Source organism: Camellia sinensis, chromosome 10, assembly GCF_055761805.1.
Source record: "Camellia sinensis isolate YWXY chromosome 10, ASM5576180v1, whole genome shotgun sequence".
Classification (NCBI taxonomy): Eukaryota; Viridiplantae; Streptophyta; class Magnoliopsida; order Ericales; family Theaceae; genus Camellia; species Camellia sinensis.
Genome location: NC_138970.1, coordinates 98,478,283 through 98,550,371, shown reverse-complemented (window position 1 = coordinate 98,550,371; position 72,089 = coordinate 98,478,283). Strand labels below are relative to the sequence as shown.

At 37.7% G+C, this 72,089-nt stretch overlaps 2 protein-coding genes across 2 annotated transcripts; one reads left to right on the top strand and one right to left on the bottom strand.

Annotated features, from left to right (window-relative positions):
* Positions 1-26,002: 26,002 nt before the first annotated feature.
* On the bottom strand, positions 26,003-37,227 carry LOC145801229 (uncharacterized). Its single transcript, XM_082891907.1, has 3 exons — positions 36,386-37,227; positions 34,773-34,857; positions 26,003-31,485 (listed from the first exon to the last, which is right to left on the bottom strand). The coding sequence occupies exon 3, from the start codon at positions 27,182-27,184 to the stop codon at positions 26,105-26,107; it is 1,080 nt and encodes a 359-aa protein (XP_082748033.1). The 5' UTR covers positions 27,185-31,485; positions 34,773-34,857; positions 36,386-37,227; the 3' UTR covers positions 26,003-26,104.
* Positions 37,228-38,478: 1,251 nt separating this feature from the next.
* LOC114316585 (uncharacterized) lies at positions 38,479-48,650 on the top strand. Its single transcript, XM_082891906.1, has 9 exons — positions 38,479-38,884; positions 43,687-44,112; positions 44,388-44,550; positions 44,657-44,898; positions 45,077-46,014; positions 46,237-46,580; positions 46,826-47,062; positions 47,163-47,368; positions 47,648-48,650. The coding sequence occupies exons 1-9, from the start codon at positions 38,597-38,599 to the stop codon at positions 48,359-48,361; spliced, it is 3,558 nt and encodes a 1,185-aa protein (XP_082748032.1). The 5' UTR covers positions 38,479-38,596; the 3' UTR covers positions 48,362-48,650.
* The last annotated feature ends 23,439 nt before the right edge of the window (positions 48,651-72,089 follow it).

Below are 72,089 nucleotides of genomic sequence, written 5' to 3'. Positions count from 1 at the left end.
TCATCTAGCCCCTAATTAGGTTCATCCTCTCGTACTACACAAATCTCTGCCCCCACTGGTAATTTCACATCCGGCCTAGCCTGGCCTGTTAATATAATGTAACCACTCGGGTTGTACATGAAACTCTCAGACCCCTCATGCTCTATATAATCATTCTGATCTGCACCCGCAGTTGACCCACTTCTATCTTCGATAGCCGCCACAGTTTCAGGTTGGGTTTGGGAGATGTCCAATACGCACAAGTCAGTGCTGTAGGGAATGAACACCTCCGGCTTGGGTAGGTGAGAAGGGGTGATATATATACTAGGGTCATATGACACAACCCTAATTTGGATTAGATTGATGCGTTTGGGAGGTGGAGCTTGGTTATGTGGTGGGAGAGGGTTGGTTGTGACATTCGGTTTCTTCGGAGGCACGATCACCCTGTTATCAATGAGATCCTAAATCTCATGACGCAATCTAAAGCACTGGTCAGTGTCATGACCATGTTGTTGGTGAAAGGCGCAATACTTGGTTGGGTTATAGGAAGCAGGAAGTTTATCTGGTAGTGGCTGTGGCTCTAGGGGTTTCAAGTGCCGTTTCTTGATCAAAACCCCCAGAGCTTTGGGCAGGAGCATGTATAGTGGGGTGAAGGTTCTTTGGCCTCGGGGTGAATACTTGGTTGTTTGTGAGCTACTTCTGGACGCGCCAGTGAATGGTGTAGCTGCAAGGGTTCTCGGGGTGGTGGTAGTGACCATTTCCACATCTGAAGATCTGCCAGCTGCAGCACTGTTTGTGCCTGCATTTGTACTGCGGTTGAATGCCCTCTTGGGCTGCTCTCTATCCTGGTCAATCAGACCCTGTTTCATAGTATCTTCGATCTGCACCCCTATTTCATGTAGATTTGCAAAGGTGTGGAGGAGGAGAACGATCATCTTCTGTATGAGCTTGGGCTGGAGGTTGCGCATAACCATCCAAATTTGATATTTGTCAACAGGCCTGATGGTCATCATCGAGGCCTTGGCCCTCCACCAGGTCACAAAATCGGAGAAGCTCTTCTTCGGCTCTTGCCTAGTTGTCTCAAGATCACAGGTTGTGACCTCGATCTGTGTATTGTAGGAGTATTGAGCTATGAAGGCCTCGGCCATCTCCTCCCAGTTCCTCTTGACGGAATCCTCCAGTTTTGCATACCAAATAGCCGCTACACCCGACAGGATACGGTCAAAGAAAGAAAGCTTCTGTAATCTGGAGAGGCCCATTAGCCTCAGTATATCCGAAAACAGCCGCAAATGCACCATAGGATCTCCAGACCCATCGAAACGGTCTATGTGCGGCATCTTAAATCGGTCCGGCAGCGTCACGGCCCAGTCGATCTACCCATCCTCAATATCTGGGATGGACTTCACACCCTGGGATTTCTTGAACAGCTTTTCAAGCTTGCTCACTTTTAACGCTGTGGGGCCCACCTCGAACTCAAAGAGGGAATCAGGTAGGTTGGTAGGTGCTTTGGATAGTTGGGGTAGGATCGGGAGGGGGGGAGCCGGCCCTATCGGAATGTTCGTATCTTCCTGGACATTTGTTGTCTCCCCGAGTATTGGAACTCTTGGTAGGGGAGGAGCTTGGTGTGAAGCGGATGCTCTAGTTTGCTGCTGTAGCCTGGCAATTAACTCTGCTTGTTGGGCCATGACCTCAGCCTGTTGCTTGGCAAATTCTGTTTGACGGGCAGTGCCCTGCTGCATGGTTTTCATACTCTCCTGAAGCTGACGCATCATCTCCTCCAAGCCTGCCATATTGTACTGATCTAGCAGAATAACTGGTATATCTGTCCCTACAGTAGAAACTAAGACCTCAGACTAATTGTTTACTAGTGGGGTAGACCACTGATCTGGCGATCGCTGTACCGATACACTGCACCTTTTTGACCTCCGTCTGGTAACCGGGGGTAAAGAAAGGAACACTGCTTGTCCGTCTATCAGATCCCTAAATCGATTAAGTCCACGACCTCTAACCTAGAGTGCTCAAGGAATATCTATCTGGTCAGATACAATTGTGCTAAACTACCTTGCAAAAAGATAAATAAAGCATAATAAGGAAAATAAAATGACCAGAAAAACGGACAGCATAACAACTTAAATAAAGACAACACACAGTTGGCAAACACAAGCTGAACGAACTGTTCTCAACCATTTATCACTGTTCCCAAAATCACTGCCCTAAATCTGAATCTGATACCCGCAGATATAACTAACTCTCAACATATTGATGCCCGCGGGCCTGATACCGAGACTTGCGAACTGATACGTGCATTCGCTGTAGAGACAAACTCAAAAAGCACATAGCAAGCAAATGAGAGCCAAAACACCCCTATGTTGAGGTAGGGTTTCCCTGTCCTATTTTGTCAGGAGCTAGGATTTCACTACGCACACAGTGGTTTCAAACAACCTACTATCAGGTAAGCAACCTGTCCTAGTTTGGAATAGTCACTATGGATTATGAATATTCACTAGGTCAAATGGTCAAAAATGGTGCCTCAGTGAAAATCGAGGTTTGTGTTCCCGTCGTGGCAGAGCCCGCAATCGGTCAGCCTTATGGCACGCTTCTCAAAACATGCCTCCAGCAAACTGTTCAGGAATAGCATACGGCAAACACGGTGTCCTAGGCGCACCAATGCACATGCAATGCAAAGAAACACATAAGTGTAATAAAAACAAGATATCATGAATTCAAGTCAAGTCCTCTAACTCCCCAACAGAGTCACCAGAAACTGTAGACGCGTCCTTGGGCTTCATGCTACAGTGCAGACTCAATGTCACGGTTCTTAATCTGATCTCACAATGTGCGATGTGAGATTGATAAATCACCAAAGACTTCAAATCCGGCAAATCGTTTTGGAAAACTAATTTTTGTAAGGAAATGCCAAACATGGACTGCTTTGCCAGATACAGAGTCACCACCTAAATATTTTATTTTTAGAGAATTTAGGAAACCCTAACTCAGGCCTAAGGCCACGTGTCGATCATCACCAAAGTTGTCTCGGCTTGAGAACTTAGGTACGAGAGGGGAAAGTCATCTATGAGCACCCCCGCTCGCCCGATCAAAGATCGGCCTGTACTAAGCATGATATCTTATTTTTGAAAACACATGCGTTTTTATTCCGGTTAATTAGCTAGAATTACTATGTGATGCGCACAACACACAAGTATAGACTATATTGCCTAATTTGGAACAAAGCATCGCATATCCGTTTGTTTGGAAATGGTTTGAAGTTTGCTACTCGCAAGTAGGCTAAAATACGGATCTGATAAATTGTTCCAATTCAAGTAATCCAACCTTCACCCACAAGCATTCAGGCAATTATATCATATAAGCAATTAGCCTCATGGCAAGCATGCTTTCATGGCAATTGATAACACACACGCAGTATGCTAAAGCGTAAACACTTACAGTGTACTCCGAGCCAAAATAAAGAACTAGTTAGTAATCATGTATGATCCTACCTCATGTTAAGATGGCTAATGCAACACATGCAAAATGCAACTAGAAATAGGCTCGGTTAATCTAAAATGGCATGTGAAATGCGACAATTGATACATGTATTCAACTTTGGAATTGAAATGCAATGCAGTTAGTATGATGCGCTGAGCCCGGTGCATGCAACACAGATGAATGGATGCAAACATGCAAGCATAAGGATGCTAAATGAAATATGCCCTAAAACTAACCATCGTAAGCGGTTAAGTAAAAGGGAGAAAGAAATGGGGGGTTGGAAGACATGCATCACACACACACACGCTTATTACAAAATTGTGCCCTCTCGATGGAGGAACCGAAAGAATAATACAAATCATCTAATTAACTAACTAGCAAGCTAATTAATTAATTACACAACCAAATCAAAATAAATAACTATTCTAAGTTATTAAAACACTGAAATGGCCTCGAGACGAGGGATGAATGTATGCTTGGATGGCTTTGCTCGGAAATCCATCGCCACGCTTCATATTGCCTCTATTTGCACTGCTCTGTACCTCTAAAAATTATGCCAACTTTTGTGACACTTCTGAACCATCTTGTATACACTGTGGGAGGTCATCGACCAAGAGATGATGCCATCGACCAAGATAGGAAGGTCATCGACCAAACATAAGGCTCTCAGCCAGGTGTTTGTTGCCGATCGGCACTGAATATGGTCGATCGACCATTTCTTCTTGTGAAAAGCTCCTGTTGCTGCAGCAGAGGACAAACAGGGCATGGCAATACATTTACAAGACAATGTCTACACAACTACACCCCTTATCATGTTTAAGACTCAAAGGTGTGTAGTTCTCGACCCTCGGACCACCAATCACGCATTTCAATGCATGATGGCCAAAGGAGCCAAGTGTGCAATTCAATATCAAATGAAATGCACAAAAGAACACATAAGGGGGGAGGGGCAACCTCTATCCTGATTGATCAAGAGGCAAGGGAATACACACACAATGCAATGCAACCTAAGCATGCAAGCAAGCTAATGCAACATGAGCATGCAAGCAAGCGATATGCAACCTAAGCATGCAAACATGCATGCATACAATGTAATAGGCATGCAACAACAATACCAATAACAAACATGCAACAACATGTAATCTAACAAGTATGCAAGATAGATGAGCATGCAACAAGCATGTAAGCATAATGTAATAGGACTAGCATGCCACAACATGCAAGGGAACTAATATGCAACAAAATATAATGTACCAAGTATGCAATAAGCATGCAACAACATGCGAAGTAAACATGCAACAACATGCGAAGGGATGGACTTAAACTAAAGTGGACAGCTCTTAAACATGGCCAAATCAGTGGCCGAAATGCTATGGAAATGAAGACAAAGGTACATACAAACATGTATGCCGATTGGCCTATCACCTAAGCATAGGAGAGCAACTTTCAAGAACACTTAAAAGGTGACAAATATGGACATGTGACATACATTGTAAGCTCTGAAATCATGTTAAGAAAGGTGCCAAACCAACCAAACAAAGCAAGCAAGTCATGCAAAAAGGTTTAAAGCTTGAAACTAGCCAAGGGGCTCAAACCAAGGCTATGCAAAATTTGAAGCAAATGACAGGTATAATCCAAAACAGTCCTAGATCATGCCAAAATGAGCCTAAAACATGCAAGGACCAAAGCCAAAATAAGCTAGAACAAAGGGCCGAAAGCATGAGGCATCCAAGGCTACAAAAGAGGTGTTACACTACACCTATCAAAACCAAACATGGCATGACTTAAGTAATGAAAAATAGAGTTATGGCATGGTAAAACAAGACCAAAAGCCCACTTGGATGGCATCCCAAAGACCTAAACATGATGGCACACACAATGACACATTCATGAGACATAAAACATCAACTCTTTAAAGCATTAAAGGAGTGACAAGTGCAAGTGTTTGAGCATGAAACACGAACTGAAATAGTATAACAAATGACGCCAAATCATTGAAATGGTCCAAGTAAAGCATGCTAGTGACTTGGACACTTAAGGCTAACAAGCTAGAATGCCTTATGGCTATACAAAGCATGACATATATGGTCAAAACAACTCAAATCAGAGCTTAGGCATGTTACAACAAGGCTAAAAGCTTCATGGAGTCGAGCCAAAATCATGCTAGAAACATGGCTTAAAGCATGATGCATGTTAAGGCAAATGAAAGAATTGCAAGGCAAGTACATGAAGCATACATGGTATGTCCAAACCAAGTCAAAACAATATTATATCATGGAAAAACAATGCCTAATACATACTGAAATGAAGCTAAAACAAGCCAAGCAAACATGCTACCAATATAAGCCATTTATACTAGCATTCAAGACAATAAGGAGAGGGGATGACCCTCTCCTATTTAGGACTCCAAAACCACCTTTCCACTACTGAAAATCCTCTGGATTTCAGTGGTAGGAAGGTCATGCAAAGCCATGAACAAGGGCCAAAAGGGATGGCCTAAAACAAGGCCTAAGAGGGGGGAAACAACCTCAAACCAAAAAGTGATCTTAAACAAAATCTAAAGCATAAAAAATCAGAACTTATTGTAGTTTAGAGTTAAGCTTAAAACAATAAGCAAGAAGGTCTAAAAGCTTAAACAAGAAAGGGGTATTAAAAGCAAGAATACTCATCCTTGAAGAACACTTTCAATAACAAAGCTCCAGCAACTTTTCCAAGCTCAAACCAACCTAGGAACTCTAAAATCAACCTCAAGGGACTTCATCTCCAAGAGGATGGTGTTCTAGTGTGTGTTTGTGTACAGTAGTAAGACAATACTACACTTTTGAGTACAAAACAAGGCTAAACAAAGAAGAATAGATACAAAAGTATATCTATCCCCAAGACTCAATTTTCTGAACCCTTGAGGAGGGTGGAGATGGTTCTCTCTTATAGAGAACCAAAAGCAAAGCTTCTTAAGGAAGCTAAGCAAAGGGGCAAATCCCTCCATACATGTGTATAGAGGGGGTGAATTGTGCATGCCAGCTGTGACAGCTGGCATAAAATATCTGCATAAAGCAAATGAACAGGATTCGGCCAGAAAATATGGCCGATTGACCAACATAAGTGCCGATCGACCAAAAGGAGCGCCGATGGAAAGAAAACAGGGCCGACGGCTTCAAGCCTTGGCCGATGGGTTCAGGGGATGCAAACAAGACACCCTCTTCCCTCAGAAGCAAAAACACAAGTGTTTGGTCCACAACCAAGCACAAAATAGACAAGCCGAGAGATCTTGAGGCAAGGCGCGCGACCGAGGCCTCCGGGAACTCAAAACGAACACGAGCATGGATGATCATCGAGTGTTCAAACAATGACGTCTGAGTCTTGAGGATGGTCAAAAATGGGGTGTCTACACTCTGCATCTTGCAAAGCAGTCCATTTTTGGCAATTTGATTCAAAATCGATTTTCCAAAAGATTTTCTGGATTTGGACTCTTTGGTGATTATTTATTTCACATTGTACTTGTGGAATCAGATTCAGAACTGCTAGAGTCTGATACTGTAGGGCTTATTTGTCTTCCGAAAGGGGGCGCGAAAAGTTGAGCTACAATAGGCTAAGGTCAGAGACCGGCTTATCAGCCAGCTCAGTTTGGACAGGTACCGAGAGCGATGCATGGGACCACTTCTGCATAATCGGTGCAATCGTCTTATGTTTAGAGGGGTGATCGAAGAAAAAAGGGACCACAGGGGCAAGTTTACGCCATTACTTCATCCGAGCAGTCATCTAGACCATCAATAGTGAGAGGTACTTATCTTATCTTCAATACTTGGGCCAGTGTATTGATGGATACTGGAGCATTTCACACATTCATAGTATCTGCATTTGCATCCATTTTGGGGTTAGAAAGTGAACAACTAGAGTCTCCACTTATGGTAGAGTCACCTGTTAGGGGTAAAGTTGTCTTGAATTAGGATGTCGTGGGTGTGTGATTGAAGTCGCTGATCACTAACTTTCTTTTAGCTTAGTGTTATTAGATATGTTAGGTTTTGATTTCATCATCAGCATGAATTGGTTGTCCTCCTACCGTGCCATCATAAACTGCTACCGTAGGAGAGTTATTGTGTGTACATTGGGTGGTGATTATTTCTCTTTTCTGTGCAATAGAACTGGTAGATTATTGCTGCCATTGTATGACCCACGTGATCGAGGTGAACTTAGCTCTCTTCTTGCAACTTTCATAGATAATGGGACTGGTATGACTAGAGGTGTATTTCCTAGAGTGGTTTGTGAGTATTTAAATGCCTTTCCAGAGCATCTCACTAAATTACGACCTCACCGTGAGGTCGAGTTCTCTATAGACTTAGTGCTTGGCACGACACCCATCTCAATGTCAGTCTATAGGTTTGCGTCATCTTTAAGGAGCAGTTACAAGAGTTATTAGACAAGGGCTTCATACACCCTAGCACTTCACCATAGGGAGCACTGGCTATCTTCTCTAAGAAGAATGATGGTTTGTTGCGGCTGTGTATCAACTATCGTAAGTTGAATATGGTCATGATCAAGAACAAATACCTGTTACCTAGAATAGATGACCTCTTCGATCAACTGAAGGGCTCTCGTTGTTTCTCTAAGAGAGATCTAAGGTCGTGTTATCATCAGTTGCGTTTGAAAGAGGAGGATATAACGAAGATGGCCTTTTGTACATGACATGGCCACTATGAGTTTCTAGTGATGCCTTTTGGTTTGACCAATGCCCTTTCCACCTTCATGGACTTGATGATTCAAGTCTTTCGAGAGTATCTCAACAAATTTGTAGTGGTTTTTATAGATGACATCCTTTTTTATTCACCTTTCGAGAAGGAGCATAAGGAGCACCTCTGTATTGTCTTGCAGTTACTTAGGGAACACTGTTTGTATGCTAAATATGAGAAATGCAAGTTTTGGCTTTCCGAGGTGAATTTTTGGATCACATTATTTCCAGGGATGGAATCACTATTGACTTTTCGAATATTGAGGTTGTGCAGAATTGGGAGTGACTTAAGAACGCCTTTGAGATTCGTAGCTTTTTGGGTCTTGCCGGGTATTATCGACGGCTTGTGAAAATCTTTTTTGCCTTAGCTTCTCCATTAACTATGTTAACCTGAAAGGGGTTAAAGTTTGTTTGGAGTGAGTCTTGTGAGACATCCTTCTTGGAGCTCAAAACTAGATTAACTACTATACCAATTCTAATCATTCTGTAGAAAGGGTTGGGTTATACCATGTATTGTCATTCTTCTAGGGAAGGTTTGGGGTGTGTCCAAATGCAAGAGGGTAAAGTTGTGGCGTATGGTTCACATCAGTTAAAGACTCATGAAAGAAATTATCTAACCCACGCCTTAGAGTTAGTCGCGATCATCTTTGCTCTAAAACTTTGGAGGCACTATCTATATGGAGAGAAATTTGACATGTTCTAGGATCATAAAAATCTTAAATATTTATTTCTCAAAAAGATTTGAACCTACGACAAAGAAGATAGATGGAGTTCATGGAGGATTACGGCTTCTAATTGCATTATCATCCGGGAAAGGCCATTGTGCTGGCCGATGCTTTGAGTAAAAAATCTGTGAGCTCCGTTGCTAGTCTTGCCATGAGAGAGTGGGAGATGTTAGGTGATTTGGGTGAGTTTGACTTGCACCTTAGTGAGTCTCTTAAGCATGCCACCTTGTTTCCAATTCTTCCACAACCTATACTTTCACACTGGTTATAGAAACACAATAGGGTAATCCGGAAGTAGAGGCAATCAAAGAGAAAATCTTCTAGGGGAAGGAAGAAAAGGGTTTGACGGTATATTCTGATTTTAGTGTCCAATATTTAGGCTGCCCTTTTGTACCAGAATCTTGTAGAGACGAGGTAATTCTAGAATTCCATCATTCCCGCCTTATGGTACATTCCGGGAGGCAGAAAAATGTACCGTGACCTTAGTCGTAAATTTTGGTGGAGAGGTATAAAGCGAGATGTAGCCTTGTTTATCTCCAAGTGTCTAACGTACCAACAAGTCAAAGCAAAACACCAGAAACCAACCGGGTTATTGTAACCCTTGCCTATAGTCGAATAGAAGTTGGATCACCTCACTATGGATTTTGTCTTGGGTCTTCCCAGAACACAGAGAGGTAATGACACGGTTTGGGTTATTGTGAATCGACTAACTAAGTCGGCCCATTTTCTTGCTATGTGTATGGGAGATTTGGTTGATTATTTGGATGAACTTTATGTTAAAGAGATTGTTCGAATCCGTGGGGTTCCGATGAGTATCTTCTTAGATAGAGACCCTCATTTTACAGCATGGTTATGGTAGAGCTTAGAAAATGTTATGGATACTCAATTGACCTTTAATACCACCTATCACCCTTAAACTGACGGGCAGTCTGAACGTGCCATCCAAATCCTAGAAGATATGTTGAGAGCTTGTGTCTTAGACTTCAAGGGTTCTTGTGAGCGACATTTACCTCTAGCGGAATTTACCTATAATAATAGTTATCAGGCTAGCATCATAATGGCACCTTTTGAAGCTTTGTATGGACATCCATGTAGATCACTTGTGTATTAGACCAAGGTGGGGGATTGATCCATGCTTGGAGCCGAGTTAGTCCGTGAGACCACCGAGAAAGTGACTCTCATTCAGAAAAGATTGATTACAGCTTAAAGCCAACAAAAGAATTATGTCGACCGGAGAAGAAGACCGCTATCTTTCAAAGTGGGTGATCATGTGTTTTTGAAGATATTACCTAGGAAGGGTTTGATGAGATTGGGACGAACTACAAAATTATCACCTAGGTTCATTGGCTCATTTGACATTCTAGATTGGACAAACATGATGTGTTTCACCTATTGTCTTGCCTTACCACCACAATTTTCTAGGGTACACGATGTGTTTCACGTTTCCATATTTCGTAAGCATGAAACTGATCCTTCTCATATCTTAGATTGGACAAACATAGAGATAGATGAGAATGCTTCTTATGAATAGAGACCCGTAAAAATCTTAGATTCTCGAGAGCAAGTTTTGAGGGGCAAAACCATTCCTCTAGTAAAGGTGTTGTGACATCATCATGGGGTACAAGAAGTTACTTTGAAACGAGAAGCTGAGGTCTGTGAGAAATACCCGGATTTGTTTAATGTTGTGTAATCATGTTTATTTATTGTTTTCCTTGACAATATGTATTTTGACTTGTGAAGTGAAGTAATGAAAAAGTGTTACTTTTCTAGAAACTTAGACTTTCATATCATTAACTGAATTGTGACTTGCTTTCGTTCTCACTTAACTGATTGTTAGGATGGTTGTTAATATAGTATTTGTGTGTCTTTTGGGTTTGTTGGGGTCGTTGTTAACAAGAATCATGAAATTTCGGGGACAAAATTCTTTTAGCGGGGTAGATTGTAACAATCTGTTATGGATGATTGCTCGAGTAGTCAATTGGTCGCTCGAGTAGTGATGCATTGCTCTCAGTATCTTGTCTGTTTGCAAGCAAGATTGGTCGAGCGGTTAAGTGGTCACTCGCACATAGAAATGAGGCTCCCAGTATTTTCACTATAGCTCTACAAAACTTTTGAGACCATGCATTTACCACTTGAGCAGTAGAAAGTTCGCTCGAGCGGTCTCCTTGATTTTGAGAACTTCACTCGTGCAGTTAAAAGTTCACTCGAGCGGTCTGTTCGAGACAACACCTTTAAAATTCGATCTAAACATTTTTTCTCATTTTTTCCACACATTCTCTCTCTCTCTCTCTCTCTCTCTCTCTCTCTCTCTCTCTCTCTCTCTCTTTATCATCCATTTCCAAACCCTAACCTTAAAAACACTTGATTTCTTATAGTTCTACCCGAAATCCACCTTAAATCTTCCAAGAGGGTTGAAGAACAAGCTAAATCCTAAATTTCTACATTTTGTTTTCCGTCTTTTTGAAGTTTAGAGTTGGGTCTTCACCTTTTGTCTCCAATCTCAAGGTGTAGACGCGCCCAAACGTCCCGGGAAAGACCCCGTTTTGTTCATTAGGCTCACTACAGTTTGGACTCAAATGTCACAGTTCTGAATCTAATCTCGCAAAGTGCAATGCAAGACCAATAAATCACCAAAGAGTCCAAATCCGACAAATTGTTTTGAAAAACTGATTTTTAGAAAGAAATGCCAAACATGGATTGCTTTGCCAGATATAGAGTCGCCACCTAAATATTTATTTTGGGAGAATTTAGGAAACCCTGACTCGTTGCCTAAGGCCACGTGTTCGTCATCACCAAAGTTGCCTCGGCTCGGGAACTTGGGTACGATTGGGGAAGGTCAGCCATGAGCACCCCCGCTCGCCCGATCAAAGATCGGCCACTACTAAACATGATATTTTGTTTTGAAAACATATGCGCTCTTATTCTGGTGTATTAGCCTAAAATTACTATGTGATGCGCATAGCATACAAGTATAGACTGGATCGCCTAAGTTGGAACAAAACATTTCATGCTCGTTTGAAAATGGTTTGAAGGTGCTACTCACAAGTAGGCTAAGACGTGGATTTGCCACCCTCAAGTGGGCTTAGAAAACATGATTTTGCCACTCTCAAGTGGGCTTAAAACTTGTATTTCAATGAATTGTTCCAATTCAAGTAATCCAACCTTCACCCACAGGCATTCAGGTAGTTATATCACATAAGCAAATAGCCTCATGGAAAGCATGCTATCATGGCAGTCACTCACACACATGCAAGGATGCTAAAGCATAAACACTCACCGAGTACTCCGAGCCAAAACAAAAGCTATATTAGAAGTCAATGCATGATCCTAGCTATGTTAAGAATGCCTAATGCAACACATACACAATGCAACTAAGATAGGCTCCGCTATTCTAAAATGGCATATGAGATACTACAGATAACATGTATTCAACTCGGAATTGAAATACAATGCAGTTAGTATGATGCGCCGAGCCCGGTGCATGCAAGACAGATGAATGAATGCAAACATGCGAGCGTAAGGATGCTAATTGAAACATGCCCTAAAACTAACCATCATAAGCTAGTAAATAAAAGGGAGAAAGACGTGGGGTTGGAAGACATGCACACACTCACGTACACTTATTACAACATTGCCCTCTCGGAGGATGGTCCGAATAAATAATACAGAACCAACTAGCTAATCTAAGCTAATCTAATTAACTAGTTATTACACAACAAAATGAATAACAAACTACACCTAATTATTACACAACCACTATTTAACAAATTAGCTAAGTAAGCATGTAAACTAAATGAAATAGGCTACCTTGGCTCTGTTTTGGATGACAATGGATGCATGCATGCTTGAGTTGCCTTGTCGGGAAAATCCATCGCGACGCCCTGGCTTGCCTTTGTTTGCAATTGATTTCAGAAATTTGCACAAAGCTCCAGAGAGATGAAACTCCACCCCGGGAAACTGTGGGAGGGCCACCGACCAGCTATTGGCCTTGGAGACCAGCCACCAACCACCTTTTGTGGTGGAAACCAAGGAAGGTGGTCGGCCTGCCAGAAAACCTGGTCGGCCGACTAGTTTCTTCTCCTGGATTTTGTTTTTCTACAACAAAGGGAAAGAGAGAGGCACGACAAGGTATTTGCAACACATGTGTGCATGACCACTCTTCCCATCATTGCATAAGCTCTAGGGAGTATAAGTCTCGATCCTCGGGCCACGAATCACGCATCTTGATGTATGATGGCTGAGGAGTCGAATTGCATGACTCAATGGGACATGAACGCACATATAAACACCTAAAGCCAACAACTCTATCATGGATAGTCAAGAGTGTCGATGACCAAGAATCAAGGCACGTTTCGTCACTTTGAGAACGAAACGTCCCTCGTTTCCCGTGTTTGGACTAAACCCTACTCCAAACACAATGCAACAAACAATGTATGGACAAATGCAACTCTAGCATGCGATCTAAATACAATGCAACTAAGTGATGCGAAGATGCACAGAATGACATGCAAGCATGCAAATGGCATACACAATGCTATGAACTAATCAATGACATACTCAATGCACATGGATTATATGGCATGCACACACAATGCACTAACATACGCAATGTTATGAACGAGGCATACGCAATGCAATGATCAAACATGCGATAACATGGACTAGGGCATACAGAATGCAAAATGAACTTAAACCAAGATGGATGCGCCTCGGCCACACCCAAATCAGTGGCCAATATGATGAAAATGAGGCAACAAGGTACATGCAAACATGCACAAATGCAAGGGACCAAACTTAAGGAACAAAGTGCAACTCTATCAAAGCATGACAATGATGAAATATGGCATACAATGACACATGTTCCAGCTCTGAAATGACATACAAGATGGTCCCGAATCAGGCAAACAACTTACCCGATGCATGTTGGATGGCACAATTACCGAAACTAGTGAAGTGCATTACACTAGAGGTATGCAAAACGATATTCAAATGACCAAACCAACCCCAAACAGTCCCTATGCAGACCCAAAACAGTGGCAAAATGGACTAAAAGGATGGCTTGCAATGCACAAAAATGAAGCTCATGCAATAGCCCAAAAATGAGGCATACAAGCACAACTCTCAAACGCATTTAAAGAGTGAAAAACATGGGAATATGGCACAAGTATAATCTCTGAAATAACATGTTCAATGAGGCCAAAACATGAAAACAACTCAAGTTAAGCATGCAAGAGGCTTCAAAACTCGAAGCTAGGCAAGGGTATTACACTACAAGCATGCATGGCAAGCATCATTTAACCATGGGACCTCAAAACAGAGCTAAGGAAGCCCAAATCATGAATAAAATCAGTTTAGAACATGGCCAAAATCTGCTAGAATCAAGGGCCAAAACAACATGCAACGTAAGCTAGTGAGCATGGTTTACACTACAAGCATGTGAAGCATTCAAGAAGCCACTAAACCAGCAAAAGTTAGAGACATGGCATGCCAAATAAAGCCTAAAAATCCACTGAAACATGATCAATGCATGCAAGAATGTCATGCTCCTTTGGTAGGCTATAAGAGGGGTTATTCTATACATGCAAGAGACACACCCAAGGTGACAAAACCAACTCTAGACAGAGCCTAGGTAGGCCCTAAAATTCACTAAAAATGGCCTGAACCAAGGCTAGGAAGTGTGGAAATGTATGCTTTCTTGGAAAGCCAAAAATGCAAGCAAACAAGGCCAAAAGAGAGAGGGTCACCCCTCTCTGAGTTTGGCCCTCAAAACCACATGTCAACCACTGAAAATCTGCTGGATTTCAGTGGCTAAAGGGCCAAGAAAAGCTCAATACAAAGGTCTCATGGCATGGCTCAAAACAAGGCTAAATAGAGCATGCAAAGGGGTAGATGACCCCCAACACCAAAAGAACCTTCAACAAACATGAAAAACACTTAAATATGAAGCTTTTTTCAGTTGACAACAAAGCTCAAATAAGCATGCAAATGAGGCTAAGAGAAGGATCAAAACAATGCTTAAAAAGAGGGAAAATGAGTTACCCTTGAAGCTCAGCAAAACCAAAAACTTTCTTAGCCAAAAACCAGCCTTTTAAGCTCCAAAAATGTCCTCAAAGAACCTCAGCCCAATGGTGGTAACTTTGATGAAGGATGCCTAGGCAAACTAGAAGCATTTCTTTACTTTCAAGCACTTCTATGCACAAAATGGGCAAGGGAGTGGAGTATATAGAGAGAGGGGCAGAGATTCAGCCCTAGAAGTTGTAGAGAGAGAGAGACTTTTTAGAGTGAGAAGCTCCCAAGCTTCTCCAAGAAGATTGTCCCCTTTGAAAATGAGAGATATAGCCTTATATATAGCAAAAAGCAAGAGTTGGTTCGAAATATCTGATTATAGGACAGCTGGAGCTTGTGGAAGGCAGTTGGAGGGAAAATATCTGAGAATTCTGGGCTTTCTGGGCATAAGTGGTTGGCCAGCCACTTTTTCTGGTCAGCCAGCTACTTTTTCTAGTTTTTTAGGACAAAAAGTGGTCTCCCGGAAAGAAAGGTGGTCGGCCAATGGCTACCAAGGCCAAAAGTGGTTGGCCAGATGTCCAAATTGAAGCCCCAGAAGTTATCTTTCCAATGGCACCAGCCTTACATCAAAATTCGAACTGTGCAAAAAGTTATGCCTGTTTCGGTGAAGCCGCGCAGTTTCGGTCCAACCGGATTGATGCCCTACTTCAACCAACCATATCTCCCCCGTCCGGACTTGGCTTTAGGAGATTCTTGAGTGGAAAATGAAGCCCCGGAAGTAAGCTTTCCAATGGTCATGGCCTCATAGCTGAAATCCAATTATTCAAATGATAGGCCCGATTCAGCGAGGGTTGCTCGACTCTCTCTTAATGGTTCATGCCCATTTTCTCTCCCAACTAGATTTCTTCCCTCTTCTCCTCTTTTCTTCAACTTCAAACCCCTAAGAAAGGTGTTTTGAAAGATTTTTCAAAGATTTCATCTCTCTTTCATTCATTTCCACTTTGTCCTGGCTCGGTTTACCGAAAAGTGCAACATTTGACAAAATGCGAGCCTCAGAGCATCGTAGAAACTTTATTTCAAAAATATTTTGAAAGAAAGGGGTTTAAGGTCTAAAAACCATCCAAAATATCTTTGGTCCAAAATGAGGTGTGAGGTTGGGATTTGACTCTCCTCTTGCTGAAGAAATCGAACCTTTGGCCTGCACATCTTTCATCACCAAGTGAACCACCAGTAGCGCCCAAGTCTTAAGGGCGGTCAAAAATGGGGTGTCTACAGTAAGGTACTTTTAACTTGTTATAACTTTGATTTGAGATATATATATATATATATATGGGGTATTTTCATTATATATATAGATTTCAAGATGTATGAAGATTTGTATGTTATCAAGTGGATTTGATCAAAAAGGGTGGTATCTCATGATTTTTCTTGAAGGGTTTATATATATATATATGATGATTATGTTATGAATGATGGGAATTGGCCTTTAAATGCCTTAAAAGGGAAAAGCCATAATTTTCTTAAAACCCTAATTTTCAAATTGGTTCAATAAAGGGGTTTAGGTTCAATTGGCCTTCTAATCTTGAAATTGGATGTGTTGACTTGATTTTTATGTTGGAATATGAAATTTGGGAACCTCTTAATACAAAACCTTGAGATGATGATTGGTATGACTTGGACAATCCCTTTAATGGTGAATGTTTAAATTGTTGGATTGTTGTGAATTGAAACCACCATGGGAAAATTGATATTTGGAAATTCATGCATTATATGCATTTATAATTATACCTTATGACTCGTAATGGTTAATGATTGGAAGGTGTTGGAAGGGGGTAAATAGCGTATGAGTCCGGGTGGTGACTCAGGTTTTGGTTTTGAGTTGTGTATTGTATATTGATACCCACACGGGGAGTCAAGGTGCCCAATTCCCTGTCTTGTGTATATCGTTGGACGAATGTGGAAAAGGTTTTAGGGTGTTCACGAGCCTACCATTTTTAGAGTCGGCGAATATAGAAATCATGATTTTAGATGTCCATGAGCCCACCGTTTCTGGAATCGACAAATGTGGAAGGAAAAGGTCTTGGATGCCCATCACCTCACCGTTTTGAGAGTCGGCAAATGTGGAATTACTTTCAGTATAGTTATATATATATATATATATATGTAATTGTGGAGTTAAGGCTTATGCTTGTGACATCATAGCTCATTTACATCCCAATATTTAGTTGAGATTTATTGTTTGTATCACACATTTTAGCATCATGACTTTACAAAGGAAAGGACTTGGGATTTTGTTCTCATCTCTTGTATGGCATGATCATATGCATCTCAATTAAATTTATAATTTGTTAAAGGTAATTCCTACTGGGCAATTGCTCACCCTAAAACTAACCACATTTTTGGGGAGGATGTTGTTGTGTCACCAAGGTGAGTCGACATGCGATAAAGTTTTGGATGGGAACATGGAGACTCCTTTATGTGCTATGTGTTGAAGCCTCGGGTTATTTTTGTTATGCCATCAAGGATTTCACCTCTTGTGTATTCAAGGGCACTACTTGAAAAGATGTTTGCCTCTGGGCATTTATATTTTGGTTTTATCTCTTACTTTTTGAACTGTTAATATTTATTGGAAGAATGTATTTATACAACAATGTGATTACATGAATAGTTGAAGGGAGAAGAGATAACATTTGAGTCATGTAACCAATTTATTTAATGGCTGACTTGTTAATATTAATCGAATTATTCCTAGAGTACTATTGTCATTGATGATGAAATTTCGGGGTGTTACAAACTTAATACTTAATGTGACTCTATTTATCATTTATTGTGAGTTTATTTACTGTTAGATACAATTCTTATAAATTTAATATAATAACATCAATCTCTCTTTTAATTTAGTTAAAATAGCCATAATTAAAGTAGATTGTACGTAAACACAAAGAAAATAATGATAAAATATATATTTGAATATTAAAAAAAATAGTATCATTTTTTTATTCATATTACTAATAAAATATTTTTAAAAAAATAAACTAAATATTATGTAAATTAAATTTTAAAAAATATAACATACTTATATAAAATTTTAATGTATTTTTTATATCTTAAAAGAGATTAGTGTGTTTTTTTTTTTTCTTTTTTTTGATGTTTCAAAAAATTTGTTTTAAAATTTATGCCACATCACATGTCACATCACTTACAAAATCACTTTTACATATGATACATAAAAAATCACTTTTATATATGATTATGGGGGCCGAATATCGGGGCACGCAAAGAGGCCGAATAGTCGTTCCTGGAGAGCCGAGATGTGTATATCGTATTCGGCCCCATCTTATATATATAAATCCGGCAGTACCCTATTCGGCCAAATAACCAGTCGAGTCAGGGGCCGAGTGAACAGTGGTATGCAACAAAAGGAGCCGAGTAAATAGCTATACGACGAATTGAAGATGAGCCCAGCCCTAAAGCCCAACAAAGAAAATGATATAAGAACATCATCCAAAGAGAGGTATGTGAGAATTAGTATGCTTAACTTTAGATACAAACAATTTAAGAGAGTATACACTGACTTATCCGTCGGAGTGCTAATTCCGGCATCCCTGACCGGAGTGCTCATTCTTTTTCAGGTTACTAGCTGAGAATCACGAGCGTCCCCCTGGATCCATGGAGTATTTCCAAACCACTTCACCACAATTGGCGCCGTCTGTGAGAATACTCAACTACATCCATGGCGGGTGTAACGGAAGATCCTCCGATAGTCACTGACGAAACCAACCAGAGAGATGACCTCACTCCAACGAACATGCTGGGACCAGAGAACATCACCGTGAGACATGACTTGAACTTCAACTCCGTTGCCTATACCTCACCCTCAGCTTCAGCACATGAGACAATGCAAGCGATCATGGAACAGGCAAAGCAAAACGAACAGAGGTTGGAAACACATGATTGCTGAGAACGAGCGCCTCCGGCAGGATTTGGCTTTGGAAGTGGCAAAGTCTAGACAAGTCACATGCCAAGATCCAAGACGACCTTTGAGAGAGGATGGTCAAAGACCTCGAGTTCGGAGACAAGATAGTGACAGTGACTCTGACTCATTATCCTCGGAGCCCAAAAAGAAGGGACGACTTGAAACTACCAGTTCCTCCGAAGAGAGTCCACGTGTAAGGCATAAGCGAAGACGAAATGGTTCAGACGAAGAAGACCAGCACGATCCCTTTGTGCGACGGATCGCAAGGGCAGTATTACCCAAGAAGTTCAAGGCCCCATTGTTCACCCTATACGACAGGAAATCGGACCCACTGATCATATCCGTCATTATAAGCAAGCCATGACGCTGCATGCAGATGACGAGGCTCTCATGTGCAGAATATTTCCGAGCAGTTTGGGACCATTGGCCGTCAGATGGTATTATAAGTTGGAGCTGGCATCGATTAAGAGTTTCCACCAATTACAGAAATCCTTCAGGGCAAGATTCATCACCAACGAGGTCCAGTCGAAGCAAGCCGACTCACTCTGGGCGATGCAGATCCAGCCTGGAGAAACCTTACGAGCGCATTCGGCGCTATTGGGAGTGCTTTAATATTGTCAATGGCACTTGCAACGGCTTCATGGCCATCACCGCCTTTAAAATGGGTTTGTGTCCTGACAGTGCTCTCCGCAGTTCCTTGACTAGAAGGCCCCCCAAAACGGTCTGGTCGTTGATGAAGAAAGTCGAGGAATACTGCAAAATGGAAGATGACGCCCTGCGGGTTAAAGCCGGGAACAACGCCAATAAGATTGCCCCTTCTGAAATTGTTCAGCCGGTAAATTCTGTACCACCTCGAAGCCCCGAACCACGGCATCGGGCTAAACGAGACAAGAGACGGGATTCACGCCGATGAAACGACCATTGTTCCCACCGAGCTAGTGAACAATTTCAAGTAGATAGCAGGCACACAAGGCGCATGAACAAGAAATATACGGAGTTTTCAGAGCCGATCAGCATGATTATGTCTAAAGTCCAACACCTTCCGTTCTTCAAGTGGCCATCTAAAATGGTGGGACCTCTCGACACGAGACGACGGGATAGGCGATGCGAGTAACACAAAGATCACGACCATGATACTGAGAGTTGTTATGCATTGAAGGATCACTTGGAGGAATTGATACAAGACGGACGGCTAAAATAGTACATCCGAAAAGGTAACTCAACCAAAGCAATAGCCTTACAGCAGGATTCACCTCCACTCGGCGTGATCCACATGATATATAGCCTGCCAATGGCTTCCGCGGTGCATACGATTCAGTCGCATCCCGACCCTCAAAATCAACTCACCCCAGCCAAACGGCCCCATAAAGCTGCGAGCATTGCTTTTAATGATTCAGATTTGGTCGGTGTGACACTTCCTCACACCGATCCCTTGGTAATCGAGTTACGCATAAACTGATTCACCGTTGAGCGCGTACTCATTGATCCGGGGAGCACATCAGAAGTTATGTATTACAAAACATTCACCAAACTTGGCTTCACTAAATCTGATCTTTCCCCAGCTCCTTATCCATTATTCGGCTTCAACGCTAATCCAGAATACCCGTTGGGCAAAATCACATTGCTAGTTCGAGCTGGCTCGAGAACAGTGGATGTGGAATTCTTGGTTGTCAAGCTGCCTTCGCCGTATAATCTCATCATGGGACGAACTTGGCTGCACACCATGCAGGCCATGCCGAGCACCTATCATCAATTGCTCCGCTTCCCGACTGAACGCGACGCTGAACAAATCCGCGATTCCCAGAAATCGGCACAAGCATGTTATCTCCTTGCCCCAAAGATACCAAGAGAGATGGAAGTGAATTCTATTGAGGTTTTGAATCGAGAGAGCCTCGATGATGTTGGACGGCTTCCGAGTGAAAAAGCCACGGAAGCCTTGGATCAAGTCGAAATTGCCGGGAATCTTGACAGGTTCTTCATGATCGGTGCCTCCCTGAATGAAGTCAACAGAAAGCAGCTAATTACCTTCTTACTTGGCAACCTGGACGTATTTGCATGGTCACCGTATGAAATGTCGGGGGTAGATCCATCTGTCTCCCAGCATTGTTTAAATGTTGACCCCAAATATAAGCCGATTATACAGAAAAGCCGATGGTCAGCCGCAGAGCACATTGCCGCCGTTGTTGAAGAGGTTGACCAGTTGCTTGACGCCGGGGCAATCTGGGAAGTGACCTACCCTAAATGGCTCTCGAATACTGTGGTTGTGAAGAAGAAAAATGGGACTTGGCGTGTCTGCGTTGCTTTCACCATCCTAAACAAACCTTGCCCCAAGGATTGGTTTCCCCTCCCCAGAATAGACCAACTTGTAGATGCGACAGCACGTCATCAGCGTATGAGCTTCCTCAATGCCAACAGAGGCTACCATCAGATTGCCATGCACTCGGAGGACCAAGACAAAACTGCTTTCCTCACCCCAAGAGGGACCTATTGCTATAAGGTTATGCCTTTTAGGCTGAAAAATGCAGGGGCAACTTACCAAAGACTAGTCATAGCCATGTTCAAGGAGCAACTCGGCCACACTATGGAAGTGTACATTGACAATATGGTGGTCAAGTCCAAAGAAGAGCAAACTCATCTAACCGATCTGAAAGCGACATTCGGCACTTTACGCAAATACAGGATAAAGCTGAACGCTTCCAAATGCACGTTTGGGATCGGCTTTGGCCAATTCTTGGGTTACATCGTCAACCACCGAGGAATTGAAGCAAACCTGAGGCAAATCACAGCAATCCTGGAACTCGGTTCCCCCCAATCAGTCAAGGAGGTTCAGAAGTTGATGGGGATGGCCACCGTACTCAACAGGTTCATCAGTCGTTCCACGGACCGCTGTCGACAATTCTTTCACACCCTACGGCAGGGTAAAGCTTTTGAATGGACCTCTAAGTGTGAAGCCGCTTTCAACGGTCTGAAGACTTATCTCCGATCAGCTCCACTATTGACAACACCATTGGCAGACAACCCACTCATTTTATATCTAGCCGTCTCCGACCGGGCCGTCAGCGCCGTACTGTTAAAGGAAGAGCTTGGGGAGCAGCGACCCGTGTATTATGTGAGCAAGGCAATGGTTGACGCCGAAACACGTTACCTTTCATTGGAAAAACTCATCCTAGCCCTTGTCATGGCAGCAAGAAAACTGATGCATTACTTCCAAGGGCATAACATTGGGGTACTAACAGATTATCCCCTCTGGTCAGTACTACGTAGTGCAGAAGCATCAGGGTGCGTTTCAAAGTGGGCTCTCGAACTCGGCCAGTACGATATTCAATTTTTGCCTAGACCCTCAATCAAGGGGCAAGTGCTTGCTGATTTTGTGGTCGAATTCACAGGGGGTCTTGCTGACTTCATGCCTGAACAAATTCAACCCAAGCCAAACTGGAGAATTTATGTTGGGGACATTTGGCAGTTGTATTGCGACGGGTCATCCAACCAACGGGGCAATGGAGCCGAGGTAGTGATCATGTCTCCCGACGGAGCAATAATTGAGCAGGCCGTCAAACTCGACTTCGAAGCATCGAGCAATGAGGCCGAATACGAAGCCCTGCTAACCGGCTTGCAGAATGCACATCTGTTGGGTGCTCGGTGTTTGCTTGTATTTTGCGATTCAAAACTGGGGATCAATCAGCTAAAGGGGTGGTACGCGGCCAAAAACGACCTCATGACAGCTTACATAAAAAAGACAAATTCCTTGCTGGCAAAATTTGACCACCATGAATTGAACCAAATAACCAGTGACCAGAACACACATACAGATGCCCTGGCCTGCCTAGCCTCCGCCATCAACTCAGAGATTAAACGGACTATTGAAGTTGGTTTCATCCCAATTCCGAATTCGAAACCCCATCCGTGCAGGTCACGTTTGGGCCAAATAATACTCCGGATTCGGAGCGCCCTTCGTGGATATCACGATTGGCCAAGACAAAAAGCCTCCGAATTTGGAGCCCCATCCGTGCAGGTCACATTTGGGACGAATAAGACACCGGATTCAAAGTGCCCTTCGCAGATATCACGATTGGCAAAGACAAAAAGCCTCCGAATTCGGAGCCCCATCCGTGCAGGTCACGTTTGGGATGAATAAGACTCCGAATTCGAAAAGCCTCCGAATTCGGAGCCCCATCCCTGCAGGTCATGTTTGGGCCAAATAAGACTCTGGATTCGGAGCTCCCTTCGTGGATATCACGATTGGCCAAGACAAAAGCCTCAGAATTCGGAGCCCCATCCGTGCAGGTCACGTTTGGGCCAAATAAGACTCCGAATTCAGAGTGCTCTTCGTGGATATCATGATTGGCCAAGACAAAAATCCTTCAAATTCGGAGCCCCATCCGTGCAGGTCACGTTTGGGATGAATAAGACTCCAGATTCGGAACGCCCTTCGTGGATATCACGATTGGCCAAGACAAAAAGCCTCCAAATTCGGAGCCCCATCCGTGAAGGTCACTTTTGGGACAAATAAGACTTTGGATTCGGAGCGCCCTTCGTGGATATCACGATTGACCAAGACAAAAAGCCTCTGAATTCGGAGCCCCATCCGTGCAGGTCACGTTTGGGCCGAATAAGACCCCAAATTCGTAGCGCCCTTCGTGGATATCACGATTGGCCAAGACAAAAAGCCTCTGAGTTTGGAGCCCTATCCGTGCAGGTCATGTTTCGGCCGAATAAGACTCCAGATTCAGAGCGCCCTTCATGGATATCACAATTGGCCAAGACAAAAAGCCTCTGAGTACGAAGCCCCATCTATGCAGGTCACGTTTGGGCCGAATAAGACTCCGAATCCGGAGCGCCCTTCGTGGATATCACGATTGGCCAAGACAAAAGGCCTCCGAATTTGAAGCCCCATCCCTGCAGGTCACGTTTGGGCCGAATAAGACTCCAGATTCGGAGCGCCCTTCGTGGATATCGCAATACACGGTGAAAATTAAAGCATACAAACATTCAAAATGAAATGCTTCACTAAGATTGAGCCGGTAAAAACTATATACACATTAAAGCATGCAAACATTCAAAATGAAATGCTTAATCACGTTGAGCCGGCACGAACCGTATTTCATTAAATACTTAAAGCATGCAAACACTTAAAACAGAGTATTTCATTAAATTAACAAATAAATACATACTTGACGCCCAATCTACGTTGGAGCATTTACAATATGTTCAATTCTATTCACCGTCACCTTCGTCATCGCTCTTCTCAATTTCGAAAGCGCCAAAAGGAAAGTAATGACGTTGGTATAATGGCAACGCCGATTCAATTCCGGCTTCTTGGAGAGCCTTTGCGGCTTGAAGAGCCTTAATCCACCCGTGCCTAAAGCCCCGGTTCTCGCATCGACATACCTCATCTGCGAGTTTCTCCTTGGTCTTTTCTATCCTGACTTTTCGGCCGTCGTGGAAGCCTTTTTCATAACCCATGGACCTAACATTCTCTACTACAAACACACTTTCCGTATCTCGATCGGCAATCGCATGAATGATCAGCCGTTGGGTCACTCGTTCCTCCATAACCGGGTTAGATTGTCCGGCCGCGCGTGGCACGGCAGTTTGGGCCTTCCTCAGCTTAAGCTCGGCCTTCTTCGCCTGAGCCTTCAGGTTTCGAATTCGTTCGTCTTTCTTCTCTATCTCCAGCCGCGCGACGCGCAAACGCATGCCAATTTCATAGGCGGTGTACAGTTCTTTCACTGCTCCGTGGATGCCCTATCGAAACACTTAGAAATCCTGTCAACCAACCATCGACTGCTGGACTTCTGGTGGAAAAATCTGTCGAGTGAACTCGACTGCTACACTTGGGTCGTAAACAATAGAGTCCGCCTCCGTCATCGGTTTATTCCCCACAAAAATCGAAAAACTCAATGGTCGCGGCATCGCATCGGACTCATTTCTCGGTCATGGTTGAGAGGAGCTGCCCCGTTGCTGTTTTTCCTTTCGGGGTGATCTACTTTGACGACTTGGGGGCTAACGTTTTTCCCATTCCTTGGACGTCCTACTTCCTGTGCATGTGGGCTCGCTGCTATGATTCATTTCAGTGTCAAGTTCAGCCAACGTCCGCCCTTCTCCACTGTTGTTGAAGAATAGTCTATTTGACATTCGCACTTCTCTAACCTTTCACAACAAACTGGTTTAAATCGAGTTTGAACACAATAAGTGGAATTATGGGCGCGAAGAACCCACCCCATTTATTCCCAATGCGTGCAACGCCCCCGAGGCGATTTCATTAATGCTGTTCCAAAGGCCCGATGCCGATTGATCCGTGCCGCTGCAACTCCATGAACTAATGATATTCGGCTTTCAAAGTTCATACATTGGCTAGGGCAATGGCAGATTTATTAATCTAATCGGCTAAATATCTAGGCCCGATGCCGATCGATCCGTGCCGCAGCCACTCCATGAACAAATGATATTCGGCTTTCATAGTTCATACATTGGCTGAGGCAAGGGCAGATTGATTAATCTGATCGGCCAAATATCTAGGCCTGATGCCTATTGATCCATGCCACAGCCACTCCATGAACTAACGATATTCGGCTTTCGAAGTTCATACATTGGCTTTAGCAAGGGCAGATTTATTAATCTGATCGGCCAAATATCTAGGCCCGATGCCGATCGATCCGTGCCGTAGCCACTCCATAAACTAATGATATTCGGCTTTCGGAGTTCATACATTGGTTGAGGCCAGGACAAATTGATTAATCTGATCGGCCAAATATCTAGGCCCGATGCCGATCGATCTGTGCTGCAGCCACTCATGAACTAATGATATTCGGCTTTCGGAGTTCATACATTAGATGAGGCAAGGGCAGATTTTATTAATCTGATCGGCTATTCGATGAGGATAAATTATTAAATTTCCTAGTTATCTAATCAGCAAGCGTACACGAATGTTTTATCCAAAGTAGCAAAAAGCAATACTATTCATCAATAGCAAAATTAAGCACAAATAATAGCAAAATGCAAAGGAAATTTTCATTAGTAAATTGGGCACAGACTGTAGCCATTTTACATGTGAAAACAACTAAACAAAAAGCTACAAGTTTGCATGGAAATGCCTAGCAAAAATTTAAAAAACTATAGCCATTTTACACATAAAAACTACTACACGAAAAACTGCAACAATACATTCAAAATCTCTAAACAAAAACAACTAAAGTGTCGCCCTAATCAATCATCGGAGTCAGACTCCAACAGTTCAACACCCACTTGCTCGTATGGAATTGGCATAGCCAATGTCACATTAGGAGCAGCAAGGGCTTTGAGCCAGCCGTGTTTGAATCCCCAATTCTCAAATTTGGGGACTTCTTCTACATAATTTGCGAGGGCAGCGCTTTGCCTAGCCTCGTACACCTTGGAAGCCTCAACCTCAGTAGGGCATTTCTCCGCTCTTCGCTCGGCCTCCTGATTTGTCTGCACAGCCCATTCCAACTTGTTATTTCGGGTTTGAGCCGTCTCCTCCTCGATAATAGGCAAGGAAGGCTCAACATCGGCGACGGGTGGCACTTTAGATCGAATGGCCTCTGCTCTCCGCCGCGTGGCCAATCTTTTCGCGTTTTTCTTTTTTGCAAGTTGTGTGAGTGACAACCCGGCCATGTCTTCATCATATGTGCCGGGAAGGTCTTCTAAACCAGTAAAGATGTCGTCAACGGGAATGTCCCTTCGGCCTGAAGTGGACAGAGGATTGGCTGAATTGAGGCCGGCTTCCTCAAAGGCCAACTTCAAAGCCTCGTCTACTTCGGCTTCGGACTGGTCTAACTCTTCAGCGACCTCAGCTACTTCCGCCTGCTCCGAGTTGGATCCGTCGAAACCAACTTGTCGCAAGTTTTTAAAGTTGGTTAAAACAAGAGCCGTTAGAGACTCTTCACCCCTCGGAATTGGGATGTTTTCTGCCGCCAAAAACGTCGTATACGTCGGCTCGTATCGAAGAAGAATGTGGGCAGCCCTTCCTTGTTTCTGAAGACTTGGACGGCCGAAGTATTTGAGTGCGACTTTAATTTCCATAAGAACGCCGTCGTCGGTTGAAATCAAAACTTTCTTCAAATCGTTTCCTGCACAAGCAAAATCATGAGACCGCAAAAATAATGCCTTGTAAATATAAGGAAAATAAACGCAAGGAGCTATATGGCCACCTGGTTCGCCCCTTCGTCGAGGAATAGGATCTAGGCGGTCCTCGCCTTCGCCGAATTCCCAGTTATCTCGGACAACGACCATGACATCATCGACTCGCTTGCCAGAGCTGGAAAGCATAGTCACTAATTAATGGTCGGTGTCCTTGGCCCTAAGGAAGTAGTGTCCATGCCGGCCAGAAGACTTGGCCAAGGCATAACAATGCCAAATAGCAGGTATGTCGAGATTAATCCTAAGGTAACGGTTTAACTCTATTATCCCCATTACGATTCTAAAAAAGTTGGCATTGGGTTGGGAAGGGATTAGACCCCAATGGCGAAGGACAGCCCTAAGGAATGGGTGAAGGAGAAAACAGACTCTGCCCTCTGCGATTGATAAGAGAGGGAAGACGATTGTGTTTTCATCCGCCCTCTCCATATCAAAGGTGCCATCAGTCACAAGTGACAGACGGACGTCATCAGGAATAGAAAAATGGCGTCGCAAGCCAGAGACTCGATCCGCAGAGGGGAGGTCTTTCAAATGCTTTTCCATTTTCGTCAGCCTATAGGAGTATGCTAAACTAAAAACAAACCAGGAAAAGGGATTCAAAGCAAAGAGGAAGAGAACTTACAAGAGACAGAGAGGACAACGAAGGATAAAGGGAAGTTGCAGAGGTGAGTCGGAAGGCAGTCCAAAAACTTCAAGCATCCAAAAATGTGTATGTATTCGAAAAGATGACCAAATTTTAAATCACAATAAATAGAAGCATACGAAGGGACGGGAAGTTGAAATGACGATCGGAAGGCGTGTGCTCTAACATCTGCGTTGGAATGAGGTTAGCCGCCGAATTTTGGCTCTGACTTTTCGAGTTCGAAACCAAACACACCAGCTAACTGTCGTTAGTGGAGTGTTTGGGGGGCAATTGTGGGGGCCGAATATCAGGGCACATAAAGAGGCCAAATAGTTGTTCCCGGAGAGCCGAGATGCGTATATCGCATTCGGCCCCATCTTATATATATAAATCCGGCAGTACCCTATTCGGCCAAATAACCAGTCGAGTCAGGGGCTGAGTGAAAAGCGGTATGCAACAAAAGGAGGCAAGTAAATAGTTATACGACAAATTGAAGATGGGCCTAGCCCTGAAGCCTAAGAAAGAAAAAGATATAAATAGAAGAACATCATCCAGAGAGAGGTATGTGAGAATTAGTATGCTTAACTTTAGATACAAACAATTTAAGAGAGTATACACTGACTTATCCATCAGAGTGCTAATTTCGGCACCCCCAATCGGAGTGTTCATTCTTTTTCAGGTTACTAGCTGAGGATCACGAGCGTCCCCCTGGATCTAGAGAGTATTTCCAAACCACTTCACCACAATGATACATAAAATCACTCATAGTCATTCCCAGGACTTTAATTCAACCTTACCAAGTCAATCATTGACATTTTGGTTCTGATTAAAAGAATTGAGCATAAAAAGCATTTTTTTTTATCAGCTAAAAAAAACTTTATTAATAGCATCAAACATATAAACATATGGATAACATTAATAAAACGAAGGCAAAGAGCAGAAAACATCACAGAGCTTCCCTTCATTCATCCTAACTAGGTTGGCACCAAGAGAAACACCCTATCATATGTTAGCTCAAACCAAAGGGTTGGTGAGAAACCAAGCCCAAAAAACTAAAAAACACCAGTAAACCACCATCAGCAGCAGCAGCAGCCCAAAAAAAACATTTTCCTTTGTTGCCAAGTTTGTATAGACTAAGGATTTAAACTAATCTATCAAGTGAAAGTTGCCTCAGTTAAAGAATTTAAAAATAACTTTAGTTTTAAAAAGTCAAGTAATGTTTTCCACAGTTGACTAACTCTTATCCTCACTAAACAAGGTGAAATCCGGGGGCATTGGAAGAGAGTTCTGCCCGTGACTTTGGTACATAAGCACTCTTAGCAACTATGGCTGCACATTTGGCACTGGTTGTGCCAAATGCATGGCCAATTGCCCCACTGTTAGGAGAAAACACCTTGAACTAGTCTCGCTAGCTCACCCAACCTCCTGTGTGTGGATTCAAAAGTTGGGTTAATGAACCACTCTACCTACATTTCCTTGCACAAACCCAAAAGTTAGATTTCTTAGGATATAGACAGACTCAACTACAATTACTTTTCTCTAGTAAACACATGTCTCGCCTGAGTTCCCTGGCCCATTAGCGCCCTTATAGGTTCATAAAAGGATTGAACTGATGGCGAAGGCCTAAAACTCTTACTACCTTGCTTACTACTCAGACTAGGCTGATTATTTCATGCCATTCTTTGTGCGGAAAAGGTGATTGCTACCTTCCACTTGCCTTGCAACAGGTGGTTGATAAACACTCATTCTATCCAAAACAGATATTGCCCACATTTCTATTGATCCCACTAGTTGTTAGCATAACATTTCAAGCACACCTCCCCAAGGGTTCAAGGTTTGTGAAGTTGTGGTGATGATTATTGGTAGTGGTTCTAACCAGATTTGACTTGTCTATCCAATACTGTGGACTTGATCGTGTGCTTAAGATACACCCTAACTCTAAGATAAGCCATTGTGTTGGTCTTCAACAATATTCAGGCCAATTCTTACTCTGGCTTCCCAACAGGATGATTTTCTCCATTTGAAGGTTGGCCACCAAGAAGATGAAGCCCTATAGACTTGCCTCTGGCAAATTTAAATTAGTTTCCTCTTCAGCACCCTTCTTAGGATGTTCATTCTCCCCATGATGTCTTGTTCTCATCATTATTTTGGTTAACACACGAAACAAGGCCCATCGAGCTTGTCAAAAAATATGTGTTGGCTTTTTGGTAATTTGGAGGTTAAAAATATAATTTTAAGTGTGCCAGTAAGGATTGAGTAATCATTTCAAATTCAAAATAAGTAAAAATACTTATCGGACGATTGTGCAAAATGTTCTTTTGTCTCAATGAATGAAACTTTATTGCTTGTCTTAAAGTGAGAAACAATTAATTGTGAGAGTAATTAATGTATAGCGAATGTAGTAGAATGGGAAGGAGAGACAGAGATAAAAACTAATGCAATCAATTAATTAAATAAGCCAATTACATAATTGTTAGCTTATTTCTTCTCTTGTTTCGAAGGTGAACTATCGAAACCAAGTTACAATAGTGTAAAACTATGATTATTCCTAATGCAAAGTAAACGAACAAACTGAAAGTAAAAGTAAGAAAATTGCAAAAGTTGTTGATTTGTTCGGAGTCCTTTCTCATTCCATCCTTCAACTATTTAGAGGCTTCCTCATACTTTCACTACAACAAATTACACTTTTGGCGACTAAATATTTAGTCGCCAAAAGTCATTTCTTTAGCAGCCAAAGATTTTTACCGACTAAAATTCTTGGCCGCCCGTTTGGTTGTTGACTAATTGTTGGCAAAAGAATTGGCGACTAATTTTTTTTTAGTCGCCTATTGGCGACTAAAAAATTAGTCGCTCAAAAGAAAATATTTAGTCGCCAAAAAAAAATATTTTTCATCTTCAGTTTTTTAGCTACTAATTTTTTAGTCACTAAAAACGTGGCACTCCTATTTGGCTACCAATTTTTTAGTCGCTAAGAACATCACACTCTTGTTTGGCTACCAACTATTTAGTCGCTAAAATCATAGTGCTCCTTTTTAGCTACTAATTTTTTAGTCGCTAAAATTTTTTATTTATTTTTTGGCTACTAACTGTTTAGTCGCCATTAAGTTCCTTTTTTATTTTTTGGCTACTAAATGTTTAGTCACCAAAAGCTCTATTTATTACTTCTTCCGTCCCAAAATATTAGTCCCTTATTCTATTTTTCATTGTCCCAAAATATTAGTCCCTCTTCAAAAATCAAGTACAAAAATAATATAAATTTCCTATTATGCCCTTCTTTTAAATTAATAAACAATATAAAAAGTATAATTATGACATTGATATTTTCAAAAAATGTACTATCAAAAGAATAATTTTGGAAAATCAACTTTTTTAAAGTGCAATAATTGTATACCAAAAAAAGTTAAATTTCCCAAAACAGACCATTATTTTGAGACGGAGGGAGTAATTTTTTTTTTTAAATGCACAAATTGAATATTTTCATTCATTTCTAAATTATATGCATTCCATTATCAATGCAACCTGTAACCTGTACATATATAGAATAATACATCTATCAATTATAATCTATATCCATTATCAATAATATCCATTTCATTATCAACTATCCAAAAATATTAACTTGTAACATCTTATTCTAAATATCATATAAGTCTATACCAACCAAGTATCATCTATCTAAATTAAATATTACATACAAAAATACTGGATTTCCAAAACAAAGGATTGTACAAAAATAAATGTCTTCTATATACAGAACAAATGCTCTTCGTACACAAAAATAAATATCCACAATAGCCCACACAAAAGCAATCTGTGGAAAAAAAATATAAAAAAAAATAACCATTAGCACTTATTCAATAAAAATGCCATTTCAAATTATAACATTCAATGTTTAAATAACTACGTGCTTCAATGCAATAATCATGCAGCATGTAAGAATATAATCAAGCAGCCTAATTAATACTGTTGCTTCCATTATATCAACTGGGGGATTGAAATATTTACACACAAACACATATAATAAAGCTTGACTTTCAAATGGGAGGTGCAGAGATGACTCGTATTCACCTTATTTCTTAAATATTGGGAAGAAACTTCAATTGAAATATTTAAAAATAAGTTGCTTCAGCTATACTTTCCACTTGCTCAATTAAAACATCAAAAAAACAAAACAAAAAAGCAAACAAATGCTTCACATCAGCTTTATAACTGAAATTTGGGTGACAAGTGAAAGCACGAGAAAACACCAAGTTCAGGGAGAAAGAAAAGAAACCACCAAGGCAAGAAAGTAAAAGCAAGTGAATTACGAGGTGGAATTTTGCCAATTTTGAATGCATAAATTCTCCAATATGCTTAAAAACCAAATTTAAGATATAATTTGCCAACCAATATAAAATTGAAGGCACCAGTAAGAAGAATTCACCTCAAATGCAAATTTCCAAAGATAGCCAATAAATTTCAACTCCTTTGAACATACGGCAAACCAATATTGTAAAGGTATCAATAAAAATAAAATAAAAAATAAAAAAAGAGCACCCCAAATTCCTTTTGATGTAGACTTGATATGAACTATATCCAAAGCTTCCTGAAGAGTGAAAAAAGACATGATGACGTTCATATATAAATCAACTTCTCTGTGTTACAAAGCAACAAATTGTAAAGAATAAATTGCATCCTTCCCTTTCTTTAAGCTAATTATATTCTTAAACCAATCTCCAGAACCCATTACTGATTAAATTGTAGAATTTAACTTAATAAACCCCCGCAGTAAGGTACAATTCTTTCTTCTAATTGAATTATTTGTCAAACTAGAGTTCAATTTCTTCTTTTTTTGTCATTCAAAGGAAGAACCAAGCTAAGTCGCTAGGGTCAGGTATGTGCCTCATGTTTCACCATTCTACTCGATCAAGGTACATAGCTCTAGTTAAACCACATGTCACCATTTATTTTCCATCTATCTCAAGCCAGTTTAGTTTTGGCCTGTCTTCCCTTGCCAATAATTACTATCAATATGAACAATGTCACTTTTCCATATGGATATAGTTATTGGTTATTGGTCAACAATTTCAAAAAACATTCATAAAAATTCATAAAAATTTCAAACAAGCCCAACAATTTCTAACAAGTGAAAAGCATTCATAAACATTCATCTATAAGCAAACTTGTTCAGCTGTGATTTGACTTGGGATAATCCTATTGATGAACAGGTTTTCATCATGTATCAAAATTGTGGTCACTCGAAAAGGCCAAAGTACATCTCAAAACTGTCAGCCAACTGTGTATTTCAAACAATTTGCATCTTACCACCTCAGTGTTCCATACAGTTCCATTTGAGAACGAGAAAAAGTTATAAAAATAAAAGTGTTCGGAAATGTGCTCAACAAATATATACCAAGCTATCCAACAAGAAGGCATGACAGTGTTACTTAACTGTCTAAATAGAAGTTTATCTTCCATACATGTGCTTATATGCACATTGAACAAGAAGAAAAAATTAATTAACAAAGAGCATTCCAACCCAATTCATAACTGAGCTTAGAGAAACTCCAGGAGAGTAGGCAACCCCAATTTTTATTAAAATGCTATGCCTATCTTCTATGAAGCACGGATACTTCAAATAGGAAGACGTATCCGTATCGTATCCGTATCGTATCCGTATCGGATACCGATACTCCTTGGATACTTACGGATATGTATCAGATACTTATTAAAAGTATCGGATACTTCTTAATTAATTTTTCATTAATTTTGAAGTATCGGATACCTAGTTTTGAAGTATCGGATGCTCCAAGTCACATATTATTCCTTTTACGAAATTAGAATTATATCATATCTTGCATAACATCATAATATAATATAATTGTAAGGATAAATAGAATATTTTTACAATACTTTGGTTAGTTTTTTTTATAAAAATAACATAGCAAGCTAAAGTAATAGAATTCATCAAATTGACATATCTTCATTGTATCATGCATGTCCCCTATAACTATATAGAAGTAAGGATTAATAAGTTGATATAACAATAGTAAAATTAAATATCAATAAATAAATAAGCAAATAAACTTGTATAGAATATTTTTGACTAGTGCAAAAGAAAAAAGCATAGGGTCAAGTTGTGAATTGTTTTGATATTATAATATCAGCATATTAGACTTGATATTAAAATGAAATATTTGCAAGACCTATTGAAAATCTAAAAACTAAATTAGCTAATGCCTTAAATTAATACCTAATTCTTAAAGATTAGTATTTTGTATCATAAAATTACTGTGGTTTCTCAACATTCTTGAGCTTATGTGTAACTCACTACTAATAATTTATTTATTTTTTATTTTTTACAAACGTATCCTGGCCGTACCCGTATCCTATTTTTTTAGGTTTTGCTGTATCGCCGTATCCGTATTGTATCGTATCCGTATCTCGTATCCGTATCCGTGCTTTCTAGCCTATCTTTAATAGTGTGTTCATCCTTTTGCTGAAAGTAATGGATAAAGGTTGAAAGTTCTATCTGCTCAGGAACAAATTTTATTTCGGTTAATTACACTTTTTAACCTCTATAATTTGACTTAAATTTCACTTTGATTCTATAGTTTTAAATTGCACAGTTTGAAGAGTTCCGACAATATATGCTTCTTCTCTATAAGTGAAGAGTTCCTACAGAAATTATGGTCATACAAAAAATTGGTATTTAAGCAGATGGCACATAACCTAGTAATGTATTCTTTATACAGTACAAACAACATGAAGGGAAAGCAGATTAACAGGTTGTATTTCATTAAAGAATGGCATATAGTTACACTATATCTAAGCACATTACAATCTCTGTGCAGTTGTGATTTTGAGATCAAATTTTTACAATAATAAGTTTGATATCCTTTACCTATACATATGTTACGTCAATGATGAGATAGAAAATCAATTATCCATCATTATTTGCCCCGTTGATGCCTAATCCTTTATTACTTCATTGTCCTTCACTGGCGGCAAACCAGAGCAAATAAGGAAGAGTATTATCACAGAGAGAGAGAGAGAGAGAGAGATAGGATGAGCCCAGCATGCATATAAAACTCCCTTTTTTTATAAGCAGAAGATTACCTCAACAATGTGACGAACATCACAAGAAGCATGGATTTGCCCGGTATTAACATATGACTGAGCATTCTCTTCAATATTCTCCAACCTGCAATTACACAGTTCAATATATTTCAAGTTGTTCGAGGTAAGGATGTTCCTAATTCTTTTATTTTCATTATGCTTGATCATCTTTCAGAAGAGAGAACTGAGCTATAAATTGGTATGCTCCCATTCAAATGCGTGGCATATGAAATTACTAAGAAATAAAGACTAAAAAGCATTTACAGAGGTTCACAGTTGCTCCACTTCAACATATGGTTCTGTGTTGTTAAGGAACTAGTGTACAAGGTCAAAGTTTTATGTTCTGAAATTCAACTTTCTGATGTTAAATTGAATGTGAGATCGTATTAGGCACCTCTAATGAATTTATGGATTTGATCCATCAAATGAATACATGTTATTATGTCATGAGACTCAAAACTGTGATCCCTATAATGAAAATTGCACCGTTGAAAAATTAGGGCACAAGGTCAAAGTTTTATGTTATGAAATTCAATTTTCTGAGGTAAATTTGAATGTAAAATCATAATAGGAACCTCTAATGAATTTATGGATTTGATCCATCAAATGAATACATGCTATGTCATAAGATTCATAACTGCCATCCCTATAATGAAAATTGCACTGTTCTTTTATTTCCCATTATCTGTGTAATAGTATTTGTGCCTTTGTCATTCAAATCATCACACCTTTTCCTTAAGGATATGTACCCTTTTTCAGGTTATTAGGGAGCATTAAAGCCTTTAGTTAACAAATTGCTTGAAATGAACAGATTGGAGTCAAATGATGCTAGATGGATAGGTTCAACTGTGGATCCACTTGAGTTGATTGTACAGGGTTCAGTTGGGAGGCGGAGTCACCACACACACATGCCTAACCAGAAATCAGCCCCATTAAATTTTACACATCTTTCGCTTTGGAAAAAGAAAGTTCAACAATTGAAAAATACTCAACTTGATTCAACAAAGCCTTAATTCCAAGTACTACAAGTCCCCTACAATCCTTCTTCTATGGTCAGATATATCCAGAGCAAGATTCTAATAATCATTTTAAGGAAGTTTACATATTACTCCAATGTTCAACTGCTTTGAAAGGAAAATAGAAAATTGAGCAATAATCTTTTACTTACTGATGAAGGTGGGTTAGGTAATTAGAGATGTATACAAACATATGAATTACATTAACATAGCAGCTTTAGAAGTTGGATTGAAGAACAACACAGCTACAAAAGTAGATTAGATTTTTGAGATGCCTAAGTGACATTTTATCAAACAGTTTGAAGGCAAGGAAAAAAAAAAAACAAACAAACAAACAAACAAATAAACAAATTGAAAAGCCATAACAACTTCCCAAACCAACAATTCATGGAGGGCAACGAGCCATTAGATTTTAATGGGTTTTGATTTATATGTATGGACATATATATATACACACACAAAGAAGACTAGAAGAGGAAGAAATAGAGAGGGGTGTGAGGATGATTCTGGAAATTTTCCTGGAAAGTGGAAAGAAAGAGAGAGATTTCAAAATGGAGACTTTGAGAGAGAGAGAGAGAGAGAGAGAGAGGTACCAACCTGATCACCAACCTAGATCTTGGGTCAATATGCGAACTGCACAGAGAGAGAGAGAGAGAGAGAGAGCTCGCAATCGGTGCTCCAGTTGTCGGCCACCGTGAGGAGGAGCGGCGGAGGCATGGCTGGTGGGAGCGGCGGTGAGAGAGGAAGGGGAGAAGAGCAGCGGAGAGGCAGAGGCAGAGGGAGAGGTAGAGAGAAACGCTGAATAGAGAGACAGGCGCTGGTCTGTTGTCTGGGAACCAAATATATATATATATATAGTACACCATTTGGCGACTAAATATTTTTAGTCGCCAATTCATTTTATAAAATCCCCCAAAATTTGAAATGTTTGCCTCCAAAATTTTTTGGCCTTTGGCGACTAAAATAGTAATTGGTCGCTGAAAATAAGGTTTTGGTGACCAAATTCTTGGTCGCCAAAGATAAATAATAATTTTTTATATTTCTATTCGGCGACGAAATAATTTTTGTAGCTAAAATTCAATATATGGCGACTAAAAAAATTTTTTGTCGTTGAAACTAAGTTTTTGACGACCAAATTTTTGATCGCCAAAGATAAAAAAATATTTTTTTACTTTCCATTCGGCCACTAAATGCTTTTAGTAGCCAAAACTCAATATGCAGCGACTAAATTTTTTTTATCGCCAATTCTAGAATTTTTAGCGACAAAATTTTTTTTAGTCGCCAATTTTAATCGCCAAATATGTATTTTGTTGTAGTGTTTGTGGCAATTGTTGAAATATATCTCCACGATCTCCATCATGTTAGACACATTCATGACCTTCTTCCCACAGTTTTGAATCTGAAATCTGAGCATAACAATTGACTTTTACTTACGTCCTTTGAAGAATGATTGATTTCTCTAGTTCTTTATTGTTTACCCATCTCTTTGAATTGTCTTGCACTAACACATGGCATTCTTGTAATCTTGCCACCTGTTTTCTTCCTCGATTGACACGTATTGTTTTGTGATTGGTGAGTTTGAATATAGCGAAAACATACATATTTTAATAAATTTTTTTAATACTAACAACTGCATTAATTATTTTAACATTTTCTTTCTTTTGTACGTGTAGTCATAGTGGCAATATTGAAGGCGATGACTTTGCTTTTAATTTTCAAAGATGGTGGCGCGATTAGGTCGAATAAAGAAGAATGTGAATTGTTTGACAAATGCTCATATGGAAGTAGTCTCCTCAACAAATCATCAAATTTTTTACGCAATTATGAAAGAAATTGCTTGAAAAGATATATAGTTCCTACGGCAACACCCACTTCAGTTCGGAATTCGGAATTCTGTTGTGCTCCATGACATAGCAGACTGTTGTGACACTTTATGAAGGCTCGTTTCAAATCTCTTTTAATAATCTAAATCGTTTATATTATAAGATTTATTGAGTAGACTATACATACAAAAAGTTAAGTTTATTGGATATCCACAGACCCTAAGAGCACATTTATTTTATTTTTTTTAATTAACGGTTAACATAATTTTAATTATTTTTTTAAATAAAATTAAAATTTAATCATGAGGTTTTGAATACCTAATTAATTTAATTTTTTGCATGGATAATATTCTCGATCAACCTTACTTTATGAACAAATTATCGAAAAATATCTGGTATCAATTCCTATTACAAGTCACAACAGCAACACCATCAGGTCCCCTCGGGTTCCCCCGACAGCAAGGATAAAGGAAAAAATATAAATAAATAATTATTTTTTAAGGAAAATTACCACCAAAAAAAAAAAAAACACTCAAGGTTGACTTTTATAACAAAATAAATTTTTAATTTTATCAATTTAAATCCTAAACTTTTTATTTATTTTGCAAACCATCACCTTATTTTCGTCAAGTAAAACTAATAAAAAAAATAATATTTTTGTCATTAAATTAAATATTGATGTACATAAAATATTTAAAATATTATTTTTTATTGAGTTTAATAAATAAAATATCATTTCTCGTTTATTTTAATAAACGAAAATAATCAAATAATTTAAATTGAAAAAAAAATAAATTTAAATTTTAAATTAACAAAATAAAAAATATATTTTATTATTAGAGTCAATGCCCACTTCTATTATATAATGTAATTCACATACCCACTTCTAATATATAATGTAATGTATGTGTCTGAATTTGGAAACTGAAATTGCATTTATCAATCTGTTGGGTGACGGTCAGTTGCAGTGCTTAGATAGGAAATAATGGAGAAAGTGGAGGCTGAAGGGTTGTTCGAGGGCTGTGAAGAAGAAGAAGAAGAAGAAGAAGAAGAAGAAGAAGGGTATGATGGTGTTGTAGTGGGGTCTGGATATGGTGGTTCAGTGGCTGCTTGTCGGATGTCAATGGCCGGAATAAAGGTGTGTTTGATGGAGAAAGGCCGGCAATGGCAAGCTCATGACTTTCCCACCGACGTTTTCAAGTTAGTGTCCTCGGCCAGGATGGAAAACACCAACTTGGGTTTCACTTTTGGTCCCAAAGATGCTTTATTTCAGGTCATTTTCTCTTCTCTTCATATGCATTTTTGTTTATGCAATTATCATATTTATAACAACAAATTATATATATATATATATAAACGGTTTTTTTTTAATTATTATTCAAAATATATAAACGGTTTGATTCTGTTTTAAATCGGAACAATAACTATAAAATCACGAATAATATAGTTCACCTATTTTAAAATTCAAGGCTTCGTTTGGAAAGTGGATTGACTTTTTGGTTTTTTGATTTTTTTGACTATTTTAACCTGGGTTAAAAAGCTTAATTTGATAAGGGCTTTTTGACTTTTTTAGCTTTTTTTTAAGAGAAAAGTGTAATGATTATGGGTTTGATGTGACGTTTTGTTTTTTGTGATTAAAATAGTCTATTTTGTCTTCTGTAGTTAAACTAGCCAAAAAAACTTGGAAACCAACTTGCCAAACGGAGCTTTAAACCAAACTGTACAATTTAATTTGAATCCAACTGATCTGCAGTATTTTAATTATTTGCCCAGCCCTATTGCATTACATGCAAGAGGCAGGCCACATATATACCACCTACTGAAAAGTCGCTTAGAATTTTAATGGAAAATGATCAGAGTTGAATAGATATGAATGGGCTTGCAAGGCCATGAGTTTGAATCATTACAACATCTAAGAATTTTAAAAACTAAATAATTTATCTTTTAAAAGTGAAAATTTTGTTATAAAAGACATTTAGAGACCAATTTCTATCGTCGTGAGGATAATCGCTAAAATGTCGTTCCAAAAAGTCAAAAATAAGACTTTTAGTGACAAAATTTTGAAAATGTCACTAATAAATATACTTTGAGGGGCAAAATAATTTGGTTTCAAAAGAGTTTATTGTTTGAGACAAAAAATTTGGTTCCAAAAAGAAAATAATTCATCACTAATATTCAATTTTCATTGCTAAAAATATAATAACGATATTTTTTACAATGAAAATATTTGATCCCTAAAAATAATTTTATCCCTAAATTTTAGTGCTTAAAACCTTAATTTTTTTTTTTTGATAATGAATTCTACTTCATTGGAATAACCATACATTTTTCGTAATAGTAGACAAATCAGAGCAGCTTTATACACAAAGTTGGGTGTAATTACCGCGTGAGGATCCTCTAGAGTGATCCCTCTAGAGTGATCTCCTGCAGTAAAGGATATAGGCGTGACACCTGCCTCACTAATGGAATTAAGGGCTGTGATCAATCCTCACCAAAACGACGTCGTTTTGGTGAGGAAATTAAAAAAAAAAAAAAAAAGAAATAAAAAACCTTGAACAGAATGAGGAGAGAAGATAGAGATTCCATGGCCAAACCCCCCCTCCTCAGAGGTGGCGGCCACCTGGTCCCCCACCCTCACCGACCGCCGCCAATTGCTCCCCAACTCTCCTCCGGCCAACCACCCTTTCCCCACTCCTCTGCCTCCATCCATCGCCGGAAGATAACTATGAAATTTGTCGGAAAAAACTGTTTGAAAAAATGCTTGGTCAGGAAAAAAGAAAAAAACAGTGTGTCTGTTTGAAGTAAAAAAAACAGAGCATGGTCTATACTATCCATTTGAGTGAAGCAAAAAGAAAAAAAAAAGGGAAGAAAAGTTTAGAACAGGAAACGGATCTGTGGTTTGCAAATGCGATTGAACCAAAGGTGTTGGAGTGGCGGCGGCAGCGGAAGAGATCGAAGACGAAGGTGAAGGCGTTGACAGAAGATCTTCGCGGCAGCGGCGGAGCCATGCCGGCGACGTCCTGCTCTTCTCTCATTCTCTCAGCCTTTCTCTCTCTCTCTCTCTTCTCTCAGCCCTTCTCTTTGTTTTGAAATCTGAATTTTTGTTTTTTCAAATTACACAGAAAAACAACGTCGTTTTTGTCAGGATAAATCTCAACCCTCCGATGATCACTCTACGAGATCACTCTAGAGAAGAAACTCTAGAGGATCCTCACGCGTAATTACCACCAAACAGTAAGGGAAAATGCTTCGGACCCAGTGGGGGTGCTGGGGTAGGCTGTGATTGGCTCAAAAAAATTATTTATTTATTTTTTATTTTTAGCCAATGAGAGGCTGACACGTCGCTGGAGGTGCCACTGAGGGTCGGAAGCATTACTCAAACAATAAGTATAGACCTAATAACCATTATTCCAATAACCATTATTATAAGAAGACATCAAATTTAATGTAATTCTACCAAGTGTATATTCATCAATTTTTTCTCTCTCCATTATATTAAATTGTGTAATTATATATCACCCATTATTTCTAAAAAAATAATAATGAGTTTACACAAAATATGTTTATATAAATGGATACACATAATACCTTTGAGGAGATCAATAGTGGTACATGCATGGAATTAAAATAAATTACTGTGTGATTATTTATTTTAAGCATGATCAACATAACACCAAGAATAATATCAATCACATATTATATACTTTTTGTGCAATTTTTATATTTTAATTTTGTACGACTATCATTTTTCTAAGGCGGTTCAGGACTTTTATGGTTGGCAAAATCTTTTTAACCATATGAAAATGGCTAGTTTCCATAAAATACAATAACTCAATTTTAGTCGTATTGGCCGAAGTCAACCCTGCAGAAGTGGTTACATCCAAAACTTTACCAAGCGATTAATATTATAAATTTAGATTTAATTACTGATAAATTATTCAGAATTTTTATCTTGCGGTTCAAATTCATTTGACACATGAATCTTACACTACACAAATTCAATCTCAACCACATAATCTCTTTCGGAATAAATTCAGGATAGTTAAGGTGAAGTACATAGAATTATTCTTACCAAAATACTCTTATAGATTGCCTAAAAATTTCCCTAATTTTTGAAAAAGAAATACCAATAAATCCTATTTTGTTCTTCAGATTATTATTGAGTGTTATCAAATTTCAATATAGGCAACTAAATCTCATTTGTTATAAAATATTGTCAAAAGGTTCATTCTTCCATAATAAGATATCTTATTCTATTTTTACCCCTCATGTAATATGAGCAATAATTTCATAAATATTTTAATCCAACTAAAATTATATTTTTAATTATAAAAATTAAAAATAAAAATTATGATATTGAATTTATAAAAAAAAATCATAAATCACAATAAAAAAATTACTAATAAGTTTTATTTTGTTTTGAAAATTACTATTGAATTATATCAAATGTCAATATTAATAAAGAAGTCCTATTTTCTTTTTTACTTTATAAATTGTTAAAAAAATTCAATTATTCATAATTGTATATTTTACTTTAATTTTATTTTCTCATTAAAATATGAACCAAAAATGTCATAAATAATTTATTTTATATAGTAATAAAATTGTTTTAATTATTGAAATTAAACGAATTTTCATAAGTATAAGATTCATCAATTATTTCATGCATTGAAAAATATATAAATTTGTCATACTTTTCATAACTCATTAGAATTTTAATAGAATTATCACTTTTAGATTTGTTTTTATATATATATAATCATAATTTGAGATAACCAAAAATGATGTATATTATATTATAATTGTTTCGATCCAATTGTTATTTATGATTTTTTTAATATAATATTAATAATTTTTACAATTAAAATTTTTAATTCTAATTAAGTTAAAATTATTTATAAAATTATTGTTCATATTAAATGAGAAGGGTAAAATTGAGATAAGATATACAATTATGGAAGAATGGATCTTTTAAAATGGTGTATCTTATTTCAATTTTACTTTTCTCATTTACAATTGCGATAGAAATCTTCATACATACATGACTCCCACAACCTCCACTCTCATCTCAACTCCTCATAATGTGAGACTTACACATACATAAGTGGACTCCACACACATATCAAGGGCCAAAATTAAATTGGGGGTAATGAAACCCCCAAAAGAGAGAGTCCCAAACATTTGTGTAAAAACTATCAACTCAATAATAATCTTAAAAGCAAAATAGAAATTATTTGTACTCTCTCTGTCCCAAAATAATGGTCCCTTTTGGAGAATCTAACTTTTTTTTGATAGTACAATTATTGCATTTGAAAAAAGTTAATTTTTCAAAATTACCCTTTTGATAGTATATTTTTTGGGAATATCAATGTCAATATTGTACTTTTTATATTGTTTATTAATTTAAAAGAATGGCAAAATAAAAAATTTATATTATTTTTGTACTTGATTTTTGAAGAGGTACTAATATTTTGAGATAATAAAAAATAAAATAAGAAAGTAATATTTTGAGACGAAAGAATAGTAAAATTTATGCCTTCAAGATTTTACAGTCTTATTCATAAGGAAAGCACATTTCATGTGATAGGGACAGGTACATTCTCCAATTTTTTTTAATATTTTAATGAAAACATAATACCGAATACAGATAAACACAACCATGCATTCATCACCTGTACTCTCAAGTACAATAAAGTATAGGGCTGTGATTGGGGCCTCATATAGAGGAAGTGTCCAACTCACAAATCTCAAAATCAATCTTCCTTTTACACTGTACATTTATTAAGGAGAAATTACACCCCCCCCCAAACTTATACTGAATTGTTATATTTCCCCATATTCATTTATCTGTCCATTTTACACTTGCTTTGCAGTTAAATTCAATCAAACTTATCCGTTAAACCCCTTCTCTGCCACATCCAAAACATCATGCACAAATATAGACAAAGTTATATTCTGACTTAATTTTGGTAACTTTCTCACAAGAGTCTCACTCACCTTAGCATGGGTTAAGTAATTTAATAGTGAGCAAAAATTGTAAATATGGGTTAAAGAAAATTCTGTGCATTGTATTAGGTGTCTGTACAAGATGATTCGGTAGCAGTAGTGGCCTGCGGGCTCGGCGGAGGTTCACTAGTGAATGCAGGAGTGATGATACCAGCCCCAATCCGCGCAAGAAGGAATCCAAAATGGCCAAAAGAATGGGAAAAAGCTTGGGAGACGTGTGAAGCTTCTGCTTCATCCATGCTGAGAATACAAAGTGTTCCCATCATGTTTCCCAATGCCAAGGTCATGAAGGCAATAGCTGACGAACATGGGTTTGAAGAAACCAGCAATGACTCATTGAAGCTCAGTGTGAATTTTGATATAGAAGAACATCCATTCAATTCAACAAAGTTTCAGGAGATGGGCAGCTGTTTGGCATGTGGAAATTGTCTTGCTGGTTGTCCTTATAATGCCAAGAATTCTACAGACAAAAATTACTTGGTTTCTGCAGTACAGGTTTTTGTCCTTTTCTTCATATTTTTTTAATTACATTATATAATAAAAAAAAATAAGAAGTAATGACTTGCCATTTTTAAGAGATGTGAAAAACTAACTCCATATGATTAACTGTCGTGATGATTAGCATCTATAAAATGAATCCAATTCTCCAATAGCTTTGTACATCAAATGTTATGTGAACAGGATGAATTGAATTAGTTGCAATGCAAGTGAATGTTTTCACCTTGTATGCTAATCTTTTCTATCCTAAAATCAGATTTTGTGTGATTCAGGCAGGATGTACCATCAAAACACAATGCCAAGTTCAGTATGTGGTACAAAACCCAGATTACATTTGCGAAAAGGAAGACAAAGTTAGCAGTAAAAAAAGGCGGCGCTGGCATGTATACCTCAATGAGAATGACTATGTAGCATCTGATTTTGTTATCCTCTCAGGTAATATATAACACAGCTATAGAAAATCAAAATCTTGTCAGAATTTCTAGTCAGACAAATTTTATGAACTTTTTAAATTTTTTTTTTTCTTGAATCCTCTCTACAGCTGGAGTGTTTGGCACAACTGATATACTATTCCGTTCTCAAATGAGAGGACTGAAACTTTCCGAGAGACTTGGATCAGGTTTTAGCTGTAACGGAAACAATGTCGCTTATCTTGCTGGTAGCTCTGCACCATTGGGTGCTTATGCTTTAGACAAGAAGCAATTTACAAAGATACCTTTCCAGGAGAGGCCAGGGCCATCAATCTCTTCATCGTACACCTCTTCATTGGGATTCACAATTCAGGTTGAAGTCTTATGTTCATATATTTAGGAGTTCTTCTTCCATAGTCTCATTCGCGTTTGTGATTAATGTCAAAATTGATACATGTAGTACAATTTAAAAATATTAAGGCTGATAAGTATATAGGCATATATCACTTTACAATTTTCCAGGCTCTTAAACCTTTTACTATTTGGTGCAGAGTGCAGTACTTCCAGTGGCATATCCTTACCTTCTATTTAAAGGGATCTTAACTTATGGATGGCCTTCTGGCTATTGGTTCCTACATGGTGTTATAGACAAGCTCAAACATGTGTTAGGAATGAAATCTAGCAAAGCGATGGTTCTCAATGCAATGGGATATGATGAGTGTGACGGCCAAATAACATTTGACAAGGACACTAACAGAATTCACTTTCAGCCGCCCCATGATCATTTACTGCCTAAGAAAATTGGAGCGTTTCAAAAACTTACAAAGAAATTGGGAGGAATATTGTTCATGTCAAGGTATCGGAGCACGTCAGTTCATCTTTTAGGCGGTTGCAATGCATCATCAGACCCTTCACTAGGAGTTTGTAACCCCAATGGTCAAGTATTTGACACAAAGTCTCATAACTCAGTGCACCCCGGCCTCTATGTTTGTGATGCCTCCTTAATACCATGCTCTCTTGGCATAAATCCATGTCTAAGTATTGCCACAGTGGCTGAGCATGTAAGTAGGAACCTTGTGTCAGATGTTCTCAAGTACAAGAGCGACAAAGGCATGATTTTGGTAAATAACTTAGGTGATGCAAAGCCAGGCTCAATCACAAGTGTGAAGTTAGATAGCCACCTAAAATCAATGGTTGTGGTTAAAGAAACCATGAGAGGCTATGTCGGGGGTATGCCATGTACGGCTTATCTAAAGATGCAGATGAACTCTAGAACTCAGAAGGAATTGGATAGAAAAAGTAGACTTCACGGATTATCTCATCCTCTACTAAGAGGTAAAGTTGGAGGATATGTTTTATTTAATTCTGTGGAGACCGATAAATTACATATTGTAGATGGGGAGGTAGATTTGTGTGAAGTGGATGAAAGAACTCCGTATACGCAGTATATGCATTATACTCTTCTTCTTGCAGCTTCTTCTGGCTCAAGGTCTGATATGATCTAAACTTAAAATTTACCTTCATTCTGACATTATTTTTGATATTTTTTTCACATAAATAACAGAATGGCAAAAACCTTGACCTAATAATCTTGAGGTTATGGTTTCAAGTCATGGGACAACCACTTGTGCATTATGCCAACCCAATCTTTTTCCTCCCATACACATTAATGTATACTAATTGGGCGTTGGTTTTTTTTTTTTTTTTACAGATACATTCTTGAAGGGAAGAAAGTATTGAATCCTTATCTCTTTGGATCATTTGCATGGAGCCAGACAATGACAATGAATGTGACATTTAGTAAAGTCTGTATAGATAGTTCCAAGGAAGATATGCTGAACTTGAAAGGGAAGCTTAGTATTTCCATGATAGAGCTCCTGAAGTGCTTAGTAAGCCTAGAAGGGAACATGAAAAGAAGGTTTGTAGGTGTACTATTACAAAATCTTTACAGAACTTACATTTCACAGGTTCCACGAGGGAATCACAGGGACTTCAATCCATCAGAATTTCACCAAAAACCTTATCCAGAAAGTATTCTCCATGAGATACAAACAGGTACTCAAAATCATAAAAACCATAGATTTTGAGCTTACAAGTTCATTTGTACTTTAAATTGTTCCGACTCAATTCAATGTGGTAATGAACCAATACTTTTGGACAACTACAACTAAAACAATAATTATTCCTAGAGCACCTCATGGACTACATTAGTACTCTTGTTTTCTTTTCGTTTATTTAATCTTTTTTACCTTTGGTATCTTAGTTCTCAATTTACTATTGCTTCTTTGGTAATTGAACAGAAGACGGGTTTACCATAAGTTGCAAACAATGGAAAAGAGAAAAGAAACTAAATCCCGTTCTCCTTATCAATGGTTATGCCTTTGAGAGTTATTGCCTACCCACAGAACCAAATGATTTGGTTAGAACTCTACTAGAAGAAGGGCACGAAACATGGCTGCTACAACCAAGATTACACCCCTTGAATCCTTCAAATGACTTCACCATTGAAGATATTGGCAGATTTGATATACCTGCTGGTAAAAATAAAAATAAAAATTCTATTCTAAATGTAGTTACTTATTACCAACTAAATTTCTCTTTCTACAAATACTTTAACTCTTAATTTTATTGTGGCAGTGATCAATAAAATTCGTAAATTGCACGGGCCATTGATAAAAATACATGTGGTTGCACACTGTGCTGGAGGCTTAGCCATTCATATAGCTCTTATGGGAGGCCATGTCTCTGCAACCCATATTGCTTCTCTGTCTTGTACCAACTCTTCAATGTTCTTCAAGCTTACTACTTCATCCAAAGTCAAAATGTGGCTTCCCCTAATCCCGGTAAGCTTTATCTCTACCTAGTTCTCAAAAAATATGATAGGAAATTATTTTCCATCAAAAATAATTTGAATGTGGGAAAAATAATTTAAATATGGAAGCATTATGTTCTGATTCTTGAATCTTGAATCATTTGGAACTTATCAATAGTCAGATATCCACAATTTATTGACTTAAGCAGCATGTCTTCAGGTTATTGTAATTAAAAAGTTTGTTATATTTGTTTAGGTATGCATTTATTATTTATTTATCTATTTTTAAATATCTTGAATCAAATTGCAGATGTCAATGGTCATACTAGGCAAGAACAAGATCCTCCCTATGTTCAAGACATCAAAGGCAAGTTCACGACAACGGCTCCTGAAATCTATTGCTCGTTTGGTGCCACGTTACGAGAGATGCACTTGCGATGAATGTGAAGTCCTTTCTGGGATATTTGGCAACCCATTTTGGCATGACAACATAAGCCCGAGCATGCACTATTGGTTAAACAAACAAAACTTACCAAAGCTTCCAATGGCGGGATTTCCTCACCTTAGAAAGATTTGCAATGCCGGTTTCATTGTGGACAGTAATGGTAACAACTCATACTTGATACATCCCGAAAGAATGGCACTCCCTACGCTTTATATATCTGGTGGGCGGACTTTCCTTGTGACTCCTCAGACTACATTTCTTGCTAGCAACTACATGAAGTTGCACCATCCTGATTTTAGACATGAAAGGGTGGTTGTGGATGGTTTTGGTCATTCAGATTTATTGATCGGGGAAGAGTCCTATAAAAAAGTTTTCCCTCATATTATATCCCATATTGGATTAGCTGAACAAGGAAAAAATTATGCTTTGGGCAATGAGAGGAGAAGGCACAATACAGAGGCCTTAGCATGGGGTGGTGATCCATTAGAGGAAGGAAACAGAGGATTTTGTATTTCTCCTTTAGTTACAATCTGGTTGCCCTTCTTGTTTTTAGTCATGGTAGTTTATATTTTTCATTAAAAATCCTTTTGGTTGCCAAGAAAAGTTAGGAAAGAGAACGAATCAATCTTCATTAACAGATGAAAATAAGGCCTCCACTGAGCACAACTATTGGGCCTAGTTATTGTAAACCATTCAAGAAAGGATAGAATCTAATTGTTGTATTCTTTTGTTTTCCAGAGTTTCATATGCAACCAAATGGAGGGAAAATTTTGCAGAGAAGGAGAGAATTGTACACACTTGAATGTACTTGTTTTCATTTTATTGGACTGAAATGGTCAAATAAACATTTTAGGGCATGTGAAATAAATGATTTCACTATTTGCACATAGAATTCGAAGCAAGTCCATCCATTCGACATTGAAATCCTATGGAAAATGAAACAACCCTTTCAAGAATAGGACTGCAAATTGTCCTCTTTAAGTTTCTGGAAAAGCATGTTTTTTGGGAGCTCCAAGGCCATGTTTGTTTAGCAGGGTAGGGCCAGATTGGATTAATATGGGTGTGGGTCCCACTATACCTTGTTTAGCGATGATTTGGGAGGGGGTTTAACAGTGTGCGGGGCTTAGTAATCCCCTCAGGGAGATTAGTTTGGCTAGATTTTTGGTAGGATTAGAAAAATAGTAAGTGAATTGAGTCTATTTTATATTTAAAAAAAAAAAAAATTATCAAGTGCACCTGTTTATTTTATTATTTGTTTTAGTTTTTTTTTAATATAGAAATAATTTATTTATTTATTTTATATAAAAATAATTTAACAATCTCATCACTAACCATCTCTCGCACTATCATCAAAACAAACACACTTTTATTTAATCCCCTCACTAACAATCCCCATATTAACAATCTTTTAACTAACTATCCTCTCACTAACAATCACATTTAATTTAACTAGCGGTAACCCGTACCATGCACGGGCAAATAACAAAAAATGGTAAATAATGTTGAACAAGCTAAAAATTAACAATAAAATACTATGATATTTATTTAGATGGGTATTGAAATAATATATTTAGTGATCTTACTATATTTAATTAAATAAATTTTAGAAGAAAAAAAAGTTGTACTGAAAATTAAGAGTAAGAGTGAATTCTGTAAATATAAGATATAGATAAAAACAAATTAAGTTTAAATTTGAAGATAAACTATAAATATATATATACATAAGAAAATTAGACAAATCTTAGAAAAATGAGGTAGAGAGAAATTCAGTAATTGAAAAAAAAAAAAAAACAAAGTTGAAATTTAAAATTAAAAAATAAGATAAGACAAACTTGACAAGAAAAATAAAATCTAATATAACTCTAATAACAAAAGAAATGGAGAGGGTAATAATTAAAAAATTAGATAAGAGTGAAATGCTACTTATAATTTTTTAAAATTTGTAAAAAAAAAAAACTAAAATAAAATCGAGATAGTATGTTAAAAATCAGATAAGATTTAAGTGTCACTTATAATTTTTTAAAATTTAAATTTTGTGTAGTTAAAAAATAAGCAATTATGTTATCTTATTATACAAATTTTAACTCTATTTTGTGTCTACTACCTATAATTTAATCAAATTTTGTCTTCTAAAGCTACTTAATTGAAATAAGAAAGAATAAAAAATTATAAGAATATAGAAAGTGAAAATCAGATAAAAATAGAATAAACTTAATTAAAAATCAAAAGTAAAAATCAATCCTGTAAATATAAGATAAAGATTAAAAAAAAAATCAAATGCAAATTTGAAGATAAATTATACGAATATAGAAAGAGAAACTTAGATAAATTGCAAAAGTAAAAGAGAGCAAAAAACACAATATGAGATTTAAAACATGTGCTTCTTTTCACATAAGATGCTAAAAATCTTGCATAATTGGTTAAATCACCCGTTTAATTTCTTTAGAACGTTATTTTTGTTCTCCAATCTTTTTGCCTAATTTCATATTGTCATAGAAGTTAGGTTTTGAGATTTATAAATTTATTTATTTATTTATTTCAAATATCCTTGGGTAAGACATAAATTGATGAAGAAATTTGAATTAGAGTCAAACTCATCTTTTATTTTTAAATATTTTGAAAATCTTTTTTCTTTAAATATTTTGAAAATCTTTTATATCCATTGCATAAGTAATTAAAAAGTGAAATAAAAAATATAAAAAGAGATAAGAAAAATTAGGAAAATAGAATGAGAGAAGAATGAATGTGCCACGTAGGAAAGAGGTTCATGAGATGTTAGGACTGAGAGTTTTGATGAAGAAATTTGAATTAGAGTCAAACTCATCTTCTATTTTTAAATATTTTGAAAATCTTTTATCTTTAAATATTTTGAAAATCTTTTATATCCATGCCATAAGTAATTAAAAAGTGAAATAAAAAATATAAAAAAAGATAAGAAAAAATAGGAAAATAAAATGAGAGAAGAATGGATGTGCCACGCAGGAAAGAGGTTCATAAGATGTTAGGATCGAGAGTTTTGAATTTTTTAAGAGATCACTACATTTGCTTATATATATAGTATAGATCCGCCAAACAAACGTGTCCCAAGTATAACTGAGTGATAGGAGGACTGCGGAGAGTTCCTCAAGTCCTTGTAATCAAAATCAATTATTTTACTACAAATATCATATCCATGCTTAACAATTGCTAGAAACAACCGTTGGAGGAAGTCTAAGCAAGAATAAAGTTGTACAAAATTGGCTTACCCTAATTTGGGTGAGACCATATCTATATATAGTAAAATAAGATACACAGGAAAGAGGAATTAAATAATTACACAATCAAATCCTAATAACAAATCCCTAAATGCCCGTAATTTATAGAAATCACAGGATCTCCTAAATACACAATATTCTATATTCCAACATTCCCTCTCAAGCTGGATCAAAGATGTCAACCAAACCCAGCTTGCCAATGGAAGACCAAAGTAGGAATGGTCCTATATATTTGGCGAAGATGTCGGCAGTCTGATCAGAAGATGGAACAAATGAGGGACATACAATGCCAGCCCTAATCTTTTCTCGGATGAAATTAATATCAATTCAATATGCTTAGTACGCTTATGAAGCACAGAGTTGAAGGCAAGTAAGATGGCATACTTATTGTCGCAAAATAGCTTGGAGGAAATATTCTCCTCAAAGCCTAACTCAGTAAGAATGAACTGAAGCCATAGTAACTCACATGTCCCATGAGTCATGGCTTGGTACTTAGCTTCAGCTGATGATCAAGAAACATCTACTTGTTTTTTCCTTTTCTAGGACAGAAGATGGGTACCAAGGAAAATGCAAACCCTAGAAGTTGAACGTCTATCAATCAATGACCCTACATAGTCTACATCAGTAAAACAGGACAATCCTGTCTGAATCCTACCATTAAAGAATAAACCTAAACCTGGACATGACTTGAGATATCTCAAGATGTGATGAACAACATCAAGGTGAGCAGTACGAGGTGGATGCATAAACTAACTAACCACACTCACAGCAAATGTGAAATCTGGCATATATTAGTCAAATAGATCAAACGTCCTACCAATCTCTGGTGGCGAGATGGATCAGAAAGTAACTCACCAGACTCAGCCGAAAGTTTCAGATTCGGATCCATAGGAGTCAATGCAAGCTTGCACCCCATCACATCGGTGTCCCGAAGAAGATCCAAAGTATACTTCCGTTGGGACAATGATATCCCACTACAAGAACGAGCTACTTCAATCCCCAATAAATATTTTAGAGGACCCAAGTCCTTGATGTCAAATACTCGACTAAGCTCTTATTTTACCTTAGCAATACCAATGGTGTCATCTCCTGTAAGGATGATATTATCTACATAGACCAACAAAATAATACATCGACCATTGGACTAATGACGAATGAAGCATGTATGGTCAGAGTGATACTGAATAAAATAACAGAGATGAAACGATGGAACCATGCCCGAGGAGATTGCTTCAAGCCATAGAGAAACTTATGCAGACGACAGACCTTGCCAGCATACTTCCCCTCAGCCCAAAACCCGGGTGGAGGATCCATGTAGATCGTTTCAAGTAAGTTCCTACGTAGAAAAGCATTATTGACATCATGCTAATGAAGGGACCAAGAAGAAAAGGCAGCCAAGGAAATAAGTAAACGAACAGTGGTCAATTTAGCCACCGGTGCAAATATAGCCCCAAAATCCTTGCCAGGAACCTGGGTAAAACCCTTAGCAACAAGACAAGCCTTATATCGTTCCATTGTACCATCAGCCAAGTTTTTGACAGTAAAAACCCACTTGCACCTAACAGTCGTCTCACCAAAAGGTAAAGAGATAAGATCCCAAGTGTGATTATGCTCCAAAGCAGCCATTTTAGTTTGTAGAGCCGTAATCCATTAGGGATTCTGAAGAGCCTCAGACATAGACAGCAGGATAGAGACTGACTTAAGTTTTCCAAGAAAAGACCGATGAGAAGCTGAAAGGTTATCATAACATAAAAACTGGGAAATAGGGTGATTAGTACTACTAAACTAACCAAAACGATTAGGGGGACGGTGTTCAAAGGTTGAATAATGGGAAAAAGCTGGGGAGCAAATAGTAAAGGGAGTGCCTGGTCCTGAGGGCGAAGAAGATGCTGGAGGGGACGGAGCATGTGGGCAACGAGAGTATGTCTATAATGGCGGAGGACTGGCAGGTGCAGATGCAGGCGATGATGAGGGAGCAAATGAATCAATGATAGGAATAGGGCAAGCACTCGGTGACACAACAAGAGGCGGTGCACTCGAGGCGGAATCCTGCAACTCATGGTTAGAACCAAAAAATGGCGTATCTTCACAAAATGTGACATCCATAGGATGATAAAAATGATGAGTGTAGACACCCCATTTTTTACCGCCCTTAAGACTTGGACGTGACTGATGGTTTACATGGCGGAGAAAGGTGTGCAGGGAAAAGGTTCAGTTTCTTCGGCAAGGAGAGAATCAAATCTCGACTTCGTACCCTTTTTGGACCAAAACAATCTTGATCAAAAGATTTTAGACCTTAAAACCCTCTCTTTCAAAACGTTTTTGAAATAAAGTTTTTACGATGTTCCGAGGCTCACATTTTGTCGAATGTTGCGCTTTTCGGTAAACCGAGCAAGGACAAAGTGGAAATGAATGAAAGAGAAATGAAATCTTTGAAAAATCTTTCAAAACACCTTGTCTAGGGGTTTGGAGTTGAAGAAAAGAGGAGAAAAGAGAGGAAAACTAGTTTGGAAGTGGTTCAACATGAATCCGGGAGGACCAAAAACTGCGTGGCTTCACCGAAATAGGCATAACTCTTTTCACAGGAGGAATTTAGATGTGAGGCCATTACCATTGGAAATGAGACTTCCAGGGCTTCATTTCACACTCAAGAATCTCCTAAAACCAAGTCCGGGTGGGGGAGATATGGTTGGTTGAAGTCCGGTTGGACCGAATCTGCGCGACTTCACTAAAACAGGCATAACTTTTTGCACAGGAGGAATTTTAATGCAAGGTTTGCGGCATTGGAAAGCTAACTTCAAGGGCTTCATGGCCGACCAGCTTTAGACCTTAAACCTTTTGAACCCTGGTCGGCCGACCAAGGCAAGTGGTCGGCCGGCCACTTGAACTGGTCGGCCAGCTACCCTCTGTTTTGTCTCTCTGAGTGTGTTCCAGCTGTACCAGCTGGGAGCCATTTGCAGTATCTTCCATATACGTGTATGGAGGATCTTCAAATTTGTTTTTAGCTTCCAAGAGAAGCTTTAGACCTCTTTGTCTATATAGGAGGTCTTCTCCCTCCTTTGGGCTGGTTAGAAAAAAAACCAGCTGAGATATACACCCATTTCCCCTCTATCTCTCCACTTCAAGCCTCCAAACACCCTTGTTCTTGGCCATTTTACACTACAACTCCTAGCCTACCACCTCCACCATCCATTCCAGCCCCTTGAAGCTGATTTCTAGAGGTTGAAGGTTCACCAACTTGGTCCAAAAGCTCCAGCTTTGCTGCTCTTCAAGAGTAAGTGCCTATTTCCCTTAAACTTGCATTTTTTTACATGATTGGTTAGCCTTATTTGCAAGCATTTTTGGGCTTCGACCCAAACTGTAAAGTGTCTTATTTTGACCCCCTCTTCAACTTTGTTTAAGGGAAGTTTGCTGTTTGAGGTCATTTACTTCCCCTTATCCTCTATCTCTCTTTTAGGGCTATTTTTGCATGCTATTTTAGCCTTACTTGTGAGCATTTTCGAGATTTTCTATAAACTGAAAAAAGTCTTTCTTTGAAATCCTCTTCAAGTTTTGTTAAGGTGCCATTTCTGTTTGGGGTCATCTTCCTCCTATGCATGCCTCATCTCTTCATGATTAAGGCTATGCGTTAGAGCACTTGCATTGGCCATGGTTTGGCCTCTTAGCCACTGAAATCCAGTAGATTTTCAATGGCTTAGATGCATTTTTGAGGGCCAAAATTAGAGGAGGGTGACCCCCTCTCTCCTTGTCTTGTTTGGGGGTCTTTTGGGCCTTCCAAAGGGACCCTATTTTTCATGCATCGAAGTCATGTTTCAGGCCTCATTCTGTGAGTTTTGGGGTCTGCCTTGGCTCTGTCCAAGGCCCTTTTGGCCATATTTTATACCTATAATGCATGTGTAGAGCAATCCCATCCAAGGCTCTTCAAAGGAGCCTTTCTTTGCATATTTCCTGGACTGATTTCAGGGCCTATTTGGTGAGTTTTAGGGCCGTCATAATCTATTTTCAGAGTTGGTTTTTCCATGCTAAGTGCCTATCTTGTATGTGCTTAACAACCCCTTACAAGGCCCTCCAAAGAAGCCCCTCATTTTTACATGCATTGGCTGTATTTCAGTGATTATCTGGGCATATTTTGACATGTTTTATTCACTGTTTTTGGCTGGTTTGATGAGTTCTCATTTGCTTCATATACATGCCATGTAAACCATGCTTGCTAACCAATGTTGCATGCTATTTTAGTCCATCATGTTAGCATCTTTTGGCCATTCTCTAAACTAGAAATGTGCATGTTTTGAGACTATCTTGGCTCTGTCTTTTGACTTCATGATCAAATAATGCTTGTTTTGTATACTTGTGGTTCAATACATGTGCCTAGTTTTGAGTTTCGAGGCTTATTCCATGCATCGGGTGCCATATTTCCATGTTTCAGGACCATTTAGCATCATGTTTCAGTGCTGGAAATTACATGTTTGTATGTCGTCTTTCATCCCTTGCCATGCTTTGGTAGAGTGGTATTTTATGCTTTAGGTTCGGTCCTCGGTATGCGTGCACGTGTGCACGCATTTCGATTGTCTCTTTTCCATCTCATGGCTATTGATGTGAGTGTGGCTAAGGTCCACTCATGTTGCTGTAAGTCCATTATGCATTGTGTATGCCTTTTCAGTTCATAGCATTGTGTATGCTAGATTGCGTGTTAGAGCATTGTGTATGCCATGTTACATCGAGCATTGTGTATGTCATTTCATAGCATTGCGTATGCTAGGTTGTATGTTAGTCGCATTGTATATGCCATCTCATTTGCATTGTGTTTGGGATAGGAGTTAGCCCAAGCACGGGAAACGAGGGACATTTCGGACTCCGAGTGACGGAACGTGTCTCAATTCCCCGTCGCTGACACTCCGGATTACCCATGATGGCGTTTAGGTCTTGTTGTGTTTTCATGTGCATTCATTTCACATTGAGTCCTGCAATTTGACTCCTCGACCATCATGCATCGATATGAGTGATTGGTGGCACGAGGATCGAGGACTACACTCCCTGAAGAGTAATCATGCATACATATGTGAAAATACTTTGCCATGCCCCTTTGTTGCTCTCTGTTGCGGCAAATCAGAAATCAGCAGCTTTCTGGAGCTTTGCACAATATTCCGAGAACAATTGCAAACAGAGGCAAACCGGGGCATCGCAACAGATTTCCGCGCAAGGCAACTCAAGCATGCATCATTCATCATTCGGAACAGAGCTGAGGCGGTCCATGGATTTGCGTGCTAATTTACCTGCTTTCCTAGATTAATTTGTTAATTAATTAGGATTTTGTATTTATTCAGACTGTACTATCTATTCGGATTGTATATTATTTATTCGAACCCTCTGAGCGAGGGCACAACTGTAACAAGTGTGCATGCGTGTGATGTATGTCTTCCAACCCCACATCTTTCTCCCTTTTATTTACCAGCTTATGATGGTTAGATTAGGGCATGTTTCAATTAACATACAGCATGATAGCATGTTTGCATTCATTCATCTGTTTTGCATGCATCGGGCTCGGCGCATCATACTGCATTGTATTACAATTCCGAGTTGAATACTTATTAGTTGTAGCAGTTCACATGCCATCTTAGAATGGTTGAGCCTATTGTAGTTGCATTTTTGCATGTGTTGCATTAGGCATTTCTGTATAGCTAGGATCATGCATAGATTTCTAACATAGCTTCTGTTTTGGCTCGGAGTACTCGGTAAGTTCTCATGCTTTAGCATCCTTGCATGTGTGTGAGTGTTGCCATGACAGCATACTTACCATGAGGCTAGCTGCTTATGTGATATAACTGCTTGAGTGCTTGTGGATAGAGGTTGAATTACCTAAATTGGAATAATGCACTAAAACTGTGAGTTTTAAGCCTACTAGATAGTAGCAAAACCATCTTTTCTAAAGCCCACTTGAGGGTGGCAAAACCTGCATTTTAGCCTACTTGCGAGTAGCAAACCATTTTCAAAACAAACATGAAATGTTTTGTTCCAATTTAGGAAATTTGGTCTATACTTGTTTGCTGTGCGCATAACATAGTAATTCTAGACTAATAACCGGAATAAGAGCATATAATGTTTTCAAAACAAGATATCATGATTAGTAGAGGCCGATCTTCGGATCAGGCGAGAGGGGGTGCTCATAGCTGACCTTCCCCAATCGTACCCAAGTTCCCGAGCCGAGGCAACTCTGGTGATAATAGACACGGGGCCTTAGGCAAATGAGTCAGGGTTTCCTAAATTCTCCCAAAATAAAATATTTAGGTGGCGACTCTGTATCTGGCAAAGCAGTTCATGTTTGGCACTTCTTTACAAAAATCTGTTTTTCAAAACGATTTGCCGGATTTGGACTCTTTGGTTCAGATTAAGAATCGTGACAATTTGAGAGTCCTGAACTGTAGTGAGCCCAAAACGAACAGAACGGGACTCATCCTCCCGGGGCGTTCGGGGACGTCTACAATGAGACAACAGATCATAGCAAGATGCATTTAAGAGACTTGTTATCTAACTTGGTTCGAGTAGGACTACGATCCTGAACAAAACAAGTATAACCAAATACAAGAGGCACAAGAGGAAATAACATGGTATCTGGACGAAGTAATTGAAAAGGGACCAACCCGTAAAGAATCTGACTTGGTGTCCGATTAATGAGGTAAACAGCAGTAAGCACAGCGATAAGCCAGCACGATTTAGGAACATTCATCCCACAAAGAAGACACCGGACAACAGACATAATATGGCGGTTTTTATATTCAGCAATCCCATTTTGTTCAGGGGTGTAAGTACAAGTGAGTTGTTGCAAAATTTCTTGCTAATTAAGTTGAGAGCGAAATGCATCGGAGATGTACTCCCTCCCTCCCATTTCAGAATGAATATTGCGTACAACGGTGTGGAATTGGGTTTTGACCATTTAGAGAAATTGAATAAAAAGTGGAAGCACGTCAGATTTCTTTTTAAGCAAATAAACCCAAGTACACCTAGAGTGGTCATCTATGAAAGTCACATAATACCGATGCCCAAAAAGAGACAAAATAGGAGAAGGACCCCAGATTTTAGAGTGAATAAGGTTAAACATACATGAGGCGCGATATATGTGAGGAATATAAAAAGTACGAGTATATTTAGACAGTTCACAAACAACATAATAAAATTAATGATCCTTGCAAGCTTTACTAAGTGACGAAAAAAGTAAACATAACTAATTAAAGTTTGCATGTCCTAAATGAGCATGCCACAAGGCTAAAGTCTGAAAAGAAAAAAACATAGGAAGACGACTTAGGTAACACAATTGTTTGCAGGACAAAAGTGGCAGGATGAGAAGGTGGTGGGTCCCCGAAGTAGTATAGCTTGTCGCGCTCAAGCCCCCTACCAAAAATCTTCTTCGAAGTCAGGTCCTGTAATAAACAATGAGTAGGTAAGAAAATAACAACACAATAAACGTTTTTAGAAAGGCGACTAACAAAGAGAAGATTATAAGCAAAACGGGGCACATGTAACATAGAAGTAAGTATAATATCAGATGACAAGGACACATCACCCTTATGTTGGACATGTGAAATAGACCCATCAACAAGACATACAGTCTGAGCCGCAATAAAGACGGGAGAGGATAAATAAGAAAACTCACCGGTCATATGATCATTGGCCCAAAATCCAAAACCCATGTAGGTGTAGTGCGAACATGAAAGGCTGTAGGAGTATCTGTAGCAAGTATGGCAGTGAAAGGGACACTTGGAGACATGGTAGTAAATAAACTAAGTTGCTTTTGAAGGCGACCAATTTGAGATTAAAGCTGATGAAGATCAACAGAATGAGTCGGTTGAGGAGTACTAGATATGTCAGTAATAACAACAGTATGTGGAGGGCCTGAAGGGCGTGCCCTTGCAAAGCGTTGCTTCAACTCAGGATGAAACTTGAAGCACCGTACTTGGACATGACCAGCTACGCCACAATGGTGGCAAATAATCTTGTTACTAGAAGCACGAGAACTAAACTTGGCAGCAAGGGCCATTTGATCTAAAACTGAAGATGAGGCAGGAACGAAGGAAGGAAATGGAGCAACCGGTTGAATCAATCAACGACGACGCTTATCGCTGTCAATAGTAGCAAAAGCCTCATATAAGAAATGACATAGGTGATGTGTTCAGAATCTGAATACGAAGAGACTCGAATTTAGGTTTTAAACCCATCAGAAATTGATAGGTGTGCTGGCGAACAAGACGAGCAAACACAATAGAAGCGGTAGTAGCTGGAAAATCACTCAATGGCTTATATTGTACTAACTCCTCCCAGCGAGACTGAAGATACCCAAAAAATTCAGCAATAGTAAAACCCAAAGCTTCCTGAGAGGCATGAGAAATATCCTGATAGAGCTCGAAAATCCTAGCATCATTGTGGACATGTGAGCGTCCAAACCTGCTTTCAATTTAGTAATACTAACATCCATACCCAATAGAATTGATTTCAAACTTTCAAATTGGGTCTCATAGATTGAGCCTCACAATTATCCTGGTAGTCCCCACACATCTACCTTATTACTATATTCAAAACTATGACATTTTAAAAATAGAATAATTTCACACTTTAAAATATAGTAATAAGGAATAATTTCACCACCGTACTACCGATGTCGCCACTACAACCACCGCTACTGCCAGAACCACTACCACATCCACAACCATAAAACCACCACCATTACCATCGTTAGAATTACTACCCTACTGTCACTGTTCTCACTATCATCACTGCCTCCGCCACTGCAACTACTACATTATCACCACTACTACTACCTTCACAAACATTACACTACTACCATTACCATCGCAAGAACCACTACTTTATTACCGTTTCCTACCATTGTCACCACCATCAATGCCACAACCACTACTATCACAACCATAATACCACCTTACTACCACCACTAACGCCACAATGGCCTACCACCACTACTACTATCATCCTACTACCACTACTATTACTACCACTAATACTGCCACTGCCGCCACCACTACCACGATTCACGCGATTACTTCTACAACTATCAACACTATCATGATCTATACAAAATGTTAACTTATCTGTTACTAGCTTGTTAAAAATAATAGTAAAAAAAATTTATTCCATTCCATTAGTTTAATAGGTATAACCAAACATGAAAATGAGAATTATCATCATATTCTAATGTCATTCCATGTTGGCAATCAAACAATGGATATTCTATTCCATTCAACATTGTATTTCATTCTCACTTTCATTCTATTCCCACTTCATTTCATTCCGTCATACCAAACATACTCTAAGGAGGATGTCTTCTATTTCTCCCAAACTTATTAATACTAATTGTTTATATAGATCTTCCTCTATGTCTATCCTACTATTATTTACTCTTTTTTTTTTTTTTTTTATACTCTCATTATCTATTTTTGTCTAGTTGTTTTTAGATATTTCTAATATTACTTATTTTATTTCATTATCTTTTCTTTTTTTGTCATTTTTTTTGAACTATTCCAAACTATAATTACTTAATTCTATTATCTGTTGCGTTTTTCAGATGAAACTAATTTAAATGGTTCTTATAGTGAATTTCCTTTATAAGGGTAAGGATATGTCTAAATTTTCCTTCTTTTCTTTTTTAATGGCTACTTACTTATCTTTATTTTGTATTAAATACCTAATTCGTTTATAATTTTTAATTGATTGTCTTTGAAATTTTCGTTTAGTTCTTTTAATAACTTAATGATTGCGTGGGGGTGGCGGGGTTGTTGTTTGTATTTGATCCTTTTGGGATTGTTATATGTGTTTGATTATTTTTTCAGTTGATTTCTTACCAATCATCTTGGTGTGAGCTAAACATGATTGGGTGTTTTTTTTGTGCCAACCTAATTAAAATTAGAAAGTTATACTATGATGCTTTTTGCTCTTATCTTTCTTTATTGCTGTAATTCATATATAATGCATATTGATTTTAGCAATAAATTCATAAAAATTCATTGGTTCTTAGTTTGATTAACAATAACTATTTCACCTACTTGCAATTCTTTTCTCTAAGATTTCATTTAGTTTACAATTTAGGAAAATATTCTACCAATTTACAAATATTTATAGTTCCTTCCACTAAAATGCAATTTTTTCTATATAGAGTGATGTTGAAGAAAAAAATTTCTGAGGAGAACGATGAGGCGCATGAGATCTTTGTTGTTAGAGCATCTCCAACAGTGCATCAATTGTTTCACCAAATTTGAGTAAAAACTTCCTTTGATATCAAGTGCTCCAACGGACGATTTTGGAGCTTTATCAGACCTCCGGTTGACCGGGAGGACGACCGGGCGGATGTCTGACCAATCAACCGGCTAATGTAATTTTTTTTTTTGAGGTGGTTAACCGGGCGGACTACCCGTGTAGACACCCCATTTTTTACTGCCTTTAAGACTTAGGCATCACCGATTGATCACCCAATGATGATTTGTACGCTTGTCCAAATGCTCGATTTCCTCAGCAGGAAACCTCAGTTTTGAGCCTCAAAAAACCTACAAACCTTGTGCCTTGTTTTTTGACCAAAACAGCAATTTTTCAAGCCTGACCATCGAAGAAACCAGCAGACCCACTAGTGGCCTTTTGCCCACTTGTGTAACAATTCAGATATGTTCGCTAGCCATGCCAGCTGTCTCCACTGATGCATGCACTGTTTTAGTTGTATCTGTATGGATTTTTTCAAGATGGTCTCATATATTTCTATATATAAATGACTCTCTCTAAAAAATTAGGGTTAGAAAAAATTGTGTAGAAAAAATTTTGCAAAATATTTCTCTCTTTACATTTCTCTCTCTCCTTTGCAACTTCTATACCCTTTGCCTAGACACTCCAAACCAAACTTTGAGGGTTATTTGCTGAGGTGTTTGAGCTTGCATTTTAAGCTCTTGAGGGTGTGAAATTAGTGGTTTGTAATTCAAAGGGTCATTCATCTTCAAGAGGTATAACTCCAAGCTTCTTTCCCTTATTCATTGACCATCATTTATTACTATTTTTGTACTATTTTTCATCTGTATTTATGGGCTAAAACTTGTGGTTTAAGGCCATTAAAGGTAGAGGGGTGGATTACATTTCTTTGAACCTTGCTTCTTAGGCCTTTACCCATGTGTTTCCCATATCTTCATTATCATTTTTTGAGATTTTTAACATTAATTTTCAAAAAAATTTCAGAGGCAAAAATGTGGTTTTGAAGCCCCAAAAATGGAGGGGTTAGCCTCCCCTCCTTACGCTTGTTTACTAGCTTAATTGCTCCATTATTTTAGCTTCCATTGGTAGATGTTTTTACCTTAATATCAATTTTAGCCTATTTTAGGACTATTTTTAGTTGTTTATGTCATTTTTGCTTTGTATTGCATGCTTGTAGTGTAACGGTTCTCATAGGTTTGGTGTTTTAAGCATTAGACACTAACTTATTTGAGTTGATAGCATTTATTTCAAGCTTTCCATACTTGTGTTCACCTCTAATCATCTCTGCACTTCTCCTATTTCTTGGCTTCTTCCTTGCTTTGAGAGTCGTTTCAAGCTGACTGCTTGTTTAAGCTTGAGATAAAGATTGTTGTGCTTAATGGTTTAATCTCTTTGGAAGTTCATTACCAATGGCATGACATCTCTCTCATGCGTTAAACCAACCCTTGGTTTGACACTTCCCTCCTTAAGTGGACTTAATGCTCGTTATTGGACTTAATCGATTAATGAATGGAAAGGTAATGAGATGGAATAATAAAATTGGGATAAAATGAAGCAAGATAATAAGATCAACTTGGGTTCAATCGAATGTTAATTAAATCCATTGAGTCTTGAGTCGTTTCATACTTGTTAATGATGAAAACGGTTCAAAAGTCGATGTCAATCGCTTTCCTTGATCAACATCATGATAGGGAGGAGGTTCATGAGTCTTTAATTATGAACTTATTGAAGTTGTATCCCTTGATTCATAAGCCATCAAGTAATGAATTTGCATCGATTGATGGCTTGTGAATCGAGCCTACCCCTTATTTGAGATATTTGATGATAAGGAGAGGCAGGGTGGATAGATATTTCCTGAGAATGCTCTATTTGTGCTCTGTTTGTTTTCTATTGCAGTAGGAGAAACCTAACATTAGTGGGCGGCGGGCCACTATTAGTGGGCAGTCAGCCACCACTTCTGGCCTACCGGTGACCTTTTTCAGCCAGGCAATACCACTTTCTTTACACAGCAGAACAGAGGCTGAGGTGTAAAAACAATGCAGAGGCATTCTCAGGAGGAGGAGGGGAGAAATTCATATGCATGCATAAGCTATTTCCTGGCTCCTTGGGACTTGTTAAATTTGTTTTTCTAATAGCAGTATGTTGTATAACTTGTAATTAATTACTTAGTTAATTAATTCCTTAATGTAACTAGTTAGCTAGTTTAATTGGTTAATTTGTATTAATTAGTTAGAGTAGCTAGTTGATTTAACTTTGTGCTGTAATTATTTAATTAGCTAGAGTAGTTAGTTAAATGCGGCGTTGTAATAATTAGTTAGTTAGCTTAGCTAATTCGTTCGTTCGGACCCTCCTGCGCGAGGGCAAACTTGTAATGTTGTGTATGTCTTCTAACCCCATGTCTTTCTTTCTTTCATTTTACCCGCTTATGATGGATAGTGCAGCACATCATATTTTGTTTAGCATTTTCCATGTATAAAGCATTCATTTGCCTAGCATGCATTAGGCTCGGTTCATCATGCTAGCAAGCATTGTCATTTAAAAACTTCTTTGAAAACGTGCTTAAGCCGTATGCTATCAAATTGATTCACATGCTATATTTGTAGCCGAACCTATTAATTGCATATCGCATGTGTTGCATTAGTCAATTTGCATTAATTAGGAGCATGCATATTTTCTAATTCTTTTGTTTTGTTTTGGCTTACCATAGAGTACTAGGTGAGCATTTCATTGCTTTAGCATGTTGCATATGTGCAATTGTTGCCATGTTAAGCATAATTACCATGAGGCTAAATACTTACTTGATATATCTTTTTCAAGTGGTACATATTCGAAACAATTTTCAAATAAACATGAAATCAAAGTGTTTTAATTTTTGCAAATTAGTCTATACTTGTGTGCATCACATAATAATGTTAGCCCAATAAACAGATCAAGATCATATAATGTAAATAAGATTCACATCATGATTAGTAGAGGCTGATCTTTGATCAGGCGAGTGAGGTGCTCAATTCATGACGTTCCCCTCTCGTACTTAAGTTTCTGAGCCAAGACACTTTGGTGATGACAGATAAGTGGCCTTTGGCATGAGTCTCGAGTTTCCTAAATTTCTCAAAAATATTTAGGTGGCGACTCTGTAATCTGGCAAAGCGGTCCATTTTTGGCATTTTGATTCAAAATCGATTTTCCAAAAGATTTACCGGATTTAGACTCATTTGTTTTCATCTATTTCATATTGCACTTGTGGAATCAGATTCAAAACCACAGGAGTCCAAACCGTAGGGTTGATTGTATCCGAAAGGAGCACGAAAAGCAAGCTACAACGGGCTAGTGTAATTTTTTTTTTTTGCCTTGACGTGGCATCCGGAAGGACATCCGAGGGGACATCCGGTAACGGTAATGAACAGTGATTTGATGAAAGAAAATTTGGTCCTCAATTTTATAAAAGAAAAGTAAAATTCTCAATTTGATACCGATTTGATAAAACTATTGAAGCTAAAAATAGATACCCTTTTTTAATCAAATTCAAATTTAGTGATAAGTTTGATACATCGTTAGAGATGGTCTTAGAAATTCAATTTTAACAATGTAGGCGGAGGGGCGGACCATGAGATAGCAATAATGACAAAGGAGAAGACGCGCGGAAAAAAATCCAATGTAACAGGAGTCCCCACCAAATGAGATTATTGTAAATTATTTTATGGTATTATACATATAACAATTATTATAATTTAAGATTTAGAATTATCAGGATTTTTAAATTTTTTTTTTTTATGTAAATAACTTTACAAACTTGAATCTATTATTGCGAAAATAAATTAGAGATTTAGGGTTGGTTTGGAATGTTCTAAAAAAGTGTACTTTTTGACTTATTAGCTTATATGAGTTGGGTTTGATATGATGTGTTAGAGAGGTGATATGATTTAAATAAGATGATGTGATTTAAATAGGATAGTGACTTTTTGACTTTTTGTATTATTTAGTAGATGCCAAACTTGACCTTAGTATATGAATAAAAATAAACCCTATGAACTTATGAGAAAATAATTTTTCTTTTTTAACCCTTTTTAGAATAGCGTGAATTCAAAATAATTTAATTAATGATTTGAATGTCCTTTATAGGTCCAGAGAGAGGACTAGTTTTCTTGTTCAATTTTATTCTACTTGTTCATCAAAGTAAGAGACTTAAAAACTACTCCATCTGTTAACAAATTACGTAAAACTTTGTAACAAAATAGAACCATAATCTTAACAAATCTCTTATTTATATTGCCGCTATAAAGACTAAGGTTGTATTTGATAGAGTTTTGTAAATATAATTTGAGAGTATGAGTTATATTTTGAGTTTGTGAGTTGTTGAATTATGATTTGAGTGTATAAAATTTGTTTGGTTATGGTTTTTGAATAGAGTGTTGAATTGAGTGTGGAATTGAGTTTTGAAAGTTTGATTTGACATGTGAAGTAAGAAAATTTGTTTGGTTATGAGTTTTAGAAAGAGTTTTTAAAACTTAATTCAAATTATTATAACTCATAACAAAACACACTACTTTCACACTATTGAAAATTCTGATCAACACTTATAATCAAACTCTTTTTAAAATTCAATTAAAAAAGAAAATAACATTAATCAATTTTTTAATTGAAAATATTACAAAGGAAATAATTTTTTTTCAAAATAAATATTCAAAAAATTTAAATCATAAATATTTAAATAATTTAAATAATCTAAAAAATTTAATAAGTAAAAAATTAAAATAAATATTCCAAAAATTGAAATCATAAAAATTTAAATAATTTAAATATTCAAAAATTTTAAATAATTTTAAATGTTAATATTTTAAATTTAAAAACAACTCTACACTCAAATCGTAACCAAACACATAAAACAAAGCTTAATTAAGAAATTATTTTTAAAACTCATAACCAAACACATAACTCGAAATTCCATACTACTTTCACAACTCTACACTCAAATCGTAACCAAATACATAACAAAAAAAATTAAAATATTTAAAAATATTTTTATAAAATAGAGTTTGAATTTATTTTTATAAAATATTTTAAAATTTAAAAAATTAAAATCGTAATATTTTGAAATTAAAATATTTGAAAATATTCAAAAAACTTAAAAATTTAAAAAATCGTAACATATTTAAATATTAAAATATTTAAAATCTTAACAAAATTAAAATATTTTTAAAATATTTAAAAAATTAAAATATTCATTTGAATTGAGTTTTGAAAAGAGTTTTGAATTATATTTTTAGTTATGAGTTTTGAAAAGTAATGATTATGTTTTGAATTGAGTTGTGAGAAATGGGTGTAGAATTATGATTTGAAAGCTCCGAACAAACAACACATTCAAATCAATGGTAGAATTATATTTTGAGAAGCTTACCAAACGGAGCCTAAATAATTAATTTTTACACTCTCCTATGTATGTTCCTTGGTGGCACACCGCCGCTGTTTGTTTTGTCTGAAGTTGGTAGAATTCGATTAATAATTTAATGAACTCAGATATATTTTGAAATAATGTCATGTGAATATGAATTCCTTTCAAGAGGTGTTAATAATCTCGAGGCTTGAGTCCCATCATCCAACCGCCATGGGATTAGACATGAAAATATTCTCACTTTATAAAAGGCGTTGGGCTTAGTTTCAGTATTCATCAACACTAGAGTCGTTGGGTTTTGTTTTGATAATTTAAATCATTTATTTTATAAGATTTTTTGTATATATCATTCATAAAAAAAAAAAAAATTGATTTAATAATTGTAATTTTTTCATTTTATGGCATTTATCTACGAAAAAATTAACATCAAGTGTGTTTTTAAAAATAGATTATCTACTTTTTTTTGTATAGATAAATGCGATAAAATAAAGACGTTACGATTATCAGATTAACTTAATTTTTTTCATATGCGACATACACAAAGAGAACTACACTAAATAGCAAAGGATCCATTTCTAAAAGATCTGAAATGTTAGGGCAGTCAGCAGGAAACTGAAGGACCAACAGGAAATCACTGTTGAATGACTAGCCATTGAGCCTTGATAATCCTACAACATGCTAGGTAACATTCCATAGTTTGACACATACAATCTTCTAGGTAACATTCCATAGTTTGTAAACAATTAATGTGACTGACACCAGAATAAAGGAGTCTCAATACTTCTATGACCCAGGAGCCACCAAACTGAAAGTCACAAAACAGGAAAGTAAGACAAAGGGTCATTCCGAGTTGAATTTCAAGTATTAGCTAGGCCTGAAAAAGGGTATCATCTACTACTGTAAATGAAACACGGATACACCATCCCTCCTACTCACAAAACAATCCACTAAAACAACCTCTTTAGCCTTACCCATCAATCTGCCTATAACTTCAACCACTAAGGTAAACAGTAACGGTGACAAAGGGTAACCCTTTCTCAGCATTTTTTTTTTTTTATTAGCAAAAAGAAAGCTTTATTGATGGAGAATATACAAAGTATGATAAAGAACATTAATAAAGAGGAGAGCAAAGCTCCAAGTTAGTGAGAAACCAACATACAGAGCAAAAGCAAAAAACCAAACAAAAAAAAGAAAACAGACTCCAACAGCCACAAAAAAACAAACCGATAAGCTCAATTAATGACAAAAGACGACAACTTGAATTTACCACCCATCAACAGCAGCAAATAACATCACAACCCAGCAAACAACAAACAGCAACCAGCAAAAAAAAAAAACCAAGAGTTGCAGCCATTACTGAGCATAACAGTCCAACATATCAGCCAACTGCTGAGCAAACCTTTAACAACCACCAAGGCTTGCAGCCAGGTTCTACCCATATAACAAAACAACATAGCAGAAAAAAAATCACCAAGACTATGCAGCCACAAAAATATATTTGGACATAGCAGCATTGCAACCAGCTGGGCATAGCAGACCAACAGATCAGTTCAACCATCACACCCTTTTAACAATCACCAAGACTATGCAGCCACAAAACTACACAGCAGGCAAACCTGCAAAGAAATACCAGCAAAAACCAGGAGTTCACCCAACACCTCAATCAATGACAGAGCAGCAGCAACACATCTCCTCTGCTTTATACACCAGAACAGATCTCCTGCTTTAAACACCACTTGAGACATCTCCAGATCAAGGAAACAAAGCCCAACTGTGAAGTCAAAAACTATATATCTTGATTTGTCTCCACTTGAAAACTAGATCATCAATTGAGAAGGGAAAATTCTTAATAGATGCTTTCAGCCAAAGTGCTACTCTGATTTTGATTATTTCACTCAGGCCAGAGAAATTGGGTTGAGTCTCTGAGAAAACACATTCGTTCCTGTGTTTCCAAAGAGACCAAAGAATAATTAGGGGGATAGCTCTCCAAATTTTCCTATCAAGGTTCTTGAATTTACCACCCATCCACCAATTGAGAAGACCATCCACTGAGTCATTTATGCACCAATAAAGCCCCCAATCATGAATTATAGAAGACCAAATCAGCCAAGAAAAAGGGCAATGGAACAAAACATGAACAGCATATCCAGATTCAGCTCTACAAAAGGGGCAAAGGGTGGAAACACTGTTATCCAGGATGCCAATTCTTTGCATAAACTCAGCAGACTTATTCTGTTTTTCCAAGCCAGCCAACAAAAAAATGAAACCTTGGGGGTAAAGCTCTATTCCAAATATACTTACAGATTCTAAAATGAGGGCCAAGAATAGAGCTACTAAAAGAGTAAAGAGCAGACACAGAACTCACCAGGGCCTGCAGATGCACTAGCCCAGATGTATAAAGCTTATTTCATCATTACTTGAAACTTGAAATGAAGGCCATCATTTTAAATGTTTCCACCCTAGTGCAGGGATACATAAGTGGAAACCCCAAGTTAATTGACACCAAAAAAAAAAATATATATATATATATATATATAATATCATCAAAATTATAGTAAACTAAAGCCTACTCCACTGCCAAAAGGAACTCAAAGGCCACCAAAACCAACAACATTAAAACAAAAGAGAAAACCATGAATATATATACATATCTCAACTAGCTTGAAGGGAATGGAGAAATAAAGTTATAAGAAAAGAAAGTAGCACCTCAGATAATGCATTAACAACAGCTAAGCCTACACCTGTAGTCCCCCTGAGACACTGTAACCACTACTTGAACCACCAAATTTCCCACCAGCACGTAAAACCTGCACAATTTAATCGGAATACATTATTCACTGGATGCAAGTCGATTGGAATCTGCAATGCACAAGTGAAACATGGAAGTAAGTGAAAAGTTGCAATAGCACATGAATGTTAGCTTAAAAGAAATGATTCCAAGCAAAATCTAACAACATAAAGTAATTGCAAAGTAATATTTTGATATAACCCATTTTTTGTAAGTAAATAGAAATTACATAACCAGTTCATTTCAAAATCATAATAAGTATCAGCTATCAACATGGTGAAATCAAAAATACCATCAAAGTAAAAAAAACAATATATATATATATAGAAAAGGCAGCAACCACCCCTATAAGACATCTATGGTTATTATCTGTTATAGTTTTGTGTTTTGTTTAATTGTTTGAAGGGTATTTATGTGCTTAGGGCAACTCCATCTAATACAAATACATGTATCCCAAGGGAGAGAACCCTAAATTTTTGGTCTCTCTCTATTCAATGAAACCGATGAACCATGCAAGCTGATTAGATGCATGGGGGCAGAGAGCTCATTAACCGCATATGGGCTCTTTTCTTCTTCTTAGTGTACATTTAACTTGGTATCATAGTGTCATTCTCGTATATTCTCGTATTGTGGACTGAAAGGATTATGGTATTCTTCATTTACGATTGATATGTAAAATATATATATATATGTATATATATTAATAATAAATAAATACAGCAGCATGATTGACTTGAAGAGTAGTGTTCACCGATAAATTTTTCAAAATTTTCTAAGTTCATTTGACATATTTTTTCTATTTCTTTGATGCTTGAAAAAATATGGCCTATTTTTCCAAGATCTTCAATCAACTTTGGTTTTGATCAAATGAATGCTTGTGAAGACTCTTCTATGGTTGTTGACCACACTGTTAGGAACATTACCCAACCTTATTTTTCAGTTGCAGAAGGTTTTTCAGGCTCCACGGAGGTCCAGCTATAGGGTGTTTTGAATACAATGAGTTTTTTCCTCTAGTTTTCTGCAGTTGTTGGTTTATCTGAGTTGGTTTTGACACTATTTAAGTTTTCTTATGGTTGAGTTTTGTCAGCTTTGTGAGCATTCCTTGAGATTTTCTAGGTTTGTGAGATTGAGGAAAATAGTAGCATATTGAAGACGGTCAAGTAAAATGATAGCACAACAATGTGCAACGAGCAAAATTGAGAACCAACCAAACTAATAAATAACCAACCAAACCAAACTAACTCCTCCCTTCAAGTTATAGGCGTAATTTGGGTGGACTAAAGTAATAAAAAATTTAAATTTAATATTTGTATAGTGCCTGAATGCTTATTATACAAAACTCAAACAATTTTCATATTTGTAATTTTTTTATATATATATTTTTTATTTTCAAAAAATGCAATGGTCAATTAAAGACATTTTTGTGTGTGTGTTTGAATTTGGGTAACCAATCCTACTCAAATTATCTAGGATAAACTTGAGCTTAAATTTGGACAAGTCGGTCGAGACAAATCCCCCAGGCTGAAGAGATCCTCAAATCGACCAAACCTGGCCAAGTTGCAGTGCAACTTCAAGCTAGTATTTATAATTTTTGTTGGGGGGGTTTTTGGTGAAAAGGCCTTCATAGCAAGTTTTTGTTGCCAACACTCAACAAACAACACAGATTTTGCTTCAAAGGACACTTGCTTGAACTATGAATAATCAATTCTCTCAAAGGAGCTATACTTTTGGGATAAACATGAATAATAAATAAGATTGGAAGACTTATTAATTTTCAAGACTTATACATGATAATGATGACAATGGAAGCTCATAGAAAGTACACTCTTGCATGCATTCTCAAACTTATAAATAGAATAAAAGAGTGTTGGACTTGTCATGTTGATATAATCTGATACGTATTAAGATTTGAGACTTCTGATGTGACAACCCTATTCCGTATTATACTGTTAATTCATTAATTATACGAGTGTTAATGTGTTTGATATGAAATTTGATGTTAATTATGTGTTCATGTGATTTTTGAATGCCTATCTATTGATTGTAGTCATATCTGTTACAATTTATGCTATAATCCGGAATTGAGGGTTGTAGAGGCGTCAGAAACCAAAATTGATTAATTTATTGTGATTAGCGTAATTTTTAAAGCCTATGATGAAATTTAATTAAAAATTGATTCGGATCAAATTAATTAGATTAAATTGAATTAAATTAAGTAAGGTTGATTAGTCTTAATCATGCTTAATTAGCTTAAGCTAATCACGCACTATATATATGTTGAGTTAGTGCCTAGGCTCATAATTTTGAGCTCACCTTATCCATTTTGCTGAGATTAAGCTATATAGAGAGGGAAATCTTCATCTTAGAGAGAGAGAGAGAGAGAGAAGCTCAATCTTGAGGAATTGGCTTGGAGGATTGAAGAATTTGGAAGCTAGGCTCAAGAAATTGCTAAACCTAGCCTCATTGAAGATAGTAGGTAAGAGTTTGAACCTCAATTTGGGAGTTAAGTCACTTACATTGTGGATTTAAGAAGATAATAAGATTAAATGTGTGAGTTGAACAAAGATTGTAGGAATTGGGATGAAATTGTTCATACATGCAAGTATTTGGTTTGATTATTCAAGTTTTGAGCATGAACTT

What these genes read in the sequence shown, in the direction of transcription:
- LOC114316585 (XM_082891906.1), top strand. Translation starts at nt 38,597, where the DNA reads ATGGAGAAAGTGGAGGCTGAAGGGTTGTTCGAGGGCTGTGAAGAAGAA. An exon ending in ACTTGGTTTCTGCAGTACAG is followed by an intron (nt 44,113 to 44,387) that starts GTTTTTGTCCTT and finishes TGTGTGATTCAG; the next exon opens with GCAGGATGTACCATCAAAAC. An exon ending in TGTGGCTTCCCCTAATCCCG is followed by an intron (nt 47,369 to 47,647) that starts GTAAGCTTTATC and finishes ATCAAATTGCAG; the next exon opens with ATGTCAATGGTCATACTAGG.
- LOC145801229 (XM_082891907.1), bottom strand. Translation starts at nt 27,184, where the DNA reads ATGCTTTCCAGCTCTGGCAAGCGAGTCGATGATGTCATGGTCGTTGTC.